At 42.2% G+C, this 72,089-nt stretch overlaps 2 protein-coding genes across 2 annotated transcripts; both read left to right on the forward strand.

Moving 5' to 3' along the window:
• Nucleotides 1–18,037: 18,037 nt before the first annotated feature.
• LOC134582727 (olfactory receptor 12D1-like) lies at nt 18,038–18,970 on the forward strand. The gene has a single exon (XM_063439370.1). It carries the CDS (start codon nt 18,038–18,040, stop codon nt 18,968–18,970), a length of 933 nt encoding a protein of 310 aa, XP_063295440.1.
• Nucleotides 18,971–44,761: 25,791 nt separating this feature from the next.
• On the forward strand, nt 44,762–45,719 carry LOC134583132 (olfactory receptor 12D3-like). The gene has a single exon (XM_063439932.1). It carries the CDS (start codon nt 44,762–44,764, stop codon nt 45,695–45,697), a length of 936 nt encoding a protein of 311 aa, XP_063296002.1. The 3' UTR covers nt 45,698–45,719.
• Nucleotides 45,720–72,089: the final 26,370 nt, after the last annotated feature.

Here is a 72,089-nt window from a genome sequence, read left to right on the forward strand (position 1 = left end):
TCGGCCCCCACACCTGCGCGGTGGGTGGGGGCCATAAATCACAATGGGGGGGGGCTACTTTCTGCAGAGCACACACTGTAGGCCTGAGACACCCGCTTGAAGACAAGTAACTGCTATTCAATCTATAACAGTGAAAAAAAAAATTTGGTTTTAAAAGCACGCTATAGAGACACCAGATATGATTGGCAATGTGCACTGGAACAGTTCTGCAGAGCACACACTGTAGGCCTGAGACACCCGCTTGAAGACAAGTAACTGCTATTCAATCTATAACAGTGAAAAACAAATTTTGTTTTTAAAAGCACGCTATAGAGACACCAGATATGATTGGCAATGTGCACTGGAACAGTTCTGCAGAGCACACACTGTAGGCCTGACACACCCGCTTGAAGACAAGTAACTGCTATTCAATCTATAACAGTGAAAAACAAATTTTGGTTTTAAAAGCACGCTATAGAGACACCAGATATGATTGGCAATGTGCACTGGAACAGTTCTGGAGAGCACACGCTGAAGGAAGGACTGACAGAGCCGCTTGAAGGACACTGACTGGCTGCTATTAGCTTACACTAGAAACCTTTTTTCTTTGTAAAAGCACGCTAAAGAGACACCAAATATGATTGGGAACTGTCAAAGCACGCTGGAACAGGTCTACAGAGCACATGCTGAAGTAGGCCTGACACCCAGACGCTTGCAGACAACTAACTGCTCTTCTATTACAGTGAAAAAAAAATATTTCTTTTAAATCTAAAGCTTAAGCTATTGTAAAAACAGATATGAGTGGTGGCACTGGGCAAGAGGGCACAGTATCCACTGTGAACCTCACACAGAAGCTGGCAGGCAGCCAACTGCTCTTCTATTACAGTGAAAAAAAATGATTTCTTTAAAATCTAAAGCTTAAGCTATTGTTAAAACAGATATGAGTGGTGGCACTGACTGTGCAAATGGGCAAGGCATCCAACCTGACACAGAAGCTGGCAGGCAGGCAACTGCTCTTCTATTACAGTGAAAAAAAATGAGTTCTTTAAAATCTAAAGCTTAAGCTATTGTTAAAACAGATATGAGTGGTGGCACTGACTGTGCAAATGGGCAAGGCATCCAACCTGACACAGAAGCTGGCAGGCAGGCAACTGCTCTTCTATTACAGTGAAAAAAAATGATTTCTTTAAAATCTAAAGCTTAAGCTATTGTTAAAACAGATATGAGTGGTGGCACTGACTGTGCAAATGGGCAAGGCATCCAACCTGACAGAGAAGCTGGCAGGCAGGCAACTGCTCTTCTATTACAGTGAAAACAAATTATTTATTTAAAATCTAAAGCTTAACCAATTGTTAAAACAGATATGAGTGGTGGCACTGACTGTGCAAATGGGCAAGGCATCCAACCTGACACAGAAGCTGGCAGGCAGGCAACTGCTCTTCTATTACAGTGAAAAAAAATTATTTATTTAAAATCTAAAGCTTAACCAATTGTTAAAACAGATATGAGTGGTGGCACTGACTGTGCAAATGGGCAAGGCATCCAACCTGACACAGAAGCTGGCAGGCAGGCAACTGCTCTTCTATTACAGTGAAAACAAATTATTTATTTTAAATCTAAAGCTTAACCAATTGTTAAAACAGATATGAGTGGTGGCACTGGGCAAGTAGGCACAGTATCCAATGTGAACCTCACACAGAAGCTGGCAGGCAGGCACCTGCAATTACATTACACAGGAAAAAAAATAAAAAAGCAGCCTGATGTTATAGCCCTAAAAAGGGCTTTTTGGGGTGCTGTCCTTACAGCAGAGATCAGATGAGTCCTTCAGGATTGTAGTGGACACTGAATACCCTAGCCTAGCTATCAATTTCCCTATCTAATCAGCAGCAGCTAAACTTTCCCTCCTCTCACTAAGCATGCTGCTTCAGAATGAATCGAAAATGGATGCTGGGAGGGAGGTTGGAGGGTGTGGAAGGGAGGGAGTGCTGCTGATTGGCTGGAATGTGTCTGCTGACCGAGAGGCACAGGGTCAAAGTTTGCCCAATGATGACGAATAGGGGGCGGATCGAACCGCCCATGTGTTCGCCCGCGGCGGCGAACGCGAACACGCTAAGTTCGCCGGGAACTGTTCGCTGGCGGACAGTTCGGTACATCACTACTGGAGATTGAATGAATATTTGCTAAAAAAAAAAAAAAAAATGTGGACATAATACAAAAAGCTATAGAAGATTATTTTAGAGAAAATAATAACTCTGAGATTTCTCTATCTACGCTTTGGTGCGCGTTTAAATGTACAATCATGGGAAGCTTTATAAAAGTGGGCACAGAGGAAAAAAAAAGAAACTTACAAAACTTGGCACAACTTTATATAGATTACGATAGGCTGGAAAAACAGAATAAAAAAAAATATTTCGATTGAAAGCAGTAAAGAATTAAAAGAAATAAAAGAGACCATTAATAATATTTTGATAAATAATTCCAACCTAGCACTGGAACGCTTAAAAAGAAACTGGTACTATAAAGGGAATAAAGCAGATAAACTACTAACAAATAGATTAAAAAAGGAAAAAATTAAAAAAATTATCTCTAAATTAAAAATAAACGGAGAAGAAGTAGTTTTGTCACCAGATAAGATCGGTAATGCATTCCAGAAGTACTACGCAGGCCTATATAATTTACCTAGGAGAAATAGTATTAACGATATCTCTCAATTTTTTACTCAACTTAAACTTCCATGTATAACAGAAGCTCAATTGAAAGCATTAAATGAACCTATCCTACAAAACGAAGTAGAAATTGCAATTAAAAAATTAAAAACAAAAAAAGCACCAGGACCAGACGGGTTCAGTAACTGTTTTTATAGAACCTTTAAGGGAAATATTATAGATCCACTTACTAAATTATTTAATGACTTCATGAAACATGGAAATATTCCCAATGAACTGTTAAAGGCCCATATAGTCCCAATTCTAAAGCCTGGGAAAAATCCGGAACTGGTAATAAATTATAGACCTATTTCACTACTTAACAGTGATATTAAAATATATTCCTCTGTACTAGCAGATAGGATCTCTATTATAATACCAAATATTATTCATCAGGACCAAGTGGGGTTTATATCCAGTAGATCCCCAATTTCTAATATTAGAAGATTGATAGATGTGGCAGATCTGGCAACTAGAAGGAATATACCCCTCCTTGCCCTGTCATTAGATGCCGAAAAGGCCTTTGACAGGGTAAGGTGGGATTTTCTGGAGAAAGCCCTACTTGTGTTTGGAATTCAAGGTAATATCACTAGGGCTATTATGGCCTTATATACAGTTCCAACGGCTAGGGTAGTGGGAAGTGGTTTCTTTTCAGAATGGTTCCAGTTGACAAATGGAACAAGACAGGGCTGTCCCCTGTCCCCACTTTTGTACTTGATTAGCCTTGAACCTTTAGTACACAAAATTAGAGATAATGACTCCATAAAAGGAGTAGAATTAGAGAAAGAATCATTAAAGCTTACAATGTACGCAGATGATGTGGTACTCACATTGACGAACCCCTTGAAATCCATGGAAAAAGTCATGGACTCAGGGGAATACTCATTCTATTCAGGATATAAATTAAATCTAAGTAAGTCTGCTGCACTCTCATTCAATCTCACGTTAAGTATTAAGCAAAAGCTATATGACAAATTCGGATTTGACTGCGAAAAAAACACCATGGAAGTTTTGGGCATAGAAATCACTAATGAACAGAATAGCATGATGGAACAAAATTTTCTAAGGCTAATGAAAGACACAGCAAAAACCTTGAATAATTGGAAGGGAATTGAAGTATCATGGTGGGGAAGAATAAATATGATAAAATTTTATATATATCCAAAGTGGTTTTATCTCTTCCGCATGCTACCTCTGTATTGTTCAGAAAGCTGGTTATCCTAGGCACAATCAATCATTAATAAATTTATCTGGGGCCAAAAACGTCCAAGATTAAGTCGTAATCATTCAAAGTTAAAGATAAAATCGGGTTGGTTGGGAATTCCACAATTAAATCAAACATGGAGAGTGTGTAATATAGCACAAGCAATAATAACCCAATCCGATTTAGCTAAAGAACAAATCTGGTTTAAAATGGAACAGAGCTTACTTAATGATGAAATAAAGGAGGATATATACTCCCTTTTCTGGAAGACAGACCTTAGAAACAATCCCCGACAGGGACATACTTCTAAGGGTCTGATTCTAAATAATATAATATCTATATGGAATAAACTAAGAAAATATCTAGATTTACAAGATAAATTGATTACTAGTATTGATTTTGGACAGCTGCAAAAAATATTATTGATCTTAATATTCAGAGTTGGATTAAGGCAGGGATTAATAAAATAAATAACATAATAGAATATGGTATGATAAAAGATTTTAATGCTCTAACAGATGAATACAAGTTGCAGTCTAAAGAGATATTTACATACATGAGAATAAAGGGGTATCTTAAAGAGCATTTACCCAAAAACTATTCAGATAAACAATTAATACTGGAACAACTACTAAAAAATCATACCACTATTAAGAAATTAGTCTCAAAGTGTTTTAAGTTAATTGAAAGTGACCCGGAAGAAATTATTTGTTTGGTAATAACAAAATGGGAAAAGGAGTTAGATAACAACATAAGTTATGAAGACTGGAGGAAAGCATTAAATTTGATCACAAATAATGTACATTGCTTGAACCTAGTGGAACTTCAATATAAAATCATGAATAGGTGGTATTTAACGCCAGATAGACTAGCTAAAATGTATTCTGATGCCTCTGACAAATGTTGGCGCTGCGGGGCACATAAGGCAGGAATGTTACATATATGGTGGGAATGTGGACTAATAAAAAGGTATTGGTATATGATAGCTATGAATATTGACACATTGATAGGAATTAATATTGATATGAAGCCAGAGGTTCTCCTGCTACAACTACATATGTCTCAGAATTTTGACCAATTCGCTGCTTTGATAATTCATATATTGCTAGCAGCTAAAATATTAATTGCTAGAAAATGGAAAACTAGGGAAATTCCAGTCTGGGAGGAAGTAAAATCACATGTAATTTACCAGTTAAAAATGGAGATAGGGATAGTTAACCCCTTCAGGACGGAGTCAATAGTGCACGTTCTGATCAAAACAAAATGTAAACAAAAACTGGAATTTGCGCTATATGTCTGTTCAACCGTAGTTCCCCTCTTTCAAATTATATGCACCCACACTTATTATATATCATTTTGTTCAGGAGAAACAGGGCTTTAATCTATCATTAACTATTCATATATGGAACATAATTTATTATGAATAAAATAAAAAAAAGGTGAGAAAATAAGATTTTTTTTTTAAATTTTTATTTCCGTCTGCCATTTTAGCTGTGAATGTCATAATACTGTTAGGTTTTACTGCAAAAAAAATGTGCATATTTGTAATCAGCGATGTCTCACGAGTACAACAGTACCCCCCATTAACAGGTTTTATGGTGTTTTGGAAAGTTACAGGGTCAAATATAGAACGTTCCATTTTCAAATTGAAATTTTCCAGATTAGTAATGTTACCTTTGAGACGGTGTGGTAGCCCAGGAAAGAGAATTACCCCCATAATGGCATACCATTTGAAAAATTAGACAAGCCAAGGTATTGAAAGTGGGGTATGTTTAGTCTTTTTTAGTAGCCACTTAGTCACAAACACTGGCCAAAATTAGCGTTAATTTTTGTTTTTGTGTGAAAAAAGCAAAAAACTAATATTTGGCCAGTGTTTGTGACTAAGTGGCTACTAAGAAAGACTGGACATACCCCACTTGCAATACCTCGGGTTGTCTACTTTTGCAAATGGTATGCCATCATGGGGGTAATTCTCATTCCTGGGCTACCATACGCTCTCAAAGGCAACATAACCAATCTGGCAAATTTCAATGTGAAAAAAATGAAATGCAAGCCTTATATGTGACTCTCTAACTTTCCAAAACACCATAAAACCTGTACATGGGGGGTACTGTTATTCTCGGGAGACTTCACTAAACACAAATATTAGTGTTTTAAAACCGTAAAACATATTACAACAATAATATAGACCATAAAAGTGCCGTTCGCTTGTAAAAAATGTGAAAAACGTCACTTTTACTTAAAATATCATTGTTGTAATACAATTTACCAGTTTGAAACACTAATATTTGAGTTCAGTGAAGTCTCCCGAGTAAAACAGTACCCCCTATGTACAGGTTTTATGGTATCTTGGAGAGTTACAGGGTCAAATATAGTGCTTGCAAATTAAATTCTCTGCACTTTCTCCCTGTGTTGTCAGGCATGTCAATCAAATTTTAATTAATCAAATCACATAATTACGTTAAAAGATTATTTAAATATACACGTAGAATTTTAATATATATGCATTTATAGGTATTTAAATTCTACGTGTATACTAATGTAATCTTTTCTGTAATTATATGTATTTATCTATATATATATATTTGCGGTTATTTGTATTTTATACAATGATAGATATATATAGAATGTCATTCTAAGGGTATTTTGTTACCGATATATATATATTAATAACAAAATACAGTTAGAATGAAATTACATATGCATATATAATTTATATTAAATTTTGTTTCAATATTTTATTTATTTATTTTATTATTTTATTTATTTATTATTTTAATTATACGTATTTATATATAATATATATATGTACATCTATTATATATATAATATATATACATATTATATATATGTAACGTCATTCTAAGTGTATTTTAATATTAATTTATATACTTATATTAATATTAAAATACACGTTGCATGACGTTACATATATATAATATGTATATATATTATATATGTAATATATATACATATTATATATATATTAAAATATATTTAATTTATTTTTAAACATGTCTATTTTATTTTTTTTACACCTCCTACCAGCAGGGGGACTGTCTGATATTTCAAACAGTCCCCCTGCTGGCAGATCCATAGCCAGCTATAGGGGGCCATGTGATCGCTCTTTGAGAGCGATCACATGGCCCCCGGGGGCCTCATTTGCCGGAGGGGGGCTGCCTGGGCTCTCAGGCAGCCCCCCAGAAGAGGATCGCGGCGGAGGTGAGTAGTTGCTGGCTCCTGGGGGCTTAAACCGTTACGGCGTTCCATGCCGCCGCAACGGCTTTAAAGCCCATTTAAAGCGCGACGGCATGGAACGCTTTAACGGCGTTAAGGGGTTAAAGAACCAAACACAATGAAAAACTGGCTTGGTATTATACAGCAAAATTCATTTATACATCAAAAAAAAAAAAAAAAAAAAGGGGGAAGGAAAAAGAAAAGGAAGCCGAGAATATATTTATAAACCCTGCTTACATTTGATATAAGGATATCTTACTGTCTAAATAGGAATATAAAAATATTAATAGAAATCTATTCTGACTCCTGTGAGCTCTTAGCCGGAAATATTGTTAAATGTATTGTCTGTTGGTTATTTTTATACTTGAATTATGTAATACATACTGTATTATTGTAAAGTGGTATGTATTTGGTGTTGTCTTTGTCTTTTTATAATAAGAAAAGAATAAAATATTAAATATGAAAAAAAAAAAAAAAATGTTTAATCCATTGATAAAGCCTAAATTGGTGAAATGCGTTTGGATATTGTACTGCTTTTAAATTACTGTTAATAAATAGATTTTGGTCATTTTATTCTTTTGTACCATTATCTTTTATTTTCTTTTTTATTTGATTTATTATTTATTTTAAACTACCTGGCTTTTTACCCGATTATCTCCTATACTCCAAAGAATCCTTAGGTGGGGATTATACCACCCGTACCTGTATCTTAGAGCAATTAGCCTGCCCTATACATTGTGAGTGTATTTTATTATATTTTATATACCTGCATTATTTTACTGAGAGCACTATTGCTGTTTTATTAGCTTCTCCCTGAGATCCTGTTACCATCTTAAGAACCATTTCAAGATTGCTCACCACATATCCCAGAGGCAGGGATTATACCGCTGTATGCCTACTACACTAGAGCTAGTATAAATGTGAGTGGATCTACTATATTTAAATACTTTTTATCCACTTTTGAAACATACTGCACCATCACTGTTTTTTGTTTTATCTCCACCCCTGGCAGTCTGTCACTACACCGAAGAGGATACTCACCGCATATCCCATAAGCGGGGATCATACCGCTGCAAGCTATTCATACCAGAGCTGGATTAAGCTCTACAAAAAGTGAGTATTATCTCTCCTATTTTATTTGGATACCTTTTGGATCACCCTTTATCAATATTATCTTCATCATTCATCGCTGTCACGTCTAAACATTTGTTATGAAGGAACACAACTGCAGATTTCGTATAGTTTGAATATTTATTATAAAAAGTAAAAGGTATTGACTTTAATTCCAATTTACAGGTACTGTAGCTTTAAGTAATAAACGATAACTGAAGTCCACAATTATAGGCACTGTAGCTTTAAGTAGTAAACGATAACTGAAGTCCACAATTATAGGCACTGTAGCTTTAAGTAGTAAACGATAACTGAAGTCCACAATTATATGCACTGTAGCTTTAAGTAGTAAACGATAACTGAATCAGATAGAGTCCTTTAGAAGTAGTAATTAATTAGGTGATAAGAAGTTACATTAGCTGTTCCATAGACTTTAACTGAAGTAAGATAGATGCAGCTAACTGAGACAAAGTATGAGTTGAAGTTAGCTGTAACGGGTTTGTTTTAACGAAGGACTTTGGAGACAGGAAATAACAGCTTTGAGATGCAACGCTTATCACAGAGGTTTTACTTAGCTTCCGGCACATAGAACACTGGTTCCCGAGATCTCCTCAGAGGCGGTTTATCCTGAATGGTGAGAGTTCAGCTTTAGTCGTGGATGAGGAAAGGTGAAGGGAACTTGAAGTCTTCCAGTCCGGTCCGGTAACAGAGGGCTTTCACAACGATGTTGCAGCCGGTTCGTGAGTACGGAACGTAGTTCAATAATCCAGCGTCGATCAGCTGGTGCGGTCAGATTAAATAGGGAGACCGTGTCATAAAGAGGTGTGGCTAAGCTCCGTGGAACCAGGAAGTAAGAGGATATCATAATTAAGGCATGACAATCGCCCTCCTCCATATATCTGCAAGGAGCAATACTCTACAACTTCAGAGACCAACATAGGACCAAAGTTCCATTATACTGGACTCTATTTCAATATTATTACCTTAACCAGGACTTTTAATTCCATTTACTTTGCACACCGGCGCAGTCCCATCCCTTTGTTTGCCTTTCTCATTTATTTCAAGGACACGTGAGGGAGTCCTTGTTTGGGATTGCTGCCCTTTGTACCTCTTTCTGATATATTAGTGCTGACTCTATTCTCTGTTTTTACTACCACGGGAGTAGTCTGGTTGAAGCCTGGTTGCTGGAGACCGACTGTCTCCCCTTTAGCTGCACAGCTCTGCTGCTGGAGACCGACTGTCTCCCCTTTAGATGCACAGCTCTGTTGCTGGAGACTGACTGTCTCGCCTTTAGATGCATAGCTCTGCTGCCGGAGGGGGAGACGGACTGTCTCCCCTTTGGCTAAACAGCCCGGTCGTTGGGGGGCAGGACCGACCATCCCTACCCCTTGTGTGGTAAGTGCAGAGACCACGGTCCCATCTGCACAGTTGTGGGGCTTACTGTCTCCCCCTGGTACTCTAAGCTGTCACTGGGGAGAGGGGGTAACAGGCTCCTCTCCTGATAGAACACACTGCCGCTGGGGAAAGGAGACTGGGCTCTCTATTCCCTGCTGGACACTCTGCCGCTGGGGAGCGGAGACTGGGCTCCCAATTCCCGGCACATCACTCGGCCGCTGGGGAGAGGAGATTGGGCTCTCTATTCCCTGCTGGACACTCTGCCGCTGGGGAATGGAGACTGGGCTCCCAATTCCCAAAAAATCACGCTGCTGCTGGAGGGCAGGAACAACTACCTCTGCCCCCTGTAACTCAGCCTGCCGGTGGGGAGGGAGGACGCTGCTCTCCTCTCCCTGTATTTCACACTGCCTTCCCGGCATACCACTCTGCTGCTGGAGGGCAGGAACAACTACCTATGCCCCCTGTAACTCAGCCTGCCGCTGGGGAGGGAGGACGCTGTTCTCCTCTCCCTGCACTTCACACTGCCTTTCCGGCATACCACTCTACTGCTGGAGGGCAGGAACAACTACCTCTGCCCCCTGTAACTCAGCCTGCCACTGGGAGGGAGGATGCTGCTCTCCTCTCCTTGCACTTCACACTGCCGCTGGGGAATGGAGAGATGGAGAGATGAATTGGGCTCCCAATTCCAGGCATATCACACTGCCACAGGGGAATGGTGACTGGGCTCTCAATTCCCTGCAGGACCAGTGGAGAGACCTCGGTCCCATCTCTACCAGTAATACTCTCCCAGTAATACTCTGCAATATCTGCCCAGCTGAATGGGTCTGGATCTGGGTCTCCGCTTCCCTGCTGGGCCTTCTCACTGGAGTGGAACAGATTTTGGTAGCCCTGCTCCAGCTCCATCTCTCGGGTCACTAGGTGGCCCAGGTCTTGCTCAATCTCATGAGTGTTGTCCCAGTCATACCTGCTCTCCCTCCACTCAAAGAGATCACTGAACCGGGCTTGTGTTGGGCTCCCAAACTCGGGTTCTGAAAACGACTACCATAACAAGCCAGGACCATGAAACTCCTCTCCCCCTGGCTTGTCATGCTCGGCTGTCCAGGGCAGGTACTGTGAGCCATACCACCAGAGCGCCTGGTAGGCATCACCTAGGCACATCTCCTGCCATACTAGGTGTTCCAATTTCCTCACCCATTCCTCCAGGGGCTGCTCTCCCAGTAAGGGCATCCGCAGGGCTACTCGCTTCTGCAACCGCTGGTCTTCCTTGGGGAATCTCTTGTCCCGCTGGTACTCCACAATACCCAGTGCCTGGTACCAGAGGCCTTTGCGGACTGCATCTCGGTCATCCATGACACCCTCATCATACTCCACTGCTGGTTCCATCCTGGTGCCGTCAGGGTCGCTGTACTGAGACATGCATTGCCCACAAATTGTAAAATCCAAAGAAATGGTGTCTGCTGTAGCTGTCCTTCTGGCTGTAGGAACGATCCCGCCGCTTGCCACCAATTGTAACGTACCATTTCAGCAGACAAGGGGTTAAAATCCATTTAGGAGATATTCCCCTTTCAGATATAAAGGCAGCTACTGTAGAACACCAAACTCCCGAATTGAATACATGTGAATGTACCAAACTCCCAAACTGCATTCAAGGTAATAAGGTAGCACTCCAAACTCCCGAACCGAAACCTCACGAATAGCTGCTAGCAGACTAACAGGAAAAGCTCCCAAGCGGATTACACTCCTGGCAATCAGTCTTTCATATGTCTTTCGGTATACGATTGACTCCATGGGATGGCTATCTGGGTTAAGTCCATGCGTACGTTACAAACTCCCGAATGGACCGGTGTTCGTATGTCTTGACGAAAACGACGGACAATCGGTAGTTACAGCGGTGTTCGGTAGATAAAGTGTCCATTTATAGTTCCATAGAATCCTTGCCGAACACCTCTGGTCTTTCGCATGTTTAAAATGGCCGCCGCCTCATGGTCGGCATACGAACGACGACCACCCTGAATACAGTTAGAATGGAGAGGTGTCTGCGGTTAACCACAACGTTCTAATTGGGGCCAAGAGGTTAACCAGCAGCACACTTCTCTCCTGGGTGGCCATCCGTTCGGTAGTTTCAATCGGTATTTCCTGAAACAAACTAACAGGGGCATACGGACAGGCAAATAAACGAAAAAGGGGCAAACACACGAACCAGCAATCTTAGTCTATACAGATGGATATGTCACACTCTCCCTTAATGGATTGGCCTAAGCTAAAGCTTTACTTTTTAACTGATTCATTAGGTAACCAATTTTAGCTCTGTCTGTGGGAAAAGATCCCGGTGAGGCCTCAAAATGATACTCCATTTGGTTAAGAAATCCCTGGCATTCTTGAATATTACCATCAAAATGCAGGGGAGGAGTTAGGGAGATAGTAAGTGCCTTGTGTACTATAGGTGGAGGTACATAAGGTGGAGGTGATGCCGCAGGTTGCAGGTGCGCTGTTCGGATAAGAAGCGTACTGAAGGCCTGGGCAAATTGATCCATGCGGTGATCATTATCCTCCAGTTTCCTTTAACAAGCAGCTATGTGCTAACACAATTCTACAGGATCTATGGCCATGTCATAATGTTAGGATTACAGTATGATCCAGCACGTAAAATTGTGTAACACAGAGGACTGATAGGTAATGTATATCGGACCTTAGAATGGCCAGATTAACGTACCAAAAAATAGTCAAGAATAGTCGAGGTCAAGGGATACCGAAAGAGACACAACGATAAGGAAAAGCCAAGAGTCATGGATGCCAGAAAACAGGGAAGTCATTAAATCACATATTCATACCAACACATATTCATACACTCTGTAACAAACCCCTACCATGTTGCCTGGGAACCTCTACCCTTTGTTTGTTTTTTGCCCTCATCCACATTACCTGTACCTAAGAACAAAGACTGTGTATGGCCCTTTAACTGTTTTGTGCCCTGTAACAAAACTGGAGATTGGGCACAAATATGACTATTGTCCATATTTTTTTATGATTCCCTTTGTTTGTTGCACTGTTCCCTATGTGTTTCATCTGTTAGTTCAGCTGGATAGACTACCAGACAAACTGTGGAGTTACTGGGTGGCCACCATTTCATGTATCAGAGGCACATGGTGAGAACAATGGATGAAGCACATGGTGAGAACAATGGATTTAACAGTAATTATTTTTCATATTGCCTGTATGTGTTCTGCGGAATCTGCATTAAACCGTATCTTCCAAACTACTGAACGGATCTGGGAATTTTGGATATGTGGTTCACCCAGATCCCCCGGTTCCGAGGATATATTTGTATGGTGTTATTGCATGTTTTGGGGTCCCTGTGGTATGTTTTATAATACTGTATTTTCTTGCCTGTGATAATTGAGTTAGTCTATTGTGTTGAGATAATTGTATCGCAGGCAGAGGGGAGGATTTCTGATGTAATGAATGGGAGTGTTAGCTGTGGTGTAATGTGTTGATTGGTTGTTCTTCAAAACCCTGTGGGCAGTACTATGTTTGTAGAATGTGAATAAAAGAGGCTGTATGTGCCAGTACAGTCAGTTCTACTTTACCCTTCAAAACGTAGCTTTGTCTCGTTATTGTAAGGGAACCTGCTCAGCTAATCACTAGCTCTTTTAAGAGCTCTACCTCTCTATCTACTTGGGTCCAGCTGATAGAAAGAAGGCTACTCCATTACTGCACAGCATCTTGCCGGGAAACAGGACATCTCCAATGGCTGATACCCCCTCTCCACTGGGGTAGCCATTATACACTACTACCTTAGACAGTTGAATATAGTCTATCTGCAGTCTTTGAAACTGGTAAAGTAGCCTTGGTGTGTGCTTACTTGGTGTTTTAACAGCCTGTCCTGGATTGTTTCTAGCACAAATCATGCAAGCTTGGGTGTGTTTAGCTGCTACAACAGTAAATCTGGATGCTTCCCAATTAGTGTTTCCTATGCTGTTCATGTGCATGTTGGATAGATGTGCAGGTCCATGGGCAATCTCGGCCATCATGAGGTACAACACTCATGGCAGACACAGTCTTTTACCTTTCATCCACATTCTGTCATCATGTCATCATGAGGTTCTGCATCTTGTTTCCTCCAGAGATCATGCTCTTGCTTGCCTGTCTTTGTAAGCACAGCAGTATATTGTAGGCAATGGCGTCATCTGTAAGAACAACCTGCAGGAAGGTATTACCTGTAGAAGGATGTACTTGGATCGCTGCTTGCTTGGCAGCTTTGTCTGCTTTGTGGTTTCCTCTTGTAATTTCATCTGTGATCTACACAGGTGCTGCCACCTTGATGATGCCTACTTGAGTGGGTAGAAGGATAGTGTGATGGACACCTCCACTGACGGATGCTCCTAGCGCTGCTCAAGGACCATCAGCACTGCACTTGACACCATAGGCACCACAGACACCACAATCCACCGTAGCTTGGTTGGGATCTCCCCGTCTCCTTCCCACCCTGGGCTCCAGCCTCTGGATCCAGGAGCGTGTGGGAAGGATCTCTCCTCCAAGAGAGTATAGCTGGGTCTCTCCTCCAAAAGAGTATAGCTTGGGTTCCCCTCCAAGAGAGTATAGCTGGGGCTTGCCTCCAGGAGAGTATAGCTGAAGAGAGAGAGCTCTTACAAGAACTAGCAGTGATATAGCTGGTATAGCTGTTCCCTACAACAATAGACAAGGCTACAGGTTGAGGGTAAGAAGATCTGGTTTATTGAATGCAAGGGGCATTTCTTTTATACAGTTTTCCCCACAAGGTTACCACCCACGTGGACCTTGTTGGGCATCGAAAACATAAACTCAACAACCAATCATTTACAGCCACACAGTTAAACACTCCCATTCATTACTGTAAATTCCTCCCCTCTGCTTGGGAGATAGTTGAGTTAATTGCTGCATCAACTCAATTATCTCCAAGCGAAAAATACACTTTTTACACATTTTTCATAACATTAAAATTAAACATCCAATTCCCATAAACAACATATTAAAAAATCATGCAAATCGGTTCAGGGGTTCGGGAGATAGATGGAAGTCACATTTGACCAACTGCAAGCATGGCTTTCCTGCCCAAATTAATTCCACAGATTTAGGCTGTGCGGCCGGTCTATTCATAATAGTTAAAATACTGTTAAAGGGACACTATAGTCACCTGAACATGGTGTATAGAACATGCCCCTACAGCCTCATTGCTCAATCCTCTGCCATTTAGGAGTTAAATCCCTTTGTTTATGAACCCTAGTCACACCACCCTGCATGTGACTTGCACAGCCTTCCAGAAACACTTCCTGTAAAGAGAGCCCTATTTAGGCTTTCTTTATTGCAAGTTCTGTTTAATAAAGATTTTCTCATCCCCTGCTATGTTCATAGCTTGCTAGACCCTGCAAGAGCCTCCTGTATGTGATTAAATCAATTTAGAGATTGAGATACAATTATTTAAGGTAAATTACATCTGTTTGAAAGTTAACCCAGTTTTTTTTTTTCATGCAGGCTCTGTCAATCATAGCCAGGGGAGGCATGGCTAGGGCTGCATAAACAGAAACAAAGTGATTTAACTCCTAAATGACAGTGAATTGAGCAGTGAAATTGCAGGGGAATGATCTATACACTAAAACTGCTTTATTTAGCTAAAGTAATTTAGGTTACTATAGTGTTCCTTTAAAATGCACGAACGGGGGCCGTTCGTGCTAAACAGGCAATATTAATGTGGCCATCACCTTCTCCTGGAACTCATGTCGCTGTTTGGGAGAGACACCGGTTGTCTCCTCTCCCTGTAACTCAAGCTGCCGCTGGGGATCCGGGCCGGCTGCCCAGCATCCCTGTAGGGCCGATAGAGAGACCCATCTGCCCACCTGCCATCTGTGGGTCTTCCCAGGACCAGTCTATGAGGTCTCTTACCTCTGGGGCTGGTTGGGAAATCCTCTGGGCTGAGGGATGGTGGTTAAGCTAGGTTGAACAGTTGATGGTAATCCTGTTTTAGCTCCCATTCGATCGTGACCAGGTGGGTGATATCTGGTTCCAGGTCAGTAGCATCAGGGAGCTCCAGTGCATCCAACCGCCATTCCCTGATGTCCCAATACCGGGACTCCTCGGTGCTCCCAAAGTCACTGTCCTTCTCCAATGCCTCCAATAACAGACCAGGGCCGTCGTAGTTACTGCCCTCTGGCCTCTCGCCCTCAGCCATCCACTGACTATTTGCTTCAAATAAAATCAAGATGGCCACCAGCCATGTGTTCTTGTGTAACCTGACTACACTAACAATAGACATCAGCAGAGTTACTTTAGATTATAAATTGCATCAGGAATTTTGGTGGAGATATATCCTAAAAGTTAACCCCCAAATGACAATCACTCGAAGTGCAGCGGACAATCACTCTTTGTGAACAAAGAGGAGAATAGCCGTAGATGTATTTTAGAAAAAGGTAAATAAAACGGCAGATGGCTGCAAATGCATATTGAAAGGTACATAGGCCGTGTGAAAGGTTAATCCAGCAGCAATATTGACAGGCACAGAGGCCTAGGAATAATAACAATGTGTTTAGCTGGCAATTCAATATTCCTTGATTTCCAAGTACATCCAGAGGGTAATGACTTTACCCAGTTTAATGGTATCTACCTCAAAGGGATGAAGGGCTATTTGGGACCCATACATATCCATGTAATCCCTCATAGGGATAGGAAATTAGGGAGGTATTTACTAAACAGCTAAAATATTAAAATTAAGGAAATAACTTTAAGTATTATCTTTCAGCTGTTAAGTAGATAACTCCCTTATTTCCTATACTTACACAGGGTTGCCATATTTCCTACATAAGGGAGCTAATATTTTTGTTATGTAAATTGTAACTGAGTGAAGATCCTTGGACAATGAAGCTCCAGGCATCGTGTTAATTAGAACAGAAGAGACTCTTGCCGATGGTTATTTCCTAGAGGAATCTCTGCCAGCACTAACCGTAGTTCCTCTGTGGACCTGCTCTGGTGTATATTTTTGTTCAATCCATTCTTATAAAATAGGATATCTGGAGCAGCAGAATCTTTGGGCGAGATGAATGTTTGAGTCAACGTGTTGAATTACTCCTGGATACCATTACTGTTTAGTTTCTTCTTTCCATCTTAAGATCTGATTTGAGCAACAAGTAGTCATTAGGTAAGCCAACGTTTTATCCTTCCTTTAATAATGTTTATTTTTTATTTCACTGTTAGGTTCCAACTCACAATGCTCACTCTGAATTTCTACCAGTTCATTAAAAAATAGTTTTTTGTCTTTGTCTCCCTCCTTTGTATAAATGTTTCTCCTGCTTGTTGTACAGGTTTTCATGATTTTACACTTTTTATTAACACACTTCTGTTTCTGCTCAGAAATCTGATTGATAGCAACACCAACTGTCCAACTTTCTAACAATGGATGGTTATCAATATGTCTATAAATATATAATGTCAAATATCTATATCTGTATCTGTATTTTAAACTTGTTTCTAGACTTTTACTTACCTGACACATTTTGTTGTGTACAAAAAGCAGATGCTTGATGTTCAATATACAGCAATATACGTTGACCTCTCAACATTTCAAACTGAGAAGCAATAAATGGCTTATTTCGAATGTTCTAAAGCCGGAATGGGATATTGTACAAATGTCATTTTTAAACAGGGGTATTAGAGCCTCTTTAGCATGCCTGCTATTGGCTCATTTCCCTCTCAGACTCAGTCTATTTATTGCTAAATACATCAATAAATGTACAATCACAGATGTCTCACCCACATGTCATACATTAATTGCTAAACGAATGCAGAGCCTCCCACCAGTGGCACGACTCTACCCATATTGTACAATATGAAGGGTAAGCAGTGCTTCTGCAATCCATTGGGATGGTTTGGATTCTATGGTTGATTTCTAAATCTATGAAATTAAATAGGTGATATCAAACAGACTACAAAACATACACACATAACAATAAAATAATGATCTCTACACATTCTGCTCAGTTTTACCACCATTTATGTTTCTGTTCAAAATGAAGTTTAAATCACCCGTAAAAATCTGGGAAAGAGAGACTGATGAAGATCTAACACACAATTATCACAGTGTGACAATGTTGGTTTGGTGAATTGATTACTAAAAGTGTCTTGCATTAGAAGGGCACCTCTGTTTAAGGGTTTATCTCTTTCCTTTTTTCCTGCCATAAAATTAGCAATTTCCTTGATTCAAAACTTAGCGAAGAAAACATTTAATATGATTAGTAATGTGTTAAGAAACTGTCTTCTATCAATAAAATACATTAGTCTTGTTCTAAATGACTTTATTTAACTGTGTTAGGGCTATAGATCATGATGCCAGGAAGGTTACTTGTATTATTTTTTTTATTAATTGTATCTGCAGACTAAAATGGGTAAGTTGAATTGGACCACAGTAGATTGCTTTATCCTTTTGGGGATAACCGATGCTCCTCAGCTACAGACTCTCCTTTTTATCACATTCCTCATCTTCTATATTTTTAGTTTTGTGGGGAACCTCAGCATTGTTACAGTGGTGATTACAGATCGGAGTCTTCATATACCTATGTACTTCTTTTTGGGCAACCTCTCCTTTTTGGACTTCTTCTATTCATCAACCACTGTTCCAAAGATGCTGGCCGGCTTATTGATGGACGACAAGGTGATTTCCTTTCAAGGCTGTATGGCCCAGCTTCACATCTTTCACTTTTTGGGAAGCACCGAAGCCACGCTCCTCACAGCCATGTCCTATGATCGATACCTAGCTATTTGTATCCCACTACGATACCATGCCCTTATGGCAAGAACTGCTTGCATCCAACTGGCTACGGTTTGCTGGCTCATTGGTTATATATATTCTTTGACTCACACAATTTTAACCTCCATGTTACCATTTTGTAAGATGAATAAGGTCACTCATTTCTATTGTGATATTAAACCTCTTCTAAAACTGGCCTGTACAGACACAAGTCTCAATGAAAGTTTGGTGTCAATTCTCACTGGCTTTGTTGCTCTTTGTACTTTTGTTTTGATTATTATATCTTATGTTTTTATTGGCAGCCATATTTTAAAGCTCAGCTCTTCTCAAAGTCGACAAAAAGCCATCTCCACTTGTAGTTCTCACTTAACTGTTGTCTTTTTATATTTTGGAACTGCCTTTTGCACTTATCTCCGACCTGCAACCCAAGACTCCTTGGAGCAAGACAGAATGACTGCAGTGCTGTTCACAGTTATCACTCCAGCTTTAAATCCTCTTATTTATGCAATGAGAAACAAAGATGTCAAGGTTGCCCTTCGGAAGCTAAATTTTAAAGATTTTTTTTAAGAAAATGGTAGCACAGCTATACCTACAACTATGGGTATTATCATTCATTTATTATTTTATTTTTTTGGTCATAAAGTTTTTATTGATTTTTCACAAAGAAAGAACTGCATCACATGTGTGCATACTTAAATACAATTGAAAGGTGTAGACATCAAATGCATAATGGTACAATAATATTAGTCATAATGTTAAAATTTCACATGTTTGACCATTTCGAAATATACAATAATTTCCCATGAGTAACAAGGGCATGCATCCTGCAATGAGGAACAAAAAAAAAAACATAAGGGAGGGAAGAGGGACCAGAAAATAAATTGGGAGGGATAGGGGAAGATTTAATCCCAACCACATTCTTCTGTGTGGCCTGAGAGTTGATCTATGGTCATTTGGTCATGTGCGTGGGAAGTGTGACTGTGCCTGCTATGATATCGCTTGTTCATGCCCCTATGCGTTTGGGTAACGTCGCCCCTATGCGTTTGGGTAACGTCAGACCCACATCACCCGTTCCCTGTCTCCCACATGGGTGGCCCCTCGTTGCGGCGCGTCTCGTCACTGGGCTTGTTGTCTTGTCTATGTGGGCCTCATAGTATTCCACCCAACGGCTCCATGCACTTTCAAAAGGTTTAGATTTTGCTGGGCTGCTTAGCGACATCTGCTCATATACCTAGTAGATCTGTATTTTTTGTAGGAGCTGAAGGGTAGAAGGGCATGTTGTTGTTTTCCCATTAACCGCTATCAAATTCCTAGCAGCTAGTATAATAAATGCAGTGATCTGTTTGAGTTTTTGTGTAAACGTGGTGGGAAGAGAAGGAACAAGCAAGTAGTCAAAGTCACACGCTCATCCATGACGTCCAGAGTCTCGATCATGTCCCTTACTGTATCCCACAAAGGTTTGATAACTGGGCATTTCCACCAAATGTGGGTCATCGTGTCTGTCATCTTTTTGCAGTGCCAACATGTGTCTGGCACCGTGGGAAAAATCCTGTGAAGTCTGCTGGGTGTGTGATCAGGGCCACCATCAGGGGGTGACAACCATAACGGGCCCCACGTGTAGCATACGCTGATGGGGCCCAACGGGTGGCCCACTCACTTAGGGCCACCCGATGGGCCCTGTATCTTCAGGGGCCCGGTCAGCGCTGCGGCCGTGCAATAGTGCGACCGGGCCCCTCTAAAAAAATCTCAGCTGCAAAGTACTGCTGGGAGGAAGTGGCCGTCACTTCCTCCCAGCTCCCTCCCCTCAGCGCCGCACGGGAGGTAAGAAATGCAGGCCACTAGAGCCACGCAAATTCCCATCAACTATAGCCTTCCACCTGCAAAAAAAGGTAAGAAAAATGTGCTGTATTTGTGTATGTCAGACTGTATGTATGTCTGTGTGTATGTCAGAATGTCTGTCTGTATGTCAGTATGTCTGTGTGTATGTCAGAATGTCTGTATGTATGTCAGTATGTCTGTGTGTATGACAGTATGTCTGTGTGTAAGTCAGAATGTCTGTCTGTATGTCAGTATGTCTGTGTGTATGTCAGATTGTCTGTATGTATGTCAGTATGTATGTGTGTATGTCAGTATGTCTGTATGTATGTCAGTATGTCTGTGTGTATGTCAGAATGTCTGTATGTATGTCAGTATGTCAGTATGTATGTATGTATGTCAGTATGTCTGTGTGTATGTCAGTATGTCTGTATGTCTGTGTGTATGTCAGAATATCTGTCTGTATGTCAGTATGTCTGTGTGTATGTCAGTATGTCTGTATGTCTGTGTGTATGTCAGAATATCTGTCTATATGTCAGTATGTCTGTGTGTATGTCAGAATGTCTGTATGTATGTCAGTATGTCAGTATGTCTGTATGTATGTCAGTATGTCTGTGTGTATGTCAGTATGTCTGTATGTCTGTGTGTATGTCAGAATATCTGTCTGTATGTCAGTATGTCTGTGTGTATGTCAGTATGTCTGTATGTCTGTGTGTATGTCAGTATATCTGTGTGTATGTCAGTATGTCTGTGTGTATGTCAGAATGTCTGTCTGTATGTCAGAATGTCTTTGTGTATGTCAGTATGTCTGTGTGTATGTCAGAATGTCCGTATGTATGTCAGTATTCCTGTGTGTATGTCAGTATGTATCTCTGTATGTCAGTATGTCTGTCTGTATGTCAGTATGTCTGTATGTATGTCAGTATGTATGTGTGTATGTCAGAATGCCTGTCTGTATATCAGTATGTCTGTGTATATGTCAGAATGTCTGCCTGTATTTCAGTATGTCTGTGTGTATGTCAGTATGTCTGTGTGTATGTCAGAATGTCTGTATATATGTCAGTATATCTGTGTGTATGCCAGTATGTCTTTGTGTATGTCAGTATGTCTGTTTGTATGTCAGTATGTCCGTGTGTATGTCAGTATGTATGTGTGTATGTATGTCTGTGTGTATGTCAGTATGTCTGTATGTATGTCAGAATGCCTGTGTGTATGTCAGTATGTCTGTGTGTATGTCAGTATGTATGTGTGTATGTCGGAATGTCTGTATGTATGTCAGTATGTCTGTGTGTATGTCAGTCTGTCTGTATGTATGTCAGTATGTCTGTGTATATGTATGTCTCTGTGTATGTCAGTATGTCTGTGTGTATGTCAGTATGTCTGTATGTATGTATGTATGCCAGCATGTCTGTATGCATTTCAGAATGTCTGTGTGCATGTCAGTATGTATGTATGTATGTCAGTATGTCTGTATGTATGTCAGTATGTCTGTGTGTATGTCAGTATGTCTGTCAGAATGTCTGTATGTATGTCAGTATGTCTGTGTGTATGTCAGTATGTCTGTATGTGTGTCAGTATGTATGTGTGTATGTATGTATGTGTGTCTGTGTGTATGGATGTCAGTATATATGAATGTATGTATGTATGTCTGTCAGTATGTCTGTATATATGCGTGTGTGTGTGTGTATGTATGAATGTATGCCATTATGAATGTATGCCTGTGTATGTATGTGTGTATGGATGTCAGTGTCTGTATTAATGTATGTTTGTGTGTATGTCAGTATGTCTGTCTGTACGTTTATCTGTATTTCAGTATGTATGTATGTATGTATGTCAGTATGTCTGTGTGTATGTCAGAATGTCTGTATGTCAGTATGTATGTGTATATGTCAGAATGTCTGTCTGTATGTCAGTATGTCTGTGTGTATGTCAGTATGTCTGTGTGTATGTCAGAATATCTGTCTGTATGTCAGTATGTATGTGTATATGTCAGAATGTCTTTATGTATGTCAGTATGTCTGCGTGTATTTCAGTATGTCTTTGTGTATGTCAGTATGTCTGTTTGTATGTCAGTATGTCTGTGTGTATGTCAGTATGTCTGTGTGTATGTATTTCAGTATGTCTGTGTGTATGTCAGCATGTCTGTGTATATGTCAGTATGTCTGTATGTATGGCAGAATGTCTGTGTGTATGTCAGTATGTCTGTGTGTATGTCGGAATGTCTATATGTATGCCAGTTTGTCTGTGTGTATGTCAGTATGTCTGTATGTATGTCAGTATGTTTGTGTGTATGTCAGTATGTTTGTGTGTATGTATATATGTGTGTATGTCAGTATGTCTGTGTATATGTCAGTATGTCTGTATGTATGTATGTATGTCAGAATGTCTGTGTGTATGTCAGTATGTCTGTATGTATGTCAGTATGTCTGTATGTATGTCTGTGTGTGAGTCAGTATGTCTGTGTGTATGTCAGTATGTCTGTCAGAATGTCTGTATGTATGTCAGTATGTCTGTGTGTATGTCAGTATGTCTGTATGTATGCCAGTATGTCTGTGTGTATGTCAGTATGTCTGTGTGTATGTCAGAATGTCTGTATGTATGTATGTATGTCAGAATGTCTGTATGTATGTATGTATGTATGTATGTCAGTATGTATGTATGTGTGTCAGTATGTATGTGTGTATGTATGTATGTATGTGTGTCTGTGTGTATGGATGTCAGTATTTATTAATGTATGTATGTATGTCTGTCAGTATATCTGTATATATGCATGTATGCATGAATGTATGCCATTATGAATGTATGTCTGTGTATGTATGTGTGTATGGATGTCAGTGTCTGTAGGAATGTATGTTTGTGTGTATGTCAGTATGTCTGTGTGTATGTCAGAATGCCTGTCTGTATGTCAGTATGTCTGTGTGTATGTCAGTATGTCTGTATGTATGTCAGTATGTCTGTGTGTATGTCAGTATGTCTGTCTGTATGTCAGAATGTCTGTATGTATGTCAGTATGTTTGTGTGTATGTCAGTATGTTTGTGTGCATGTCAGTATGTCTGTATGTATGTCAGTATGTCTGTGTGTATGTCAGTATGTCTGTGTGTATGTCAGTATGTCTGTTTGTATGTCAGTATGTCTGTGTGTATGTCAGTATGTCTGTATGTATGTCAGTATGTCTGTTTGTATGTCAGTATGTCTGTGTGTATGTCAGTATGTCTGTGTGTATGTCAGAATGTCTGTATGTATATCAGTATGTCTGTGTGCATGTCAGTATGTCTGTATGTATGTATGTATGTCTGTGTGTATGTCAGTATGTCTGTATGTATGTCAGAATGTCTGTCTGTATGTCAGTATGTCTGTGTGTATGTCAGAATGTCTGTATGTATGTCAGTATGTCTGTGTGTATGTCAGTATGTCTGTATGTATGTCAGTATGTCTGTGTGTATATATGTCTGTGTGTATGTCAGTATGTCTGTGTGTATGTATGTCTGTGTGTTTGTCAGTATGTCTGTGTGTATGTCAGTATGTCTGTATGTCAGAATGTCTGTATGTATGTATGTCAGTATGTCTGTATGAATGTATGTTTGTCAGTATGTATGTATGTATGAATGTATGTATATATGTATGTATGCCAGTATGAATGAATGTATGTCGGTGTATGTATGTGTAAGTCCTCATGCATGTGTGTCTCTATGTATGCCTCTATCTGTGTCTATCTGTCACTATGTATGCCTGTGTGTCTGTATATGTGTGTATGTCTCAGTATGTGTGTGTCAGTACGTATGCCCATATGCGTGAATGTCTGTTTCAGTATGTGTGTCTGTTAGTATGTATCTGTGTGTGTGTGTCTGTGTCCTTTTGTATCAATGTGTGTTTTTGTGTCTGTGTGTGTATTCCTGTGGGCGGGATTTGGAGGCGGACCATGTGGGCGGGATTGGAGGCGGGCCCCAGGGGGTCCAGACTCTGAGCTGAGTTAGGGGACCCAAAATTTCTAGTGGTGTCCCTGTGTGTGATATCACCTATAAACTAGCTTTTGTGTGCACTTCCACATGAGAATAGCACTGCGTTATACCCCTGAGACCATTGATTGAGGATATCCAGTCTTGTTCCATTAGTGTCAATTTATTTTCTAATGTCCATGACTTAATGAATGGTAGAGGCACCTCTGGCACAACACCCATCAGTGTTTTATAGCAAAGGGACAGCACTTTGGGTTTCTCAGGGGGATCTCCAGCAGAGATCATACAATAATTGAATGTGTGGGGATTTAGTATTGTGGGTGGTAGTTCCTGGCTGTAGGTACGTGGATATGATGCTTTTCATTTGTAAGTATTGGAAGATAAAGGAGTTGGGTAATTTGTAAGCTGCCAGGAGATCTGGAAAAGCTCTAATGGTTCCCTCCCTGCACAGATCTCCAACACATTTCATCCCCATTCTGTGCCAAGTCTGTAGAAGTAGCCAAGGTTAGAGCGCCTGAAGCGCTGTCACTGGAGAGCGCATGTGATAGTTGTAATCATCTCCCTGCACCTTGCAGAGCTGATCCCAGCAGTGTAATGATAATGCTGTACAGGAGAAAAGCCGTAGCCCCCTAGATTGGTGGAAGTCTACAGCAGATCCACCATCCGGAAAATGTACAGGATTTTGAGTAGTATTACCATTTTGGTGGCATTAACCAGGAAAGACTGACCGACCTCCATTTCGAGAAATCCTCAATGCACCTCTAGGGCAGTGTTTTGTAGTTCAGGTTATATATGGCTTCTAGTGTGGGAGCTGTTTTGATGCCTAGATACTAGACTTCCACCAGTAGAATTGGTACATTTGGGTGAGGTGGTTAGTCACTGTAGTAGTCAGACCCATCGGCAGGGCCTGGGTCTATGACTGATTTAATTTGTAGTAAGAAAGCGAGACGTATTCCTGGAGTAATTGTAGCAACGCTGGCACTGATATTGTCGGCTTATATAGTGTGAGGAGGATGTCGTCCGCAAACATTGATAGACAATAGCGATTGCCATTTCTATGACCTGTATGTCTGGGTGATCCCTAACTTTGGCAGCAAGTGGTTCTAGGGAAAGTACGTACAGCAGGGGCGACAAAGGACAACCCTGTCTGGAGCCATTTGTAATGCAGAACCTTCATTGGAGACCCTGGCTTTTGGCAAATTATAGAGGGCTAAAATCCCTGAGATGAATGGTCGTGGGAATCCATATTTAAGTAGGACTTGTTCCACATATATTGCCAATTAAGCCTTTTGAAGGCCTTCTCCGTGTCCAGCGCTAAGAGAAGACTTTCACAATTGACAGAGTGCATATGAGAAATAATATTGAGGATTTTCCTGGTATTGTCCACCCCCTAGCGTCCTTTAATGAAGCCAGACTGGTCGGGGTGGATAACCCTTTTCAGAATTTCCAACAACCTGCCTGCCAGGAGCTTTGCATAGAGTTTAACATCTGTGTTTAGGAGTGATAAGGGGAAAACGTTGGGACAAGAGGATGGCAGATTTCCAGGCTTAGGCAGTGTGGATATGTGTACCATCAACATATGGCTCCACTACTGTAGCAGCTGTGGAACAGGTCTGTGAGCCAGAGGGAGAGAATCTCTACATATGTGCGATATTAAGCATTGGAGTAGCCATCTAGCCTCAGGCCATTATGCGTCGGAAGGCTTTTAATTGCTTCCTCCACTTCCTTTCTCTCAAAGGGTTTAGATAAAGCAGTCAGGTCTTCGTTCATCAAAAGTGGTAAGTCAAAAGTGCCTAGAAAAGCTTTTATAGTTTCTACCGGTGGCTGGATTACCTTTGGGTCGTCTTTAAGGTTGTAGGGAGAGCCATAATATAAGGCAAATTCTTCTAGAATAGCTTGGATATTTAGGATCTTGCCATGGGAAGGGGAATGTAGGTATGCAATTGGGGTGTGCACTTGTTTGGCTTTCAATTGTATAGCTAGTTGGGCACCAGTTCTGTTGCCATGCGCAAATAATTTGTGCTTGCATTTTTGGAGCATATACATCGTTTTGGAGAGGTCTTATTCTCTGAGTTTAGCTTCCAGGACTCCTAATTAATGATGTGTAGCGGGTGTGGGTTTGTGCTTATTTCTATGTGTCAGGCCAGAGAGTTCCTGTTTGTATCTGTATATAGTTTGTTCCTCTGTTTTTTTTTTTTTGTAGCTTGCTGCTTTGATAAGGCTCCCTTTGATAAGGCTTGTGAGCCTTCCATACCGTTTCAATGCTAGTGTCAGTAGTGAGGTTTAATTTAAAGTAAGAGTGTAGGTCAGACTTTACTGATTTGACTATTCATTGTTTTAGAAAGATAGAATAATTTAATTTCCATGTACCTTACCCATTAGAGGGGAACCGTCTTGTATCGATAGAATAATTGGGGCATGTTCCCACCATGTCATTGACCCTAAGGTCACATTCTGTATCTTGGGCATGAGAGTTGTGTGTGTGCTAGAAACCGGTCTATCCATGTGTATGTATTATGTACCATAGAGTGGTACGTAAAGTCGGTCTCAGTTGGGTGTAGTACACATGTAGTAGCAGCGTGTGTCTTAGTTTGGTGGTGAGAGAGTTTATCTTCTTTACAGTAGCCATTGCTACCAGAGCTGTGGATGTGGAGTCTAGTTTAGAATCCAGTAGAAAATTTGTGTCTCCCTGTGGCAAAAGTGACCTCGCCACTGTTTTTTGGAGGGGCCTGTTTGCCAGCCTCCTGCCCTGCGACTATGGCCCTGGGATGTATTGCCCTTTTAGTAACTGATTTGGGCATATTGTATTTTATAAACAAAATATGAATACCGCACTCAACCAATGACAATAAATCTGATAGTTAAACCTGTGTTCAATTTCATAGTATTTATTGTGATGTTTTTAGAATAATTCATAAAGATAGTGGTATTTCATCTAAGTAACACAAAATTCATCCTATATACAACAGCTATATACATATATCTAGACACAGAATCCTCCTTTGTTCGATGAACAGTTCAAAGTCTGTATATCTGTACACGTTAAATGGTGATCTTAAGCGCAAAGAAAATAGAAAAACAAATGAGAAAAAAAATCATGTGGAAAAATGAAAAAGAAAAATAATGGAAAAATAAGAAAAAAATAGGAAAAATTGGAAAAATGAAAAAAATGAATGAAAAAATAGAAACAATGCAAAGTACTACAGTCCTGATTAATTGCAGTCCAGTATATAGTGCACTTTATCTACCCCACTATCTGTGGGTTGATCTCACCAATGTCGTCTATTTCTTTATGCTGTATCATGTAGGAAGATCCTGTAGTCTGTGAAGATGGTGTGATTGGAGGGGATGTAAAAAGTTCCTGATGATTGTAGAGATGATCACCACACTGTATCAGCAGGTAGCTGGTCGATCCTTGTGTAGTAAGCGAAGTCAATCTTAAGGTTCTCCTATAATTGGGCGTATAGGCAAACGTTGCCATCAAGTCAGTTATATACAGGTGAAAAAGTGTGATCCTAGTGAAAAAATACCAAGCTTATAGTTCACTAAAGTGTTCCACAGAACAATATTTACAACAGTTTTGTACTGATAAACAGTTATAAATCACATAAAGGTGCTCAGCACTAGGGCAAGTAATATACAAAAAAAAAAAAATAATAATTGGGGCATGTTCCCACCATGTTATTAACCCTAAGGTCACATTCTGTATCTTGGGCATGAGAGTTGTGTGTGTGCTAGAAACCGGTCTATCCATGTGTATGTATTATGTACCATAGAGTGGTACGTAAAGTCGGTCTCAGTTGGGTGTAGTACACATGTAGTAGCAGCGTGTGTCTTAGTTTGGTGGTGAGAGAGTTTATCTTCTTTACAGTAGCCATTGCTACCAGAGCTGTGGATGTGGAGTCTAGTTTAGAATCCAGTAGAAAATTTGTGTCTCCCTGTGGCAAAAGTGACCTCGCCACTGTTTTTTGGAGGGGCCTGTTTGCCAGCCTCCTGCCCTGCGACTATGGCCCTGGGATGTATTGCCCTTTTAGTAACTGATTTGGGCATATTGTATTTTAGTATGCTGCTGCTAGCCCTTTAAGAACCATCTGGGGACATACTGTGGAGTTACTGGGTGGCCACCATTTCATGTATTAGAGGCACATGGTGAGAACAATGGATGAAGCACATGGTGAGAACAATGGATGGCAGCCATTTTAACTCGCAGACACTGTTTTGACTTTTCTACATGGTGCCATCTCGATGGTATTTGGTGCACAAAGACATTGTTCAGTAGTTATAAACTACAGAACAGGGGACACATTATACAGTAATTATTTTTCATATAGCCTGTATATGTTCTGCGGAATCTGCATTAAACCGTATCTTCCAAACTACTGAACGGTGAATTTTGGATATGTGGTTCACCCAGATCCCCCGGTTCCGAGGATATATTTTTTATGGTGTTATTGCATGTTTTGGGGTCCCTGTGATATGTGTTATAATACTGCATTTCTCTGCCTGTGATAATTATATTAACCATTGTGTTCAGTAATCATATCACAGGCAAAGGGGAGGATTTTGTGTGGGAGTGTCTGTGTGTATTGTACCGATTGATTGGTTGAATTTCAAAACCCTGTGGGCAGTACTATGTTTGTAGAATGTGAATAAAAGAGGCTGTGTGTGCCAGTACAGTCAGTTATACTTCACCCTCAATCTGAGTCCTGTCTCTTATTGGGGGAATCTGCTACAAGGCATTGCTATGCTCTGCATATTCCCTTGCTATAATCACTGAGCTCTTGTAAGAGCTTGTTCTCTGAAGGAGTCTATGGTGGTTATGGTGTCAGCTGGAGTGCTTGGAGTCCTCAGGAAGCGCTAGGAGCATCCTTCAACGGAGGTACCCAGTCGGGGTTCCAGGTGATCCGTTACACTCCCCCTAATTATTACCTCCCCAAACTTGTGCATTATCATGAGAGCAAAGAAAACCAATTTGTTTCTTGTGCAGGCCATAAGTATTGACAAAGTATACTGTTTATTATTTACATAATATTGTAACAACAGGTATCTACCCTGTTTTTTTCCCACCTTTTTGACCAGAGTGAAGGATACGTCTTTATTTATCAGGATTGACACACCTCTTTTTTTCTTCCTGTAGCATGAATGAAAGCCTCAAGGGTAGTGTTTGGAGCTAAATTTTGGTCTTACACCCTATTTCAAATGTGTTATTTGGCATAACACTATATGGGCCCCACGGTTTTTCTCCTTAGTAAGTTCTAGCCTACGCTTGTTAGGCGAGTTAAGCCCCTTGACGTTCATTGAAATAAAAAAAAAAATAATAATAATAAAAAGAGGCATTATAAGCTTTTTTTCAAGATGCTTTGTTAAATAAAAAGGGCTTGACCTATATGTGACATTTCCTATCCGAGGACCACCAAGATTCACACTCTGTGTACCCTATTCTCCCCAAACTGGCAGGGCAGATTATTTTTTATCTTGGTTTTTATTTGTATAAGTTTTATACTTATTTTTTTGTGATTTTTAAAGTTTTTTGTTGTTTCATTTGTATCTTTTTTTTGTGTGCGATTTGACTTTTCCTGGGTGTTTTGGCCTCCTTTACAAAGGCAGGGAAGCATGGCAATCCACCCTCAGAGACAGCACTTGTAGCGAACCCAGATGCTGTCCTACCAATGCCCCGTCCCCCCCCCCATTTCTACTGCTGCAGCACATTCGGTGAAAATCACCCACCCTATTGTTTTCATGGGAAGCTAGGGTGCAAGGAGGGACATCAGCTCCGAGGGAAGCTGGGTCCAGAAATTTTCCGTCAGTGTATGAGCCACTCAGTTTCGGAGAGTGGACAAATCCATGTTTATGGATGTTGTGTGGTTTGGACTTGGTTTGGGGGAGGGAGAGGGTTGTACCCACAAAGTGAAGGAGGGGAAACTAAGGATAAAAATAAAATATGTACAAACAGCCGCCAAGGATAGTGGAGTTATGCACTGGCAGATTACATTTGGCTCTATTGAGCTGTGAGGGTATGGATGCTCCCATCCCGCATGTTTACTCCTAACAAAGGGAGAACAAGGCATTGACAGCCTTTGTGGTGTGGCAAACATGAAATATTAAACCGCTGCAGAACTAAGCAGCATAACAACATATACCGCAATGAGATTTTGTGGTACTGTCATGCCGAACTTACATTTCCCCAATCAATTCCTCTTCTCTCCCTCTGTCAGGGTCTCTTCTTCATTTCTTCCTGTCTGCTCTAGTTTTCTTTAAAAATTAAGACAAAGTAGGGACTATTTGTGTTATGGAAGTTTCCTATGCCTAACCATCTATGACCAGCGGAGGAGCAAAGTGTGCTCCTTTTTCTGTGGTCAAAGACATTTTCTCACAATTCTTAACTTTCCTCCGTGATCATCATTTTTTATCATTCTCATTTCTTATATACAGCATGTTCACCCATTTACCCTTCTCTTCCCAATATTTGATACTACGCTAGACTCTACCCAGTGGGTGGATCCATATGGATGCCAACTCCTTATGTTCTATTAGAAATATAGGACTTTCAGGTTCCATCATCGTGCAGACTGGCGTGCTGATGTCATCAATAAGCATGGTGAGAGAGGCTTCCGGCCTCCTATTATAGATATGTTGGTTTCAGGTTATGTTATTGTGCTGTTGCTGGTATTATGATGCTTACTGATTTACACAAGGAAGGTACGAGTCCTATCAGCTAAATGAAATTTGGTTTATGAGATTTTGTTTCCATGCAGCTTGTTTGGAATGCCAATAATTTAATGATTTGGATCATTTGGATTAGCAGTCTTTAAATTAATTTCACCCAGCTGTGTAAATTGCTAAAGATATTTTGATTATATGAAATAAATATTGATACAGGCACTCAAGGATAGCAGCTATATTCAGAGCAAAACCTCAATGTTTCGACCCAGCTGGGGTCTCTTGACAAAGACCCTGCTGGGTGCCTGGATTTTATCTTGAGTGCCTGTATTAATATTTATCTTCTTTATTTGGAAGTGAGACCTGGCCAGTCTCAGGTCCTGAGCTCCCTGGAAGCCTGGAGAGTGCGGTATCTTTTCTACAAAAATATTTTGATATATGTGTATTTCTGTTATTGAAGGTGTTTATTCACAGTTTATTTGTATTAGCTTTTAATGTTTTTTTGTTCAATTGATGCACTTTGTCAATGATGCACTTTCTATAAATAGCATGCTTACAATGTTGTGTTAGCTTAAAAAAGACCCTGATTTGGGTCAAAATGTTGGCACCGGGTGGCAGCCCTAATAATACTAATCATGGGCAAGGTCCTAATGTGTCCACCAGCCTCCACCCATGGGAGGTGAGTGGATGCCAACATATTAATATTCAGAAAGAGGACTTGATATCTCTCTACCTCTACTCATGGGTAGTGGTGAGGGCACTAATAAATGAAATTAGGGGGTAATGCTTTTGTTCAGCCCCCAAATAATAGCATGTGCACCCCCTACTGTTTCATTTACCTGACCAACGGGGTCGGTTCAGCTCTCCTCCTGGGTCCTCCTCGCATCTATCACACAGATGCGCGACCCACTTTTGCCTGGCAATACGGACACTGCCTGCTCATCGAGCACCTCCTTTATTGATACTGGTGACCTCATTCATGCACTTTTTGGGGTTATAGGTATGATGTGGATCAATCAATGCTTTCCTAACCCTATTTATATCTGTTTTTGCCCACAATTGATTGCACTATTGTGGTTTCTGTTACAGTTCCTGATTAATATGTTCCTTGTTTAGATCCTAGTATGTCTGGTTTGACCTTGGCTTGTTTATTGGATTCTGAGTACCTCTATAAACCTGACCTGGCTAGTACATGCGATTATTCATATATATGTTATACTGACTTGATATTCACTAAACTTGGCTAGTTTATTTAATGGCCATACTTTCTCCTTTTTTTTATACGTTAAGCACAGTCACTCTAATGTCTGGTAAATACATCTATTCTGTCCCTCCTACTGGTTTTTCAAACTTCGACTTATTAGTGTATATTCACCATGACTCCTACCTCTCTTTTGTGACTAGGGGTTCCCAAACCTCGAGCCACATGATATAAAAAATATCTGCCTACTCTTGGACGCCCAACAATCTAATTAATATCTAATACAATTATACTTCCCATCAGAAGCCTTCTTGCTTTTAATTCTTCTCTTTCTGACAATGAAAATTTCTAAAATTTAAAAAAACCTGATCCCCAAAAACAAACAATATTCAAAAATTACAGACATACCACAATAAAAGTCATCTTCTGCCATTTAGGTCTTCGCGCAGACTGAGCTCTGATAGCAAAATTCCCCATGTTATGCATTATGAGCAAGAATGCTCTCATAGCCAGGTCTCAAGAGAAATGTCTTTGGGTTTACTAAAAACAGAGTGTGGTGGACACCCCGATGGGAAGAGGGGTTTCCCCGCCAGAGATGTTCTTTTCCTCCCAGTGTGAGTAGAGCTGCAATAATCCTGGAAGCGATAATCCTAAAATGTAGTTAAATAGGCTCTGTAATACAATGGTGGGTGGTGAGAGCACTCAAATAGATATAATAATTGCACGTTACCCTTTTGTACATGTGGGTATAAAAACCCTCTTTCTTATTGCCCATAGACATGTAAAACAACTTCTATAAATATAAAAATAGAAGAAACAGCAACATAGGGTAATAACGTAGCAGCTAAATATAACTTAAACTGATAATCAGTTCAACTCACATGGTCATGAGCCACTTATGAAAAGCTGACTCAGACTAGAACCATATCTGATAGATGCACGTGGTACACAAAGTTGAAGCTGGATAACCTCCGTGGTCCTTGGTTCCTATTGCTCAAATACTCCAGGATCAGTGGCGTACATATCTGGGTCGCAGGGGTCGCGGCTGCGACCGGGCCCGGCCCACCAGGGGGCCCGGCCACCCTGCGACCCAGGTATGTACCGACATTGCCAGCCTCTTCTGCTGGGGGGCCCAGGAGCCGGCCACCTCCGGGCCCCCCGAGGCTGGCCCTGCTGTCACCCGGCTGGCTGGCGGGCGCGCGAGGGAGCACTATCCCCTGGGTGCTCCCTCTTCAGCTCCCTCGCGCACTGCACTGAAACCGGAGCCGGAAGATGACGTCATCTTCCGGTTCCGGCATCAGTACGCGGCGCGCGAGGGAGCTGAAGAGGGAGCACCCAGGGGACAGTGCTCCCTCGCGCGCCTGCCAGCCAGCCGATTGACAGCAGGGCCAGCAACACCACTGGACCCCAGGGAATCCCCCCAGCTCTCCCACAGGTAAGGAGGCTGGGGGGATTAAATTTAAAAAAAACTTTTGAGTGTGTTAGTGTTAGTGAGTGTGTGTGTTAGTGTTAGTGAGTGTGTGTGTTAGTGAGTGTGTGTGTGTGTGAGTGTGTGTGTTAGTGAGTGTGTTAGTGTTAGTGAGTGTGTGTGTGTGTTAGTGAGTGTGTGTGTTAGTGAGTGTGTTAGTGAGTGTGTGTGTTAGTGAGTGTGTTAGTGAGTGTGTTAGTGAGTGAGTGTGTGTTAGTGTTAGTGAGTGTGTGTGTTAGTGTTAGTGAGTGTGTGTGTGTGTGTGTGTGTGTGTGTGTTAGTGAGTGCGTGTGTTAGTGTTAGTGAGTGTGTGTGTTAGTGTTAGTGAGTGTGTGTTAGTGAGTGTGTTAGTGAGTGTGTGTGTTAGTGAGTGTGTGTGTTAGTGAGTGTGTGTGTTAGTGTTAGTGAGTGTGTGTGTTAGTGAGTGTGTGTGTTAGTGTTAGTGAGTGAGTGAGTGTGTTAGTGAGTGTGTGTGTTAGTGTTAGTGAGTGTGTGTGTTAGTGCGTGTGTGTGTTAGTGCGTGTGTGTGTTAGTGAGTGTGTGTGTTAGTGTGTTAGTGTGTGTGTTAGTGTTAGAGTGTGTGTGTTAGTGTTAGAGTGTGTGTGTTAGTGTGTGTGTCTGTCACTGAGTGTGTGTCTGTCAGTAAATGTGTGCGTCTGTTCATGAGAGAGTGTGTGTGTGTCTTAAGCACTTACCTTTCTCCAGCGCCGGACTCCCTTAACGCTGGGGATCTCTCCGTCCCCATCCGCCTCTCAGCTCCGAATGCACATGCGTGGCAAGAGCCACGCGCGCATTCAAACCTCCCATACGAAAGCATTACTCAATGCTTTCCTATGGACGTTCAGCGTCTTCTCGCTGTGATTTTCACAGTGAGAATCGCAGAAAATCCTCTAGCAGCTGTCAATGAGACAGCCACTAGAGGCTGGATTAACCCTCAGTGAAACATAGCAGTTTCTCTGAAACTGCTATGTTTTCAGCTGCAGGGTTAAAACTGGAGAGACCTGGCACCCAGACCACTTCATTGAGCTGATGTGATCTGGGTGTCTGTAGTGGTCCTTTAAGTGTATGTGTTTATGCATGCACTGGCATACATACCGCGGTCGCACGGGTCGCAGCCCTGCGACCAGGTGCCCGCCGTCATGTGTTGCGGCCCCAGCCTGCGCAGAGTAAGCGCTCGCGCGGGGGGAGGGGGGGGGGGCCCGGATCAGTTTTCGCACCGGGGCCCCATGGGTTGTGTGTACGCCACTGTCCAGGATGCAGGAAATATGCAAGAAACACCAAAAGGGTAACATGCAATTATTATATCTATTTGAGTGCTCTCACCACCCACGATTGTATTACACTGTATGGTTTTATTTTGTGTGGAAAAGTGGCTCACATTGGTGATTGCAGCACCATTTTCTATACCTTTTAACCTTATTTTACCTGTATTTTTGTACTATAAATAGGCTCTGTGTTGAGTGTAAAACTGGAATTGCTTTAATGGAAGCCACAGCTGGCCTTTTATGTAAGTCCCCATGCAAGGGGTTTCTGGTGACTCATTCCAGGGGCGTTCCCCACTGGACCTGAGAGGGAACAGCAACATAAGCACATACATAATTACATTACCTCTCATGTCAAGGACATACATAATAAAAAAAAATACCTCAAAATACATATTTAACAATGGGATATCCCTTCAAGTACTATATCCCCGAATAGCCTGAGCGCCCGACATATAACCAAAAACGCTCAGACGTACGAAAGCAGCTGTAACGCCACCGGGGTATAGTTTAGACCGGCTACACGAGGTGCCTGCCCAAAAAAGTTCAATGAAATCAGGCTTTGCTGTCGGTCTCTTTCGGGAATATCAAATACACAGTTTTTATATACAAATAACAGATCGTGAATATGTTCCCAGAGTATCTGTGGTTCGGGAGATGTTTCCACCAAACGCCACTTTGTTCATATGAATAATCCCGAACATATTTGGGTATGGAAGTCTCAGCGGTGTTAGCGATTTTAGTTCCATACACTCGATGACCAAACATCGCTGTCTGTGTTCGTGTCCCACGATGGCCGCCACCACGTGTCCGAACATACGAACGACAACCACTTAGAATGTTGAGGTGATTGCAGTTACAGAGGTGTTAGCAGAGGGTAATGGGGTCAACAAGTGGCACACTCCGCATATGGGTGGTCTGTCATTTGGTAGCTTACTCGTTATTCGAACGGGGCAATGTTAACATATGTCATGAATGTATTTCGCCATACAAACAGGCAAAGGGAACAACAAGCTGTAAAATCCAGCGACAGAGAGATCTGTCACAGAAGAATGAGGGATTTCGCGGCATGCAAGAGTAACCGGATTATGGACTTTTTGTATTTGGACAGGGGGAGCCGGGTGTCTTTGAGGAGGACATTCAACAAGGTGGTGGACTGCCCAAAATCTCCATCAGAGCTGCACAAGGCATGACCACAGAATGTGCCTGAATGTACCAGCTGCAGCACTGCATCCCCAGCACATTGGTTATCGAGAGAGCAGGATCCTTTGTAACGTGGTAGGGGTTCAATACCAAAATGATAAAATGTTATAATTTGTCTCTTGGTACTTGGTATCTATCTAACTCTAACTGATTGAAAATTAAAATCTAGGATCGTTGATTATCCAAAATCAAGTTTTCCATCATCTCCTCCCACCTTTCTCTGAAAACCCCTTGTGGAGACTGTGAGATCATCATATGGTTTAGACATTGTATTTCCCATTGGTGTTACGATTGCCTCCGGTCTAGCAGGAGGTTGGATCGCTTGGATGTCCTGGTTCCCGAAGTCAGAGAGGCGAACGATGCTCCAGTCGGTAGAAACCTGCAAGTGTAGAATCTCCCACTAGCTATAGCAAAGCTAGGATTCCCGGATCCCTGCAACACGAGTCGAGGCTACGAGTTGAGGGTAAAACGAACTGACTTTACTGGCACGTAAGCATGGCAATTTATGCAAGTCCCCAGGTCCAAGGACAGCCCCCTGTGGACCTGGTGGGATACAGGTACAATACAACAAGTTAACCAATCATAAGACATTGTATCATTTGAACTTCTTACCGCCCAGCTTGGAGATAATGAATCCAATGTTTACATTAATACAATTATCTCCAAGCGCCCAAAACCCACGTTTATTTCACATACAGAAAACAGATAAAAAATACAAAAGTCTAACAGTTTAATAGCTACTTCGGTACTTTCACCACTCATTTTATAGCTCCAGTCCGTGTGCACTAGTTCACCGAATAGCGACTCAAATTCACAAACCCGCTGCTGTATTTCGTCTAGGGAAAGTCTGTTTGTGTATTTGGGTCGCAAGCTGAAAATGGCGGCCATGTTTTTAGGTGCAACAATAGGCAGCGGGACCTCTGTGTCAACTCGTGGAACCAATAACGGCCAGAGTTGTGCCCAAATCCCCGCTCTCTGGCTGGATGTCGTCGCTGTTCGTGATACGAATTTAGCCCGCCGTGAAGGGGCACTGAACCTGCGGTTAACCGCAACATTCCACATTCTAATTAAGGCCACACGCCAGATTGCAGGTGGTCCCCATTCGTGCCTCCTTCTGTAGTTTAACCATCGGTAGATAAGGCACGAATGGATATATACTGGGGCCGTCAATTAGCCTGCGGTTAACTGCAAACCGCAACTCCCTGGGTGATCAATTGGTGGCACGCGCTCTCAGCCGGGTGGTCGACCATTCGGTAGTTTGAAGGGTGACCGGGGTTAAGTGGCGGCACACGCCAGGAGCCGGGAGGTCGGTTGTTCGTTTGACGAACTGGGGTATATATAATCCATTCGGGAGAGGGGGCAGCATTCAAGTACCGAAGTCATAATATACAAAATAGTCAATATAATCCTGGTTGGTAACAGTTTTGTAACAACAGGATCTGTACAGATATGAAGTATGCTTATGTTGGATTTGCAAATAGCGGAACCTGTTCATCAGGGTAGGTGGATGTGGAGTCATTGTATCCTGCATCTTTTGTAGACCGGGATTCACAAAAACTGTGTGGAATGAGAGTGCCTCCCCTGAGCTGAGAAAAGGGAATCACTCTGGGGGAGACTACCCGCAAACAAAATTATGTATGAAGGGTATGGAAGGTATAGGCATAGGAGCTAGAGACATGTGCTTCTGAAGTCTATACAAGATTATTTTGGTTGAGTACACTTGACTTTGTAGAGAAATGATCCCTGGAATCGAAGTTGAATTAAGCCATATCATCACGGTAGCAGACAAATAATATTCTCCAGAGTCTGCCACAATTTCAAGAAGGTCAGCACATGCAATTAGTGATGTCTTTGCAGATATGTGGAATAATAGTAAAGCTGAAAATTAGAAGGTCCAAACCACTTTGGTTTTGGATAAACATAAAATGTCACGTTTTAATCATGGATGATTACACCTCCACATGTATTATATTACCACACTCTCCACAGAGGAGGAGAAGGCACACAGGAGCTCTACAATAGGAGACACATTAGACTTGTTAATACGTTCATTTTGAGAACATTAATACTTCCAAACCAAGAGGTATGTGGTTTAGTCCACCTCCTCATACCCGATGGTATGTCATACAAGAGTGGCATGTGCTTTTTCTAGTAAAGTTTGCAGAAGTTTGTTACCTACACCCAACACTTTTTTTCATTTAACCTTTGCACACTTTAAAAAGGGGAATCGTTTTGGCCAGGGCTTTATTGTCTCCATGGGGAACTGTGTCATTTAGCACCTAACACTTTGTCGTGTTCAGTTTGAGGTTGGAAAGAAAAACATTTTCTGAAATTAATTTACCAGATTAGGTGGGAAGTTCTGGGCTGTTCAATAAAGAACATGTCATCCGCAAATGCTTCAGTTTTATGCTCAATCTCGTCACACTGAAAACCTGTGATGTGTCGAACTGCATTCAGGAAGGGTTCCAGTGATAGCGAAAACATTATGGGGAACAACGGGCAAAAGTGATGAGTACTTAACAATATTGATCAGATTTAGATTTCAACACAAGCAAGTGTGGTGGCAATTAAGTGGATATAAATGCCCCAAAGCATGCCTCCTTGATATTACCTTTGACAAATAGAGTATCTCAACATAGTCCACTAGACTCTATAAATATTGACCACCGGCACTCTTTAAGATGGCACTCCATTGAAAACACATATAAAAATAGAAAATATCTACTATTTTAAATCCACCATTGTTTAAGAGGGCCTTACATTGGTGAGTCTGAACCTATATTTTTAGATTTGGTGGGCCCCCAAGCAGGGTTCCATCGCCACCTCTGTTTTTAGAAGTGGTAATGGTAGTAAGAGTATGTATGTGCAGTGCTTATGCTTAAAAACACTGCACATACAGGGATATTGGCACTTCTGGGTGCTAGTAACACCCCAGCACACATGACTCCGGCTGTCTGAAACTCTGTTCCAGGCTTCTGAATGTCAATTCGGTGCAAAGACTAAGAGAGCATGCCTGCTGGGGAAAGTTTCATTCTCTTCTTCCTCCCTCCTTTAATGCACCTCCTACCAACTCTCTCCATTTAATTTTTTTTCTTGTTTTTTTTTATGATTCCCATCCTTTCCTCCCTCCCATCTTATGCTCAGAGTGTGTGTGTATGCCCTGAAGGTTTCCTCCATGAGAAGCATTTGACTAGTCAATGGAGAGAGAAGGAGTGATGATGGATGCAACATTGAGGACCCTTGCCTGTTGCTGGATTGAAGGTTAGTTTTCACTTGTGCTCAATATGTCATTATAAATAAAATAAAAATGAAAATGATATAATGAACAGGGTTGTTAACAGCCTTAAAATATTTTTTGAAAGCTGTTTTTTAAATGTTCTCTGTTTAGACTGAGGCATATTTCCCAATTATATATATATAAACAATTTAAATTTCTGCTCAAGCAATGTCGATATTAAAGTACAAACAGAAAGAAATAAAGGCAGCACAACGAGATTCCTAATGTGCACGGGAAGTGCTAGATACAATTCATTTGAAGGACCAAATGGTAACACAGTTTTCAGACGTTTCTTTCGAGGACAATTCTGGCCTTGACAGAAAAAAAACCTGAAACACTTGTTACTCTATGGTCCTTCGAATAATTTGAGCAACAGGGTTCAAGAGTTAACAGTAGACATGTGCAATTTGTTTCATTCCAAATGGACATTCAGATGAATTTTGTGCAATTCGGATGCATCCGAATGTCCAAAGTTCAAATTTGCCGAATTTCCGAATTGTCAAATTTCTGAAGTGCCTAGTTGCCGAAGTGCCAAAGTGCTTTGGATTTCTGCAAAGTGGCAAAACAAGAGAGGGAGGTAAAATTACCTGAATGATGCCGGCGTCTTAATAGCATCAAGTAGTGGGCGTCAGCACATATTAGGAAATACGGATGACGCTTTAAGAGGGGCGCGGTCTTGTGACGTCAGCACGCTTAAACCATGTGGCTGGCGTCAAGGGAAGGGACGGAATAAGTAGTAACGATGGCTAGCATGGAGCTGCGGCCGTCGTCATAGAAGGGGCGTGTAGTATATGACGCGGCTCATATGTTTATGGATCAGGCATGATGTTTATGGATCAGGCATGATGTTTATTATTCATAGTTTTATTTCATATGTCTTTCCTGCTGTTTTTATATTTCCAAGTAATCCTAGGTGGGGATCATACCACCAACGCTATCATCAAGGAGCAGTAGATCTGCTCCTATCTTGTGAGTACCCATTTTATTTTATTATTTTATTTTAAAGTGTTTTACACAGTGAACACTATTGGCTGTTTCTTTCTACCCGAGTGTTTACTACATCACGGACGGAGGAAACAAATCCACAGACGAAGGAAATTCACCTCATATCCTATAAGCGGGGATTCATACCGCTGCACGCCTTTCACACCAGAGCGGGTTTTAGCTCTTTTAAATGTGATTTTGCATTCAAGATTTTTTATATCATCACCTCTACTATCAAAACATACTACACTATTTGGTTCTCTATATATCTTTTATCTCTTGCATATGAGCTGATCCATAAGGAAGAACATAACAAGGACAAATTGTTCTGGACTGAATACTGCCATCCAACACGACCTCAATAGACGTCTCTAGATAAGACCTTCTCTTTTTACCTACTTATTTTATCTGGACTAGTTACCTAATTTTACCAGGCGCAGCCCTTACTTTTATTTGTGTTTTTTTTGTATTGTGTCTAAGGGTTCTTGAGGGATTCCCTTATAGGGTTGCTGCCGTACTGTGTTATCTAGCGCTTACTCGTTGTCTTGCTTTTACTCAGAGCAACAAAGGACTGTAGATACGAATATCCATTTCACTATCTATCCTAGCTGTTCATATAAGGGTTAATATGAACCAAGAATAAATTTGGAATTGTATCTCCGATTCTCGGAGATACAATTTATCTAAAATCCTAGTTACGGGAAAAGTACTGATTTTGAAATGTTCTTGTTAATTGTCAAAGATATCGGTATTTGTAAATATCTGTTTTTTATCAAATATGCATGCATTATATAACGTAGAATTATAACTAGAAACAGCTGTTCATAACTTGTGAAAAACAATGTCATTGTCATCATTGTCACGCCCATATGCTCATTTTCCCCCTCCCATCCTGTTATGAAAATGGAGTATAAATATAACTTGCGTAATAAAGGAATTTGAATTGGTTATTGAACACGTCTCTGCTATTTATTTCCAATTTCCAGAGCTCTGAATGAGTTGGCAAATATCCATCATCCACAAAAGGCCCGGGCTGATTTTATCCCCAACAAGGACCCAGGTTCAAATCCCCTGTTTGGCACTTGTGAGATGGCCATGAGAACCATGACTTAGGGTTAGGGAGCCCTACAGATGTGTAAGTGGTTGTGGTGGCAGTCTGAGCACTGGGAGCCCTATATATGTGGTTGTTAGGGATCCCTACAGATGTGCAAGTGGTTGTTGTGGCTAATTGCTTCAGATTTCTGAACAGTGGCAAACAAGAGAAGGATGCTTACGATTTGCTGAAATTTTGGACGTGCTGAACCGAAAGCCATTGGTCTAAATTGCCGGAGCAGATGAATTATTTTACTTACCCGAATTTCTGAACCAATTTTTTTGCCCATGCACATCCCTAGTTAACAGGCTCTTCATTTTTTAGCTTTTAGGATACTGCAGTAACCTCTCTATCTCTCTGTGGCCACATGCCGATATTAAATAATGCATGTTGTGGGTGTGGTCCAAGCAAGATTTTATCTATATATAGATTAATGTGGGGTTAATATATCATCATAAATGAATAAAGTAATAGAGTATCAAAGACAAGTTCGGCATTGAAGGCACTCCAGCTTTAGATAATCCTATTCAGAGCTCTAGAGTCCCTGTTAGCACTAATTGGTTTCAATGTGCAAACCATAAATTCCCCTTTGCTTTATTTAATTCACTATAAATAATGTGTTGGAAATTGTGATTTGCAATACTAGTCTACAGTCGTATTTTGAGAAGATATGACGAATTATGTCCTTTCATTGGGATGTAATCCTTTAAACTCCTAAGAATTCAACCAGAGAATCCATTCTACCAGCTTCTGAAAAAGGTACAAATGTTTTGTGAAATACACATAGTTTTGTCTTGTTTTCTTGTTAGGTGCCTGTTCTAGTCTTGCCTTGTTTCTGTACTGGATACATTTCTGCTGCAGATCCTCCCTATCCATATCCTGGGAGGTCTGCATATTTTCATCTGCTCCTGGCTTCCGCTTTAGCTGCTTCAGGACCCTGGTATGTGGCCACACAAACTCTGGTGCTCAACACCAGGGGGCGTGTGGCAACCCTGCACCAGGCCCTGATAATCCACTTCCACGCTGAGACTCCCATCATCATCATCTTCAGGCACTCAAGAGTCCCGGTCTCCGTACCGCAACCCATGACACCCGGTCTGTGGCTACGCTGCCCCATAAGCAGAAAACGATGATGCAGTGTTTGTTCTGACACCTTTCTATTATGGCCAACATTAACTTTTTCGGCAATTTGAGCTATAGTAGCAATTCCGTGTTACTGGGCCAGACAGGCCAGAAAGGCCAGCCTACGCTCCCCAATGGCATCAATAAGCCTTGGGTGTCCATGACCCTGAAGCCAGTTCACTGGTTGCTCTTCTTGCACCACCTTTGGTAGCTAGCCACTATCTATCAGGAACTCCCCACAATACTTGCTATTTTGGAGATGCTCTGACCAAGATATCTAGCCATCACTATTTGTCTCAGACCTTTTCACTTGCCCATTTTTCCTGCTTCCAACACATGTAATTCAATAACTGACTGTTCACTTCCTGCCTAAAATTTCCCACTCCTTGACTGGTGCAATTGTAAAAGATAATCAGTGTTACTCACCTGTCAGTGGTTTTAATTTTGTGGCTGATTGGAGTATGTGTCTTGGTTAAGCATTTTTGTCTCCTTGCTGTCATTTTCTTAAAATCTGCAAACAGTTTACAATGTTAATTACTTAGATTTTTCTTTTTACTGTTTTAATATCTTTTTTTTATACTTTAACACTGGTTAATGCTAATAAAATATAGGTTATCTTATATTGCAATTATTTCAGTAGCATTGAAAATCATTAAAAAAAAACAAAAAAAAAAACCCACCAAAGAATGCTTTTTAAAAAGCCTTACATACATTTATATATATTTATATTACACATTTATATATATTTATATTACAAATTTTTCAACTCTATTGAGTATTTTTCCAATACGGGATGATAAAATGCCTTTGTTATCAGGTTCAGGTGTTTTAATGTTTTAATTATTAATAAAGTAATCTTATGCAACATGCATTCCTAATGCTATAGATTTACTAGAACTGCTTAGGTCCCCCCAACCTGTGAGGGTGTTTTAGCCCTTGCCATGCTGGTTTCCTTTCTGCCACTCTGCCTCCTTGGCTGAGATCAAGGTTGGCAAGTGGGCACAATGCCACGCTACACCAATAAAGTGCAGCCTGGAAGACAGCCAGAAGTGTGAAAATCTTTTAAAAACTACCATGCTTTGTATTAAAGGATCACTGCACCAAAACCACTTCATTGAGTAGGTGCCCTATGTGATGCTTTCAATTGGTTACCGTAATTCAGCATGCCAGGACCCTAATGCGATTGGTGTTTAACTTGGTAGTCTAGTAGAAACTGTAAAATATCAGGGGAAGAAGACCATCGCCAGGTCAATAGTAATAGGAACTGATGGAAATAAAACACTTGTATCAAGGACTTGTGTAGCCATATGCCGTGAGTAGCAACAATCACAAGAGGACAACAGAGGACAATATGTAGAGCCTGACAGAGATAATACATAAAAAGACTTTAGAGATGCATAGACTTGCAACAAGTTCAAGCTTACATCAGTTAAGAAAATACCTATATCCCATACCTAAAGCACACACCGCAATGAAGGGTATAAAACAGAATTGGTTTGATTTATATTTGAGTTGTTTTAAAAGATCATCTTGTAAACTCTTCATTTCTTTCATTCAGTGGGAAAGATCTACTGATCATTGTATCAATTAATAGAGGTTCCAGCAACAAAAACAGCCAGTTATTAGCAACGTTTCTTACACCATTTAAAACATGAAGCTAATAATCACATTCTCCTAATATAAGAACCTTCATCCATCACACTCAGCAGGGGTAGAGTACCCTAACTGTCAGTAGATAACAGAGCTTCTCCATAATGTAATGTGAAGACCAAAGGTTCTGAACGATCAGTTGATGGCAACATCCACCTATCATGGTTAATATTGACAATAAAATGTGGTGGGTGCTGTATCATCAATATCAACTCATAAAATGAAGCTTTTCCAACTATCACCCAATGAAGGTACCAATGCATATACTACTCCAATCATCATCCGCAGTAAGCATATCCAAGCTGCTGTATGTCTGTTCTTTGCAATCTCTTTGTATTATTCTTAATTATGTATGGATAAATAAACTAAGCATCATAACAACAATCTCCATGTTAAAAACAACCTCTTTTCTACCTATTTTTCTATTACAATGTACTGACGTCTTAACTGCAGTTTTTTCAAAATCATCTGCTGAATTTATTTTTAGTAAGTCCATGTTTCAAGCAGATAGAGATTATGTTTGAAGAGTAATAAAACATATGAAAATGTTAATGGACTTTCATTATTTCATGCAAGGACAACACCAATCTGTGCTATACATATTCTACTTACCTCAAAAGTAGTTATTATATAAAGAACATCAAAAGATCAACACTGCATTCAAAAATGGAAAGTTTAAATATGACAAACGTAGACGAGTTTCACCTTCTAGGAATCACTGATATCCAGCAGATCCAACTATTCTTCTTTTTCATTTTCCTTTTATTCTATATATTTATTCTAATAGGGAACACCAGTATTGTGTATGTGGTGATCATGGATTCAAAACTTCATACACCCATGTACTTCTTTTTGGGTAACCTTTCTTTCCTGGACATCTTCTATTCAACCGTTACAGTCCCTAAGATGTTGGCTGGATTGGTGGTGGAAGACAAGGTGATATCCTTCCAAGGCTGTATCACTCAGCTCTATTTTTACCACTTTTTAGGGAGTACTGAAGCTCTGCTTCTCACTTCAATGTCTTATGATCGATATGTTGCTATTTGCAACCCATTACATTACTATGTCCTCATGGGAAAGGCAGTATGTATTCAGCTGGCATTGGGATGTTGGCTCATTGGCTTTTTATATTCACTAACCCAAACAATTCTGATATCTTTGTTGCCTTTCTGCAATGATAACAAGGTCACACATTTTCATTGTGACATAAAGCCACTCCTAAAATTGGCCTGCAAAGACACGCACCTCCATGAAAAACTTGTGTCCATCATTTTTGCTCTTGTAGCAGTTTCTACATTTTTCCTAATTCTCATATCCTACATCTTTATTGGTTCTCATCTGTCAAACATCAAATCCACTCAAAACAGACTCAAGGCATTTTCTACTTGCACTTCCCACTTGACTGTTGTCTGCCTGTACATCGGAACTGCCATGTGTACTTATTTAGGTCCAACAACCCAAAATTCCTTAGAGAAGGATAGACTAGGTGCTATCTTGGTCACAGTTATCACCCCCGCATTGAATCCACTTATTTATACATTAAGAAACAAGGAGGTAAAAAGAGCACTTCGAAATGGATATTTTAACGGGGTTTCATGTTGAAATATAAAGAAAAAGAAACCTATCAGGGAGAAGGTGTCAGGTTACTCGAAGGTAAGGGGGGATAACCCCCAGTATGAATAAGTCACAGTGTAGAAAAGAACAACAAAAGGGTAAACCATTTAGAAGGCGAGCCCCTTTGAAAAGAGAGTAACCCAATTAAAACGTAACTTTTAATAAGTATAGTAAAAGAAATGGGTGAAAAAATACAAAGTCACATATTTAAAAGTTGTCATCTGCATAGCAATATGTTAGATTAGCATAACTGCTTTATGCAAAGCTCAATATTATTACTGCCAATAAGTGAGCCTACATAATTATTTTTATGAAAGGGTCCAGCAGTTTGAATAACATTCAGATCGAACCTGTGGGGTCATATATTACAGGAATACATCAGTCAGTTTCTTCCCCTTGGTATTTGACACTCTATACACTCTTCCTTTAACAATTTTCTCTCCAATCATACATTAATCTGATTGGGAAATTCAAATTTAATGTTCCAATCAGATCCCTAGCCCCCCCCCCCCCCCTTTTAAAAACTGGCAATACTTACCATCCGGATCCGGTTCCCTCTGATGAGCTGACCCAGCGAAACGTGCGTCAGGGCTTTGGGGCATTGCTGTGTCTACAACATTAGTTTGCAGCAATCTCAAGGCACAAATATTGTAATTAATTTTTGATTTTTGGCATCTTCAACTATATGATTTTCCTTTATTTTTGTCATTTTCAACTCTATTTCATTCATAGAGCGGGTGGCTTATATTTTACTTAAAGCTAGGGTCATTTTTAGGGGTAAAGGGTGCCCTTGAAAACACAATAGGGACAGCTATCTCTTTGACCCCTTTCCCTCTCTCCCTCCATTCTACCCTGTCCTATACCTGATTTAACTGCAGGAGGTATTTTTAGTTTTTACCTCCAGCGTTAGATACTCTACTAAACAGGTGTTGCCAGCTACCTTTGTAATACTTTTTGTTATACTTTTGGCAACATGCTTGAAGTTACTGTAACACAAAGATGCCAAAGCTCAGTGAAGTCAGAGTTCCATTTGTTTACCACTCAGTGAGTACCTATTAACAACCTTGTATCAGTTGACATCCGGTTACCAAACTGTCAATTGACATACCCTTGAGGATCTGCATAACAAACCCCCTTTTTTTAGGGGTACTTACTACTCAACCTTCGTTGTGGACCTGCCTCTGCTATTTTAATTGTATGTTTTGTACATATGTGTAGAGTACTATTAGTTTTGTGTTGTAGTCAATCTCTTCTGTCCTATGAGACTTTATAGCGCTTAACACGTCTATTAAAAGTTATGTTTTATTTTAGCAACATTTTTCTTAAATATTCCTATTTTGCTATACCAGAAATTGCATCCTCCGCTTCTTCTTTCTTTTTTGTTTTCTATTCTACCACAGGGGTTATCCCCATCTAGGAGGTATGAACAGACATTAAATATAATTTCTTCTCTCTCTTTTCTACTCTTTTTCTTTTTTGAAAGCGTAAAATTAACTAATGACAACCTACATGGCACATTTGGTGTATAAATTAGATGAATATACTGTTAATCCACATTTTTTTTAAAATTTATTATAGAGATATATAAATAGTATTGTGACTAAACAGCAAAAAAGAAATATTGAGGGTGTTCTCCCCCAAGTAAATGTAATTGCTTGTTTTAAGACACTATTTCAAATTCCCACACTGCGTGTAGCTTTGTGTCAGCCCCATGAATGTGCCTCTTGGACAAAGCAAACATGGAAAAATGGATCACTTGTCAATTGTGAAAACCTACCCTGCATCTCAAACAACACCACGTGTCTCAGGCATCCTTTAGAGGAAGAGGAATACATCTTCCTTCGTTTCACTGTTTAACCAAGGGGTGATAAATGTAGGGAAGAGAACGAGTCTCCCTGAAACCATTACAAAGAAGAGTCTGTACTCTAACTGTTTTACATATTAAGAAGATGAGTCCCTCCAGCCCTTCAGGAATCTGCAGCTTGAACCTGAAAAATCACCTGTGAACCAACAGAGAGGCAATTGTGCCACTTCTCTGACCTGCTTCATGGCAATAGAACTCACAATGGGGACTCACAGAGGCATCTACGTGCTCTGTGCATTCCAGAAACTCTGTTGCTTCCTCCTGCTGAAAGTGGAGGCGTAATGCTGTCCTGGATGACTCTACTGGATGGCTCTACTGGCTTTTCACTTTTGGCATTTTGGGAAGTTTATTTACCACTCACATATCACTCATGCTTTAATCCCTCTCTGTTCCTTACCCACACTTGTTATACTCTCAGCTGCACAGTAAATAAATGTGGCTGCATTATTAGAGACTCTAAAAGAATCCATTAGATAAAACAATTTAAGTTTTTGTAAACTATACGACCGCAGCCACTGAGTCTCCTGGTTGGTGAGCGTTTATTCTGTACAATTACATTTCTACAAGTGTGGCTTGTGTTACCATTATGACATTTTCCCACTGTTTATACACTTGTAAAGCCTCATAGTAAAAAAAACTAAACCACCACTAATACCCTGGATAGCCTGGATCTGAGCGCTATTCAATAGTAATATGCACTCAGATACAGACTATCTGGGGATACGTTACACGAAGCCCATGCATTCGGTATTTGTATAATTATATATTTTTATGTGTTTTTACAGTTGTGTGGCAAACCTAGCCACTTCTGAACTATATGCATTGCAGGTTGTCCGTAGGCTGAATGTATAACGTGTTCCGTTGACTGTATGTGTATTGTATTGTGACCGTTCGCATGCTGGCAGCCGTATGCCGCCAGCATACAAAGCATTCGTACGACGAAACACGGCTATCCTGGCCGTTCGCCGTACGAATGTGGACTCCCCAGGTAGACCACACATTCACAGGTCGTGTGGCACCAATTAACCGGTTGCAACATTGTTGCAATCGGTAATTAAGGGCTCTCCTAGGTGGCCGTCGATCCACTACCGACCATGCGGCGGTCGGCCATCTTGGATCCTTTGTCTCTGCAGCGGTGTTCGGTCGTCGAGAGCCTGGAACTGGAAACGGCTACTCAGTGCTCCGAACACCGCTGGACTTCCAGAGCGTTCGGGAGTACCGCGTTCGGTACATTATGTGTCCCGTACTTATTCGGTACTTTTAAACTCACCTTGATGTTTAAATGTATTATGTGCGGCGTTCGGTCAATTCAGCTGGGATCGGAGCGGTATTCTCACAAAGTGTGCGCCCCGACCCCAGCTATCTACCGAACGTTCGGTTATTCTAAAGTGCCGAATATTACGGGAATTATGTATTTTAATGTCAATTGTCGGTTTTGCTGCACGAGGGGATAATCCACTTAATCGTCCATTTTAGTGGGAGTATCCTTCTCGTGCAGCGATGCCTGTTGGGAAAGTCACAATGCATGTTGGGAGAAATCCCCTGGAATATCTGTATGGAAACCCCTTGCATGGGGAACTGCATAAATACGCTGCCTGTGAATAAACCGAGTTAGTTGACTCCCAAACTGTGTTTCGTCCGGTTATTGGGAGGATTGGGGATATTGCCTTGCTTTCTACTCTGACTGTGGATTTCCTAGATGTACCAACGGATATCGTATGCTGATACATTGCATTCCGTTACAATTGGTGGCAAGCGACGGGATCCGAACCTTACAGCCGAAAAGCAGCGTTCGTGTAAACTGGAACTACCGAACAAGGAAAGCAAGGGCAATTCGTATGGAGATTGACTATACCATACTGAAACGACAGACTTTAAAAGAACTATTGGAAGCCAGGGGTAAGATAGCCAGCAACAAATCTAAGGCTGTGCTGATCGCAGAACTGATGGAGGGAGACCAAGCCCGCAGCGCTACACCCCCACCAGCCATGGAAGAGACCCCATTCCAAAAAGAGCTACGAACCAGGTTGGCGTTCCTACCACAACCATTACCGCTGGAAATAATGACCGTGATGATATCGGATGTACAGGATTATCTGATGGCAACCAGCACACCAGCAACACCGCCTAGGGCAGAGTCTGTTACTGCCTCCACCTACGGACAGGTAAAGCCCAAAGTCCCACATCACGAATTTAAAGCGTTTTGTGAAGAAAAGGACGAAATTGATGGGTATTTGCAGGACTTTGAGCGGCTGTGCGATTTGCACGATTTGGAACCCGCCACGTGGGTGCCGCTGCTGGCAGGCAAATTATCCGGTAGGGCAGCTGAAGCCTACCGTGCTGTACCCCGAGAGGACAGCAAAGATTACCCTAAGGTAAAGAGGGCGATCTTAGAGAGGTATGCTATTACCCCAGAGGCGTACCGGCGGAAATTCCGGGGCTTGCGCAAGCCTGAGAAAGATTCACATGCAGAATGGGCGCACAAGCTGGACCAAGCATCACTAGGCTGGATACAGGCCAGCAACGCTACAAACATGGAGGAGTTGAGGCAGTTAATGCTGCTGGAACAGTTTTTTAATGGTTTGTCCCCGGAAGCACAAGAATGGGTGAGGGACCGTAAACCACTCACCCTACCCGAAGCCGCTAAATTGGCGGATCAGCATTTTGATGCCAGGAGGCATCACGGTGCCCAAAATAAGACTCTCACTCGGATTACAGGGACACCCAATACTTTTATCCCTACCAGCCCCACCGTACCCCTGCACCGGCCAGCACTGAATACTCCACCACCCCCCTCCCGATACAACGGTCGGGCGAACATTCAGTGTCACACATGCAAACAGTGGGGGCACATTTCTCGAGAGTGCACCCAAAACAGGAGCAGGCAAGCTTGGAATCAAGTGCGACAAAATTTGGCACCCAGGGCTGCTGCGCACCATTACCAGGTAGCCCCCGCCACCCAAGAATTGCTGAGTGCTCAAATTGAGGAGCCTCTTGGGGTGCTGCATGAGGTAATGTCGGTCAGGGCCACCGACAACCGACAACATCACCGGCAGCTGGTAACCCTGGAGGGGAAGGAGGTACAAGGGCTCCGGGATTCAGGAGCCACTCTAACCTTGGTTGCGCCACATTTGGTACCAGGCACAACCCACACTGGCGGCTCAGTGGCAGTACGGGTGGCAGGGGGAGCAGTATACCGGCTACCTACTGCCAAGGTTCATTTGGATTGGGGTGTGGGAGAGGGAACTGTGGAAGTGGGGCTGATGCAGAATTTACCTGCAGATGTTGTGCTGGGGAATGACTTGGGCCAAATGACTTCCGCTTTTATTCCCCAGGCTCCGTACCAGGAGGCACACCCCGTAACCACCCGACAACAGGCTCGCACCACGGCTACACCGATACACTCTGAGGCTCAGGTAAGAGACCCTGTTTCCCAACTGACCCCCATGTCCTGGGATACCCCGACGACTTTTGCGACCGAAGTCCAGACCGATCCCACCCTCCAAGTATATAGGGACAGGGCCCAAACAGACCAAGCAGGGCTAGAGGGGGAGCGGTTCATCTGGGAGAAAGAGTTGCTATACCGGGTCACGGCAAAAGATGTGGGGGGGTCTGTCACCTTAACTAATAAACAGCTAGTGGTACCCCAGAAATATAGACAGGAGCTGCTGAGAATTGCGCATGACATTCCCTTGTCAGGACACCTAGGGATGACCCGTACCCGATACCGTTTGACCCATGCCTTCTTCTGGCCCGGGATCTCTCAGGATGTGCGCCAGTATTGCACCTCCTGCGACGTCTGCCAGCGTGTAGGTAAAAGAGGGGATCGCCACAAGGCCAGGCTATGTCCCCTACCCATCATTGCGGAACCCTTCAGCCGAGTAGCGGTGGATATCGTAGGGCCCTTGCCAAAACCCAGTCCCTCTGGCAAAAGATATATTCTGACTATAGTGGATTACGCCACCAGGTACCCCGAAGCTGTAGCTCTCTCTAATATCCACGCTGAGACCGTAGCGGAAGCCTTAATGAAGGTATTTTCCCGGGTAGGGTTTCCCCAAGAGATCATCTCAGACCGAGGTACCCAATTTACGGCCGAAGTTACCCAACATCTGTGGAAGGTGTGTGGCATTAAGCCAATAGTTAATTCCGCCTACCACCCCCAGTCCAATGGGCTATGTGAGCGGTTCAACGGGACGCTGAAGCAGATGCTTCGGACGTTCGGGGAGACCCACAAAGACTGGGAGAGGTTCCTGCCTCACCTACTTTTTGCTTATAGAGAGGTTCCCCAGGAGTCAACAGGATTCTCCCCGTTTGAGCTACTATTTGGGAGGAGGGTGCGAGGACCCTTGAATTTGATTAGGGAACACTGGGAGGGAGAGAGTCCCACTAACGAAACCCCTATCATATCATACGTCCTGGAGTTCAGGGACCGTCTGGAGGCGCTAACCCAGGCTGTACACACCAACCTCCAGGCGGCCCAGCAACGCCAGCGGCGCTGGTACGATAGAAGAGCCAGGGACCGCAGCTTTCAGGTGGGACAGAAGGTCTTGATCTTAAAGCCCGTCCGCACCGATAAGCTGCAGGCCATCTGGCAAGGCCCATACCAGGTAGTGGAGCAGCGATGCGACACTACCTATGTGATCGGCCCCTGCTCAGGGGTAGGGAAGAGACGCATGCTCCACGTGAACATGCTCAAACCCTACCATGAGAGGATCGAGGATGTGATGGCAATCTGTGCCTCCTCCTTAGAGGATCAGGAGAACCTACCCTTACCTGACCTACTAGAACCCGAGGAACAGATAGAGCCTTCCCGGGGAGTCCAGCTGGGGGAGCGGCTAAGCCCCCAGGAGCGTGCCCAGGTACAGGCGCTGATTGTAGCCAAAGGGACTACCTTCTCCAATTTACCTGGGTACACTCCTTTAGCCACTCACCGAGTAGAGACCCCGGGACAGCTACCTATGCGCCAAGCTCCATATAGGGTTCCGGAATCAGTCCGTACCCATATGAAAGCCGAACTAGACGAAATGCTGCAGCTAGGGGTTATCGAACCCTCCGATAGCCCCTGGGCATCGCCGGTAGTCCTGGTACCTAAAAAGGATGGCACCACCCGATTCTGTGTCGACTACCGGAGGTTAAATGACAAAACGGTGTCTGATGCCTACCCGATGCCCCGGATAGACGAGCTGTTAGATAAGATGGCACGGGGCCAGTACCTCACTACCATTGATTTGTGTAAGGGGTACTGGCAGATTCCTCTAGCCGATGACGCCATCCCCAAGTCGGCGTTTGTCACCCCGTTTGGCCTGTACCAATTCAAGGTCATGCCTTTCGGGATGAAAAACGCTCCGGCTACCTTTCAGCGGATGGTAGATCGGCTACTGGACGGTTTTCAGGAGTATGCCTGTGCTTATCTAGATGATATAGCCATCTTCAGCCAGACCTGGGAAGACCACCTACACCACATAGGGGCGATCCTAGATCGCATTGGGGAGGCTGGGTTAACCCTAAAACCTAGCAAGTGCCACATAGGTATGGCCGAGGTACAGTATCTGGGCCACCGTGTAGGATGTGGGCAGCAGAGGCCTGAGCCAGCCAAGATTGAGGCCGTAGCAAAGTGGCCTACCCCCAGGACTAAGACCCAGGTGCTGGCGTTCTTAGGGACGGCAGGCTATTACAGGAAGTTCGTCCCCGACTATAGCACCCTGGCCAAACCCCTAACGGACCTGACCAAAAAGAACCTTCCCCGACTGGTTGTCTGGGCCCCAGAGTGTGAGCAGGCATTCCAACAACTCAAAACAGCTCTCACCAATGCTCCTGTGTTAACTGCTCCTGATCCAACTAAAAGATTTCTTGTTCACACAGACGCTTCCATGTTTGGATTGGGGGCAGTACTGAGCCAAGTGGGAGCCGATGGCGGAGAACACCCCGTAGCCTATCTAAGCCGCAAGCTACTACCCCGGGAAGTGAGCTACGCCGCCATCGAGAAAGAATGCCTGGCCGTGGTGTGGGCCCTTAAAAAGTTGCAGCCATATCTGTACGGACAACCTTTTTCCTTACTCACAGATCACAACCCGTTAGTTTGGCTAAACCGTGTGTCCGGAGACAATGCCCGGCTGCTGCGCTGGAGTTTGACGCTGCAGCCCTTTGACTTTACTATCCATTACCGGCCAGGAAAACAAAACGGTAACGCTGACGGGTTATCCAGACAGACTGAACTCGAGAAGTGATCTGTGAGTACTCTCCCGGACATCCCCAAGCCGATCCGTTGGGATCAGACTGTGTATGCCGGCTTGGTTCTGGGGGAGCATTGTGGCAAACCTAGCCACTTCTGAACTATATGCATTGCAGGTTGTCCGTAGGCTGAATGTATAACGTGTTCCGTTGACTGTATGTGTATTGTATTGTGACCGTTCGCATGCTGGCAGCCGTATGCCGCCAGCATACAAAGCATTCGTACGACGAAACACGGCTATCCTGGCCGTTCGCCGTACGAATGTGGACTCCCCAGGTAGACCACACATTCACAGGTCGTGTGGCACCAATTAACCGGTTGCAACATTGTTGCAATCGGTAATTAAGGGCTCTCCTAGGTGGCCGTCGATCCACTACCGACCATGCGGCGGTCGGCCATCTTGGATCCTTTGTCTCTGCAGCGGTGTTCGGTCGTCGAGAGCCTGGAACTGGAAACGGCTACTCAGTGCTCCGAACACCGCTGGACTTCCAGAGCGTTCGGGAGTACCGCGTTCGGTACATTATGTGTCCCGTACTTATTCGGTACTTTTAAACTCACCTTGATGTTTAAATGTATTATGTGCGGCGTTCGGTCAATTCAGCTGGGATCGGAGCGGTATTCTCACAAAGTGTGCGCCCCGACCCCAGCTATCTACCGAACGTTCGGTTATTCTAAAGTGCCGAATATTACGGGAATTATGTATTTTAATGTCAATTGTCGGTTTTGCTGCACGAGGGGATAATCCACTTAATCGTCCATTTTAGTGGGAGTATCCTTCTCGTGCAGCGATGCCTGTTGGGAAAGTCACAATGCATGTTGGGAGAAATCCCCTGGAATATCTGTATGGAAACCCCTTGCATGGGGAACTGCATAAATACGCTGCCTGTGAATAAACCGAGTTAGTTGACTCCCAAACTGTGTTTCGTCCGGTTATTGGGAGGATTGGGGATATTGCCTTGCTTTCTACTCTGACTGTGGATTTCCTAGATGTACCAACGGATATCGTATGCTGATACATTGCATTCCGTTACAAGTTGTATATAAAATGGCGATTTGCCTCTATCCCTGGAGATAATTAGATTCCTTCCCAATTATCTCCAGGATAGAGAGGAGGGATTTACTCATGTAAAGGGGAGTGTTTAAACCTGGGCCACTGCGATTGGCTACTGTCCAATATATGTCTCAGTCTTCCATCTGGTCCCCTAGGGGAGTGTCCACCAGGTGGGAGACCTGCATAAATACAGGGCAGGTAGCTCTCATTAAACAGATCCCTGTTTTACCCTCAAGACGGAGCTTGGTCTCATGTTTGGGGGGATTGCTACTTGGAAGGATTTATTTTGCCTGCTTTAGCCGTGGAAGGAGGCTGATTTTATGTTCGTGGGTTTACCGCATTCCCTTACACTAGGTTCGGGAGTTTGGCGGTCGGCTGTGCAGAGCCTGTATCTCTGGAAAGGGGGATTATCATCTAAACGGCGGTTTCATCTATTTAAGCTGTGAGTGTCTTAACACTATCACTCCCACTACAGGCCCTATCCCCCACCTGCAGGCTATATCCACCCACTCTACTGCAGCCCCTAGTATCTCTTTTACATCCCGTCACAGCCCAAATACCCTTACTACAGTCCCTACGTCCCACTATTGCAGCCCATATCCCCAGGGCCATATTAAGAGACCATTGTCCTGGTGTTGACAATTATGGTGGGCCTAATCACAAAATCCTATCAACAGAAAATACTAAAAGTCACAACTCCCAAGCATCATGTACTGCGGCGTACATACCGGGGTCGCAGGGATCGTGCCTGCATCTGCATGCACTGGCGTACATACCGCAGTCGCAGGGGTCGCAGCCCTGCAACCCCTGCGACAAGGTGCCCGCCGCCATGTATTGCGGCCCCGGCCCGCGCAGAGTAAGGGGGGTCAACGGATCAATTTTCGCACCGGGGCCCCATTGGTCATGTATACGCCACTGATCATGTATCTGGTGGAGGTTGTGTTTGAGGAAATCTCACATGATATAGCTATAAGAAAACACAAACCCTATGAGAATCACTCACTTTCATCTTTTAATTAAATCTATACCCGATAACAGCAGTGTCCGGTGAAGCAGGAGGTCGGTGGGTGGGGTAAAAGGGTGGGTCACTGACGCGAATCACATAACCAGAACCCACAAAAATGGGTGTCTGCCTGAAGACTTAAAAGGTCAGTCTGGTGTAAAAGCATGACAGGTTGCCTACTAATTATGCAGGCTGGCCAACAAAGGGCATACCATGCAGAAAGCACCCTGAACTTGGCATAAATGTGTCTAATGAGGCGCTTGCGCCACACTTTCAAAGCACTGTCCCCTAGTACTCACTTGTCCACTGCTGTCATTACCTTCTTACTAACAGGCAGAAGCTCCTGGTATACAGTCTGGGAGAGAGGAAAGCTGTATGTAGTGAGTGTAAAAGAAAGGGAACATGTCACAGTGTTAGAGAGACTGAAGCAGCAAGAGCATTTGCATAGTGCACAAAGACAGCTTTACCTTAACTAATTTCATTGTCAGCCAGTGAACACAAGTTTTGTTCCCCCACATCCCTCTTAAGTTTCCATACTTCAGCAAAAGCATGTGAAGAGTATTATAAAAACAAATAAAAACATAAGCCTATTCTATGGCCATAGGCCTAGAGCTGCAACTCCATCAGTCCCTAAATTAATCTGGCATGCATATCCCCCACATCAAAGCCCCTTCCCCCTCCCCCCCACTACAGCCCCTATACCCCTAATACAGGCCTAAAAGGAACACTATAGGGTCAGGGACACAAGCATGTATTTCTGACCCTATAGTGTTAAAACCACCATTTAGGTGGTTTGTTCCCCCTTACCTCCCTTAAAGCAGCACTGTCATGACCGAATCCTGTTTTTTTTTAACCCCCCCACCTGACTCCACTACATCTAACTGACCCCTTAGTCACCCCCTGTAACGGACCACCTTCCGTTAATGGACGCTTCCTAGCTTGTGCCGAGGACCACAAGCACCGCACTGGACACCACAACCACTGCAGACTCCACAACCGCCGTAGCTTAACTGGAGCCGCGCGTCCTCCGTCAGCCCTGGAATCAGCCTCTGTCCTCCAGGACCGTGTGGGGAAGACCTCTCCTCCAGGAGAGTGTATCAGGAACAAGGGCTAAGTGATTAAAGCTCAAGGGAGTATGCAGAGCATAGCAATCCCCAGTGTGATATAGCAGTTCCCTCCAATAACGAGACAAGGCTACGTATTGAGGGTCAAGAAGATCTCTGATGTTTAATGGCAGGTACTCTGCTTTTATGCAGTGCTCCCCTGCAAGGGAGATGCCCACAGGCAATTAGGCATTAACCAATAAGATAACGGTTACATCCCACATATTCCCTCCCCTCTGCTTGGGAGATAATTGAATTTCTTACTGTATCTACTCAATTATCTCCAAGCTAAAACATATAAATGTTATACATTTGTATAACTTTCTCATTTTACATAGTACATGAATAAAACTTACATTTTTATGAACAACACAACTTGTGGGACATCATATTCAAAATTCGTGAAATTCCGTTCAGTGGTTCCAGAAATATTAAAAAGTCTCTTTTGACCGACCGCGAGCACATTTTCATGCCCAAAACAGTTCCATGGATTTGGGCTGTGCGGTCGGTCTATTTTACACCGAGAAATTGACTAAGTCCCATTCGAACGGGCGTTTGAATCTTCGAACGGGACTTAGTCTCCAGCCGCAGTGTCGAAGAATGTACGGGTCAGCGCTGTTCGTGCAATCGGGTAGCCGCAAACAGTTCCATAGATTCGGCTGCACACACCGCTGACCGTGTTCGTTTGTCGAATGGTGGCCACTTCGACGACTGTCATGAATAACAATAAGGGCTACTGTCCTCCTCCCCAGCCCCCTTCCAAGGTGTCTAGGGGCCCCACCTAAATAAAAAAGTTTAACAGGGAGAGGGGCTTTCTCTACTTTACTTTACTTTATCTGTCCTACTTTTATTATCAGCGCTGTTAATCATCTAGACTGTATCCTTTCTCCCTTTAGCATTTTTACCGGTGCTCAGGAATTAAGGGGAGATCGACTAACACCCTATGCATTAAAAGGCCAGGACTAATTAAGCCTATATGAATATTGCAGACTTAGGTGTTTAGTAACTTCATCTCCTCACTTACTTAGGCATGGGAGTAGTCTTATAAGGCTAGTTCGGTATTTATTATTATTTAGAGTCACAATTTATTTCTGTGTTGATACTTTCTGTTGCTTTAGATATTTAGTGGTCTCCCTCTGGTTACATTGTTCCATACCACTGGATGCTTTGGTGCCTGTGTCTTTATCTCCAGTCAGCATTATATTCACAGTTTGTGAATTTTTGCTTCTTTGTTTCTGCTGTTTCTTAAATACCGCAAATCTTAACAAATTGGACGCAAAGATTTCCAGTATTTAAGAAGATCACGACGAAGGGAACTTCAGATTCTTTCCAACTCCTGAGGAAGTCCTGACTGCAATGGGACGAAGCGCATAGAGCCACAAGATCCACTACTCAGTACAAGGACCATATTACCACCACACCATCCACATTGAAAGGTATTCCTTAGGCCCTAGGAGTCGCGACCAGCGGGGCTTTTGATTGCACTTTTAGACTGGCAATAGTGGTTGGTTTCAGAATTCTTTCCTGTTCTTGCAATAGTACTGTCATTATGTTCTGTTTTTTTTTTTTACTTTTGGATTTATGTCATAATAAACTGTTATTTTATATATACATAGATTCTTTTGAAGTCTTTCATTGTTTTTTCTCACTATATTTTGGATACTTTAGTGCCCTCTGGTGTATGTTTGAGTATTTACTTCACACTACCTGTCTTTTTGTTAGTTAATTAAAGGGCCTTTTAGAAGTATGCCTATTATCCTTATATCCAAACCAGCTGTGTCCATCCTTGTATTATTTCTAAAGTCTGTAGGGCACTAGGTGTTAGAAATTAAATGTTAAGTTATGGATTATTTGTGTATTTATATCTGGTTATATAATGAAATCATACAGTTTACTACATGTTGGATGAGTCCTACAGACTTATGTTTTAATAAATGTTGTGTCCTGCTTCATCCAAATTTTGAGTCTTTATTTGGGGGGGGGGGGAGGTTTGGGGTAGGGCCTGTTATTATTATTATTATTCACATCCAACTCCCCTCTACGTCCATACATGTGTGGGGTACAGGATGACACGGGGTGTAGTGTGTTAATAGGGGGCAGGATGGCAGGGGGTGTCATGTGTTAATAGGTTGAAGGATGGCACGGTGTATAGTGTGTTAAATGGAGCTGGATGGCGAGGGGTGTAGTGTGTTGATAGTGTTAATAGGGTACAGGATGTCATGGTGAGTAGTGTGTATATAGGGGTAGGATGGCACGGGGTGTAGTGTGTTAAAAGGGGGCAGGATGTCATGGTGAGTAGTGTATATATAGGGGCAGGATGGCACGGGGTGTAGTGTGTTAAAAGGGTACAGGATGTCATGTGAGTAGTGTGTATATAGGAGCAGAATGGCACGGGGTGTAGAGTATTAAAAGGGGGCTGGATGGCATGGTGAATAGTGTTTGTATATAGGGGCAGGATGGCACAAGGTTTAGTGTGTTAAAAGGGTACAGAATATCATGTCAGTAGTGTGTATATAGGGGCAGGATGGCACGGGGGTAGTGTGTTAATAGCGGGCATGGTGGCAGGGGGTGTAGTGAATATGGGCTACTATCATATCCTTATACATGAATATGGGCTACTATCATATCCTTATACATGAATATGGGCTACTATCATATCCTTATACATGAATATGGGCTACTATCATATCCTTATACATGAATATGGGCTACTATCATATCCTTATACATGAATATAGGCTACTATCATATCCTTATACATGAATATGGGCTACTATCTTCAGTGCATGGTTAAAGTACTTTTGTATACATAGATTTGTAATCAGAAATCTTTTAATTATTGAGGGTTTTTTTAAGGTTCAGAAGATCTGCCCTGATGGAAAATGCAATTTTTTAAGTTTAACTTGACATGTTTTTTTAAGACAGCTTCACAATTTTTTATTTAAAGTGTATTAAATTGTATTTGTGTTTTTTTTTTTGTACCATGCTGGAATGCAGTGAAACACTGCTTAATACTATATTTAAAATTACTATTCAATACTGTAAGTTACTTTCCCAATACGTCACTTCCAGAAACAGCAAGAAAGACTGAGGCAAAATATATTCTTTGCCCTTTGATTGGTGGATTTAGATCCGGTGAACGGAAAGAAATGGTGGTACAATATCTGACTGAGAACACACAGAAGGTATAACGTGTTTCAGATTACTGTACACATGGAATAATGTTATCAATTATCTAATTATTAATTGTATCTACTTTTATGTCAGTTAAATTACATAAATATATGTTAGTTTGTATTGTGGTCTTGTGTTTAGTGGACATCCGTGTCTAGCAGCTCCACTCTTGGCACGTTGCCAACTTTTACCGGAGCTTAGCCTTGGTTGGCTCCATTTAAGGTGAGCCATTTTCCTCTCTATTTGTACTAACATTTTGATTGGAAATACTGCACTACCATGGCATTGTTTTTGTTTTTCCTTTGGAGTAGCATATCTTTGGATGGATTTAAGTGGTAGTCAGTCCAAAAAGTGCTTTATCAAATGAGAATATATATGACTCAAATTTTCTTTACTTAGAGTGACTGTTGTCTTACAACATTAAAAAAACACTAAAAACAGATTGCATCTGGTGATAGAAAAAGCACTATAATAAGCCAAATAGGATAAAACAAACAAAGCAATAGTATACTCTATTAGCAACAATTTACGCCAGAGAACAGTGCAATGAAAAGAAAGAATTGAAAATAGTCCTAGATGGGGGGCGTGGCCGTGCAGCGCGCGAGGATGGACGCGTGAAGTGTCGGCTCCTGCGAGGGTGATTAATTTACCGCGATTAAAGACGAGGAAAACGACATAATTGACCCCGAAAACCACTCATAAGTGGACCGGAACCAACATGTCACACAAAATACCGAAGAAAACGAAGCTACGAGCAGCACAAACCCAAATCTCTCCACTTACCCCGCCGCGCATCAAATTCCAAGATGGCGCCGAAGGCCCAACATCACCAACTGCCAGCTCTGAAAAGAGTGACTGCACCTCGATCTCGCTGAGAACCGCGGAACCGGTATCAGAACATTCCCTGCAATGCATGCTCCAAAAGCTCCAACAATCACTACAAGCAGAATTTGCCAAACTGGCACAAGATGTCCGCGCTGACATCAGAGAAATCAGCGAACGCACAAATATGCTGGAAGAAAAAACAGAGGAGCTGATAACTGCCCACAACAAAATGGCTGCGGCCTGTGACACTACAGAATCCAGATTAGCGTACTTAGAGGCCAAACTTGCTGATCAAGAAGATAGAGATAGACGCAATAACGTCCGCCTAAGAGGGATACCTGAGGAAATTAAACCAGCGGAATTGCTGGATTATGCAACAGGCCTCTTTAAAGCACTATGCCCGACTCTCTCGGCAGAAGAACTCAGGCTGGATCGCATACATCGCCTTCCAAGACCCAAATTTCTAGCAACTACAGCTGCCAGAGATGTGATTACACGTATGCATTACTTCACTTCTAAAGAGACGGTAATGAAAGCAGCGAGAAGCCCTGACAACTTTCCTCCGGAATTTCAACGTGTCAAGCTATTTGTAGACTTATCTGCAGTGACACTTGCTAAACGTAAACATCTATCACCTATAACAACTGCACTCCGAGATGCTGCCATCCCCTACAAGTGGGGCTATCCTACTCGCCTACTTATAAGAAAAAACGGAACAGAGCACCAGATCCACTCGGTCGCAGATGGGTCGAAATTGCTCAAAGAATGGGACATTCCGGTAAATCTCCAAACCGCACCGTCCGCATCCCGAGACCCAGATCGATCACCTACGAAAATCAACAACAACTGGTCCTCCGGACTTAAACTTAACTGAACTGCTCCAGACATCTTTATCGTTTTCTTAATGGATGCGTGAGCATGATTTATTTCTTATGTTATGACATTTTCCATGTTTTCTTTTCTCTATGCCTCTTTTTATGATATGTTTGAAAGTTATTCTCGTAATGTTTAGCACTCTAAATATGCGTGTTATATGGTAAATGCGATACCTAGCATAATGGGAAAATGCTTAAGTTAGTTCACCAGCACTTAGCCAAACCTAACAATGAGAAAAGGTGCTATTTATAAACAATGTTAAGGAATGTGAACTGCTATTGTATAGTGATTTTCACCATAGACTCAATTATGACGAACTAAAGCTTCACCCTCCCCCCCATCTCGCTCCATGGGGCGGATTAAAACCATTTTACCATCCAGGTTAGACGACCTAAGTCTAAACCTCGGAATGTATATAGTTCTCTTTTCCACTTTACTCCCCTCACCCATCCCTCTACCTCTCACACACCCTCCTATGTACACAATATACGGCACCAACAAAAATAAGGTCCGAACCACTAATGAGACAAAACTGAAAAAATCAAATATAGCTACTACAGCACCAACTGAGAGACGTACCACCTTAGTCCGATCTAAATGGCAAATACTACTTATCCTATTTAGAATCATATCCCACTACCCATGGTGTAGAGACAACCAAAACCTACTAAATGGCTTACTTTTAAAACGCTGTAAGTTGACAAGCATTAACGAGGTAATATTATGGCACTGAATATCCTTTCGCTCAATGTTAAAGGCTTGAATTCTCCTCATAAGAGGCGATTGGCTCTGGAAGAGGCCTGTAAAGCAAAAGCCTCTGTGGTCTTTTTTCAAGAGACCCACTTTTTACGCTCCAAAATGCCCAAGTTCTCTTCGAGACAATATCCCACAGGCTTTCACACTGGGTACCTGAAAAAGAAAAGAGGAGTATCTACGCTAATCAGTAAAGATGTCACCTTTTCATTACACAAGAAAATGGGAGACAAGGAGGGCAGGTATCTGCTCCTCCAATGCCATATAAATAATGAACCATATACTCTACTTAACGTATATGGCCCACACGAAAACCAGGCAACTTTTCTTAACAAATTACTAACATTAGCTGACGCTCACAAACATGGGACAATAATAATAGGAGGTGACACGAATTTTATCCTAGACAACACCCTAGACTCCTCCTCCGACCTCCGAATATCACGCAAGACCCTTGCACAACGCACTATATGCACCAGCGCCATTAAACAACACCTCCATGACACAGGCTACCTAGATATATGGAGGATACTACACCCCTCAGAAAAAGATTTCTCATTCCACTCCCAGGTCCACAACTCATATTCGAGAATAGACCGGTTCCTCATTCACTCATCTCTAATACCCCGCATCCAAACCACCAAAATCGGACTCATAACTTGGTCTGACCATGCCCCGATCACGCTCACCATCTCCACCCAATACCCCACCAAAGGGGGAAGCTCCTGGAGACTGAACGAGTCTCTCTTGAGAGACCCTAACATTGTCGCACAAATCAAAACGGAATTGGAATTGTACTTTCAGACTAATTCCGCGGCAGACACTTCCATTCCAAATACATGGCAAGCACATAAAGCGGTAATTAGAGGCCTCTTTATAAAACTAGCTAGTCATGCAAACAAAAAGAGGCAAAAGAGATACAACGACCTCATCCAACAAATCAAAGCCTTAACACACACCAATAAAGGAAACCCATCCCAAGATCTATACCTACAGCTTAAACAATTACACACCCAACTCCAAGAATTGGAACTAGATAAAACAAATTTTATATTACAAAGGTATAAACATAAATTCTTTGCGCAAGGAAATAAAGCAGGAGCAATTCTAGCTTCCAAACTAAAATCGCGGATGATCAACTCAAGAGTAGCGTACTTAGTAAAACCAGACAAAACCAAAATCATGAATCCACAAGACATTGTAGAGACATTTGCACAATACTACAGCTCCCTCTACAACCTTTCCACGGATACAAATACACACACGCCCTCAATATCACAGATACAAGACTTCCTCACCACAATTCATCTCCCGACAATAACTCAAGAAGACACAGCCATGCTCACTAAACCGTTCACAGTGGAAGAGCTAGGAACCATAGTTAAGAAACTGCCCTCCCATAAGTCGCCAGGACCAGATGGTTTTACTAATTTATACTATCAGACCTTCTCCGACACCTTAGCCCCTCATTTTACTAGACTCATCAACCACTGCTTTTCCGAGGGGGTACTCCCATCGGAGATGCTCCAGGCAAACATTTCCACCCTCCCCAAACCGGGCAAACCAGCAACGATATGCCAAAACTTCAGACCCATCTCACTGCTTAATTGTGATACAAAAATATATGCCAAAATAATTGCAGACCGTCTCTCAACCATTCTCCCACGTATAATACATAATGACCAATCAGGTTTTGTCAAAACTAGACAAGGCTCGGATAACACGAGGAAGATACTAAATATCTTAGCTCATATGGACACACAAAATATGGAAGGCCTTCTCTTAGCGCTGGACGCAGAGAAGGCCTTCGATAGACTCAACTGGGATTACATGACCCAAGTTCTACTTAAATTCGGATTCCCTAAAGAATTTATTACAGGCATTATGGCATTATATGCCTCTCCATCTGCTCGGGTATCCAATGCAGGATTCACTTCAAACCCGTTCCACATCACTAATGGCACTCGCCAAGGTTGTCCCCTATCTCCCTTGTTATTTGTATTGTCCCTTGAACCTCTAGCGCAAAAAATCCGAATGAACTCCGATATAAAAGGTATTACCATTAACGACACGGAATACAAACTATCAATGTTTGCAGACGATATACTTCTCTCTGTAACACAACCTACACTATCACTACCACAACTCCTGCATACCCTCGAGGAATATAGCCGCATTTCCTATTATAAACTTAACCAATTGAAAACCCAGGCCTTACCTATACGTCTCCCAAATACAGAGATACTTCGAATGAAACATAAGTACACATTTGACTGGAGACAGACTTCCCTCACCTACTTAGGTGTGAAGATCACAAGCACACTCAGAGGTATCAACACATACAACTTTGCCACGCTACCACAAACCTGCAAGCTACTACTACATAAATGGAAAAATGTAATGCTATCATGGTTAGGACGGATAAACACCATCAAAATGATGGTCCTACCAAAAATACTGTATACATTCCGAATGCTTCCAATTCCCCTCTCCCCCACGTTACTCAAACAAATACAGTCCATATTAACGACTTATGTATGGGAAAATAAAAAACCCAGACTACCGTTAGCCCTGTTACAATCCCCCACTAAAGAAGGGGGCTTGGGATTCCCTAACGTAACAATGTATCACAAAGCTGCCCTGCTAGAACATGCTATAAAATTACATGCACCGAGACATACGCTTCAATGGGTCGACATGGAAAATGGGTATGACCCCAAAGGTTCAGCAATAGACCATATGTGGACCCCCAAACACCTAAGGGACAAACGCAAACCAATTCTGCCACTCACCAAATACATAATCCAAGTATGGGATCACTTCCACCACTCCAAACTCGATGACACTAAATTCTCCATCTGGGCACCGATCACAGCCCTAAACTCGATATCACCATGGCTATCGTTAAACAAATGGAAAGAAAAAGGAATCTCAAAAATTGCAGATTTGTGTACACAAGGTTCTTTGTTACCGTTCCCAGAGTTGAAAACGAAACATTGTTTACCCCCATCATTCATTTTCCCATATATCCAGCTGCAAAGTCTCATATCTGATAGGGTAGCTACCAATGACAAACCTGACACCCACAGTCTATTGATGTACAACCGATGTCATTCTACACCGGTTAAAAATAAAGCTCTCACTACATGCTACAATACATTGCTACACCAGAATCCTCGACCTGAATTTAATTATAGGAAACTCTGGGAAGCTGAATGTGCTCAATGCCCCTTAGACACGCAGTGGTTGGCGTCACTACAAGCCCTAAAAGGAGTGACAACCTGTTACTCACATATAGAAGCTCATAAAAAACTAATCTATAGGTGGTACTACACCCCTGATAAAATACATCGGATGTTCCCTCTCTCATCACCTACTTGCTGGAGATGTGACAAAGACAAGGGTACAATGACACATATTTGGTGGGACTGCCCAGAAATAAAACCACTCTGGGAAGAAACACAACGCATATGGAAACAAATAGGGTTGAACCTCCCACCACTTACCCCTATGTTAGCTCTTTTCCTACTGATTCCAGTAAAGGTACCCCGAGCAGACGCCCACATATTATTGATGACAATACTAGCCACCAGAAATATAATTGCAGGCCATTGGAAAAAACTGGGCTGCCCACTACCAGCTTTGATAAGGCACAAATCCAGACAGTTTCTCAGATACGAGGTTTTATCTGCCACTACTCCCAAACAGAGTCAAATAGCTACGCTAAACTGGCAAAAGTGGAGGGACCTAGAAACAAAGGACTAGTCAAATACATATATTGCAAGTCCTCCAGGGTAAATAACAAGCCACATAAGGTCTACAATTCTAGCAGACAACTTCTGAGCTCGATCATTGTACACCGTAGGAACTCTATCTATATGTTATCTATATGTTATAATTGTCCATAAGGAATTGATCCAAGAATAACGATTGACAGTTAAATCTTGCCTATAATTAAATCTTGTCACTAATTGATACTGAATAGATACCAGATTTTACCAACGTAAGCTGTACCCTTATCCTCAACCTTTGACGACATAATACGAAAAAGCTATCGATTCATGTTAACTTGTGAATAATACAATATAAACACCAGTGATGATGAATACCTGTACCACATATATGAGCCTGCTGTTCCTTGTCACAGATTGTACTGTAAACCACTACTTTGTATAATTGTGAAATTACTTTAACACCTTACATTTACATCCATCATGTCAATGTACTATATTGTGTATATACACCCTTCCCCCCCCCTCCCTTTTTTCCTTTCTGTATCCCTCCCCTCATTGCAATTTGAAAAATCAATAAAAACTCTAATTAAAAAAAAAGAAAATAGTCCTAGATATAATTATATTTAATTTCTTTGGGAGACGGAGAATGAGCTTCTTATGGTTGCTTGAATCTGTGGGTGCATATAAAAATAAAAAATACAGAAGACATGAAGGATACAATAGTACAATACATCTTACAAGGTGACTGCTGGGGGGAAGATGCATCTAATACCTTTCCCTTGAGTCATTAGACTAACTGTAAACAAACATTACCTGCCAGCCACGAGGGAGTCCACCAGTGGGACTTAGTGATGAAGACAAATCTCATTGGAAGGAGCTCTAGCTTTCTGGTAATTAAAAATCAGAGTTTTGTTGAATGTATTATATTATGGAATATATTCTCCTTTAAAAAAAAAAAAAAGTTATAAAACCAAAATATCACAATTTTGCAAAATAAATTTGCCAAGTTCTGAGGACAAAAAAAATCAAAAGCAGATGCTTTCATAACTATACATATTTAACATGTAATTATTACCATATTATCATTATTATGATATGGCTATTGCTGATTTCACAACTGGGTGAAATACAGAATAAGGAAAAAAGTATCAGATACTCTTCATTTTAATTTATAACAATTTGGTCCAAACCTGACCAGACTTCAATCAATCTATTTTCACATTTTTTAGATTATGAACGTGTTGCATTAATTCAAACTTCCAATACATCCAACGGTAAAGCTCTTTAGTGGAAACTAAAACCAGATAGAAGATGTGCCACCAACAATAACAAATATACCTTAAAATGTTCACTATTCTGTGATCTTTGTATCAGAACAATATACCTTTAAAATAATGCATATAGTGCAAAACAGTATATATAAAACAATTTGTGTCAAGGAAACACATGTCTCTGAGCTTTAAACTTAGCTCAAGTAATATCAGCCTTGTGGTTCGTTTAGGCGACCCTCCCCTTCTTTGAAGCATTTTTTTTATTCTGTCCTGTGTAGTTATTTTAAAAGAGACATGTAGCGGAACTCCAATATTCAGCAAATAAATATCTCCGCTGTAGACTCCTTGTAGGTGAGGAATCAATAAGATATCAAAGGCACAATCCATCCAGTAACTGGACGACAAACATTTCTAGAAGATGTGCCACCAACAATAACAAATATACCTTAAAAGGTTCACTAGTCTGTGATCTTTGTATCAGGATAATATACCTTTAACCATAAATGCCATTTAACTTGAGCCTAACGTTTGGCTCTGGGTTTGTGAGTATTTATTCTATAATACTTTGAAATATAATATTGAATTAAATACAATATTGCACCATATCTGTCTTGTAGCAGAGTGAACATTGTTATACCCTTTTTCATTCCCATTGTTCGGTTGTCCATACCCTCACATTCATTTACCAAACCCCATCTGGGTGGTCTCTGGGTTCACATAATTTAATCACCGACAACCCCTGGTGGCTAATCACAAATTGTTTGTTAATTAAAGTGTTTCTACTGTGTGGCTTCCGTTCATATTACCGAATGCACGTGTGCAAACAAATGGCAGCCATTTTGTCTCTCGAACGTGGGCAACAGTGCACGGTCGTCGACGACCTGGAACTAATTTCAGCTACTCTACTCCACCACACTGATACCGCTGCCCATTCAACTTCCCGAACCAGTAGGAGAATGGCATTTGGTAGACATAAACTACCAAACAGGGGCAGCATGTGTATGCTAGCAGACAGGGGGAGTTGTTGTTGTGGGGTTCTGAACTATTAAAATGTATTTTATACCAATTACAAATAATGAATATTTTCTGTACCTGATGTGGTGACATTTTGTCATCAAACTAATATGGTGACCAGGGGTCATGTGATCAAGCTTATGTATGCCTTTCTTACAGGGGGTAAGCTTTACCCTTTTATATGGTAATTGGGTAATTCAATACCTTTAAAAGTAAGGAAAGAGATAACCACTTCCCCCTATCTCCATTCCTCCCTGTTTATTCTTGGCTGTGATAATGAGCAGACACGTGAGAAGATATGGGTTAATTTTTATAATGGTGAACTGTGAGTGGGATCTGATGACTTTATAAGGTTTAGTTGTTATTACCAGTTAGTTAGATTGTGGTTGTTGTTGTTTTAGTTAGTTAGATTGTGTGTCATTATTTGTATGTTGTTGTTGTTTTGTCTCTGAATAAATATTTGTTAAAGTAGACGGACCAGAGTTTATATGTGTATGCGTAGCCCAGGGGACATTAGCACCGAGTTCACCAAATTTTTCACCCAAGTCTATAACCATTCCCCAGCACTCACGAGCACGAACAATGCACACATGGACCAAGTCAAAAACTTTTTACAGAGCACTAAGCTGCCACGCCTACCGGCCCCCACAACTGCCTTCCTGGGAGCACCCATAGAGCATGATGAAATACACAGAGCCATCACGGACCTCAAAGGAGGGAAAGCCCCAGGCCCAGATGGTTTTGATGGCTCCTATTATAAAACGTTCAAAGAACAGCTGATCCCTTAACTAGCCAACATGTACAAAACATGGACAGAAGACGATTCACCTAACACCGACCTATCCACAGCAGACATAGCCCTAATCCCCAAACCAGACCGTGATAACACAAATGTGGCCAACTACCGCCCCATTTCCCTCATCAATTTGGATCTCAAAATCATGCAAAGATACTAGCCACCAGACTCAATACTATCCTACCCAAGCTAGTGCATTCAGACCAGGTGGGCTTTGTCCCCAACAGGCAACTTTACGGGAACACGAGACGAGCCGTCGACCTGATGTGGTGGGCCAACAGGACGCGAACGCCTTCTCTGGTCCTCTCACTGGACGCGGAGAAGGCTTTCGATAGAATCCAATGGCCGTACATGTTTGCCCTACTTGAGGAAATGCACCTTCTCCCTACGTTCATAAAGGCGGTTCAAGCGCTCTACACGGCCCCAAGAGCTCAGATACTAATCCCTGGGGCCCAGCCGCTCCCATTTGACCTTAAGAATGGTACTCGTCAAGGATGCCCACTCTCCCCCCTCCTCTTCGTCATGGCCCTAGAGCCCCTGCTTCACCAACTAAGAATGGACAGCAGAGTGAAGGGCATAAAAATAGCATCTGCAGAGTTCAAGGTCTCCGCATACGTGGATGATATCTTGCTCACCCTTACGACTCCCAGAGAAACAGTCCCCTGGGTCCTTGATATCCTAGACACATACCAGCAAGTGTCTGGATACAGAATTAACATTGACAAATCTGTCGGCATGCCTATAGGGCTTCCGGATGCTGACATACAGTGGCTGAAACACACCACAGCCCTTAGACTCCACACACAGCCCATTAAATATCTGGGTATCAGACTCACACAACACCACGCTGACCTATACGCTGAAAATCACCAACGATTAACTCACACCATATGTAAAGATCTCGACAGGTGGCATGAGAAGCCTATCTCGTGGCTGGGAAGGCTACATGCTATAAAAATGAACCTGCTCCGGCGCCTTTTCTTCATCTTCCAAGCCCTACCGGTGGCAGTGACTAAGACTGCCCTTAAACCATTACAAACGGCAAAAGACAACTTCATTTGGGCAGGTAATAGACACAGGATAACAAGACACACATTATATGCCCCCAAGAGTAGGCGAGGCCTTGGGCTCCCGAACTTACACCAGTACTACCTGGCAGCACAGCTAGCACAAATTGTAGAGTGGCACTCGCCACCAGATACACACAGATGGGTGGATATAGAAACACTCCTCATGAGCACAGACCTGCCCCAGTATTGGATATGGGTACCTAAACCTGACTGCCCGGAGTTGAGAACCACCTGCCCTGCCATCCTGAACTTGAATCTGGAACACTACAGCACACAAGTATGCCCTTACGCATCCCGTCTCACCTTTGACACCATACCTTCGAAACAAAGCTTTCCCCCAGGTATTACCCCTCAAGATTTCCGAGGCATCGAGGACACGGGTCTACAATGGTACAATCAGCTTTTCCAAGACGACACATTCCATACCTTTGACAATTTAAAAGCCCGGGCCCAACTGACCAATAGAGACTATTTTAGATACCTACAATTAAGGGACTATTCAAACAAACCACACATACGTAAAGCGGCCAAAACAAAGCCCACGTTTTACGAAGAGCTCTGCCTCTCAGATGGACCGTGTGCCGGCCTTATCACACGATTATATGAGCAGATTAGCGCACCCACAAAGTACTCACAGATACCCTCATACATATCACAATGGGAAGAACTTCAGCTAACACTAGACAGTGGGGAATGGCAAGACATATGGGAGGCAGCGACCAAATCCTCAATATGTGTCATTCACCAAGAGCAGTGTTACAAAACAATTATGAGGTGGTACACCACCCCTGTCAAGCTCCACCGCATGGGTAAAACTCCATCTGACGTCTGCTGGAGGGGTTGTGGGGAAAAGGGCACATATTTGCACATGTGGTGGACTTGCCCAAAGGTCACCCGATACTGGAGCGACATAGCTCACCTTCTGACGGATGTTCTGAAAAAAACAATCCAACCTGACCCCTGGACCTGTTTACTAGCTAGACCACTCAACAATCTCCCCAACAAGGAACAAAAACTCTTAAACAAAATCAATTTGGCTGCCAGATGCGCTTTAGCGCAGACGTGGCTTCAAATAGACACCCCGCACATGGACAGGGTAATTGGAAACTTTAAAGAAGCCTTTCTCATGGACAAGCTCACGGCTCAGGTGCGCGACACATATACAGCATTTCTCATGATCTGGGAACCATGGGAGGACTACACTGACTCACAAACAGTGCCTTAACCCCCAGCAGGTGACTCAACAGATGACCCGCAGGGACAGACCCTTTCTTTTCTCCAGCAGTGGGTCTCACACCCCATACCTTACCCTACCCCCCCCCCAGCATACACCCACCCGCCCCCTCCTAACGCAATTGCGCCAGTATACATGGCTAAACCAGGCAAGTCCTAAAGATATACGCCCCAGAGGCGGCAGGGTACAGATGGATAGCACAGATGGGACGTACAACCACACACCAGGGTGAGGCGTGAGAAACATGGCCTAAAGTCATAAGATGGTTGAAATACACTGCAACCAACAACAAAGGCCCAGAGATAACACAACCTCTATGTAAAGAGGGGTTCCCCCCCCCCTACTCAGGTTTCCCCCTCCCTTCCAGAATTTTGTTCTTC

Source organism: Pelobates fuscus, chromosome 13 (genome assembly GCF_036172605.1).
Source record: "Pelobates fuscus isolate aPelFus1 chromosome 13, aPelFus1.pri, whole genome shotgun sequence".
Taxonomy (NCBI): Eukaryota; Metazoa; Chordata; class Amphibia; order Anura; family Pelobatidae; genus Pelobates; species Pelobates fuscus.

Excerpts from the sequence above, each read along its gene's own strand:
- LOC134582727 (XM_063439370.1), top strand. The coding sequence starts at position 18,038 with ATGGGTAAGTTGAATTGGACCACAGTAGATTGCTTTATCCTTTTGGGG.
- LOC134583132 (XM_063439932.1), top strand. The coding sequence starts at position 44,762 with ATGGAAAGTTTAAATATGACAAACGTAGACGAGTTTCACCTTCTAGGA.